Raw genomic sequence first — 62084 nt, 5'->3', positions numbered from 1 at the left:
AAAACTCGCTTGACAGTAGATGGAAACACGGCTAATGATAGATGCACCATTCAGTAACACTTCTTGTAAATTTACTGAGCCATGTTGGACCACCTGCTGCTAGAAAATGTAAAGACAAATGCATGGATGGACATGTCAAGCACTATCCAAATACACTGGGACTGATCCCAGCACGAGGCTGGGAGCCTTTCTCTCGATCATCCAGTAATGTTTCATTTCTGAGAACTTTTTTTTCTTTTTTTTAGACAAAAACACATATTTCATGTAAGGAATGTAAGTTTCACTCAAGGTCAGAGCACGCTTACCGAGAATGGTAATTGAGGGTGTGAGTTTTCCGTCTCTGAAGAGGGTCTCGCTGTCAATCTTTGCGTAGGGATCATTGGGGTTTGGGTCACTTGGGGTTCCTTCTACTCTTGCCCACTTGCCAATGGTGCTGTCCCATCCCACGATGCTGTTCAAAACACAGCAGTGGTCCTATAGATAGAGAAAAAAGTATTAAAGGCAGAGAACTGGACAATGACTCAAAGGGTCTCAGGGATCCAGATATGGTGTATCAGAAACTGCTCCTGTACGTGAGAAAAGTGTGATCAAACAGTGGTCAAATCAGACTATTTATCACTTCAGATAAAAAACAGCCCATGTTTATGTAGAATTATCGCTCAACTAACAAATTGTCCTTGTCGGCAGTATGTAATGAAAATCAGTAAGTCACCCGCAGTCTAAATTCATTTTGGAGGCATCCAGTCGTCACTGGAGACGTGGGATTAAATTATGTCAGACACCAAATCGTTAAGAATGACATCTTTGTGAGAGGCACAGACAACAATATTTCTGCTGTGACAGAGGAGCTTAAAGATAAATTCTAGGGAAGTCTGTTGAAGTGTGGATAATGTTTCTAATAAAATGTTAAGATGTCACCAGCAGTAAATGGGCAGATAAATTTCCCTTCAACTCACTTAGTGTGACATCCACTTTAATTCCAAACTTGATGGTTATGCTGTGAGTGATATTCTCAGCGAAGGCTGCCCTTATTTAACCAAAACCTTCCTTAAACTTGAAAGTTACTTCACTTATTTATGTGCCAATCACTTGAAAATAGTATCATGAATTCATGTCACTTTGTATGGTAAGACAAGACAGTGCTGTGTTCCAATGAGCCCGGGCTCACCTGCAGAGTGGCACCATGGAGGATGATGGACTCCCGAACTCTGACCCCAGCGCCGATTGTCACTCCAGTGCCGATGGAGACGTTGGGACCCAACTGGATTGAGAGCAGAAAACAATACACCTGTATTTTCCTTTCCTCCCAGTAACAGCTGTGTACTTTTCAGCTGTTGATGGCACATTTTCTTTTGTATGTATTCAAAGTGTGAAGCGCAACACAGTAAGCAAGGATGCTTACCATGGCAGTGGGGTCAATGTTGGCCGTGGGATGAATATACACATTACCTGTGGACATGAGAGGAAGCATGAATAGATCTGTTTCCAGTATAAGAAAGGATACAAACTAGAGAAGATTTCAGGAATCTCACCACGGATTTTGGGCCCTCCCTCTTTATTTGAGGCCAGTCTTTCAGGATGAGTTGTGTGATACTGGTTGAGGTACAGGCGGCTGGCATAAATTGCAGATCTGAGAACAGATTCCAAAAAAACAAGAAGAACAAAAGCACCAATATCAAAATGTTCAAATGTTCATTGAAATTTTGCTTTGAAAATCATGTAGGACAGTCCAATATCTCTTCTCCTCCAACATTTTTGAAGGCTACATGGTTGACCGTGTTGCAAAGACAAATTTGTGTCCTGTTGAATGTGACAATATTTATGACATGTGCACTCACCCTGCAGATTTAATCTGGCTCCAGAAGCTGAGGGTTTTATACACGTAGAGTTTGCTCTGTCCTGCCAGGGCAGTGAAAATGTCCTGCTCCAGCCTGATGGCCTCTGCTCGGTGCCAGCCGTTGGTTGGCTCCTCTCTGCAAGAGACGGATCATCAGTTTATGGCACTGAGTTACAAACCAGGGCCAGGGGGCCTCGTTTATTAAAACACAATCTTGTGCCCAGAGTTAGAGGTTTGAATGAAACCCAAGACAAAGTTGAGATTTAAAGATTCAAACCCTAAAGGTGTGGCTGTCGATAGTTTCTCTATCCATATTTTTTGAAGAATCCAGTGAAGCATTATTAAAAATGAGGTGATTTGCCAAAAGGTTGTGGCTCTAAAGTGGACGTACTGTATGATAACCTAAATACTAAGCAGGCGAGGCTTCTCCCTCTACAGCCATGCATACTGACAGGATCTGCAGGCTTGTGTTACGGGCCAACCCAAACACCCACATTTTAAGCCTTTCGTGACCAACTTTCCCCATTCTCCCTGACTATCTAATGAATAATGTAAACAAAGAATGTGTTGTATTGTTGTTTTCATGTACTAGGAATTGTGTCAGTAAAGAAAAATACTGCCAGAGTTGAGAACAAGCTCGCGTTGCTTTCTCTTTACCGCACTTGATATTTCTAAAATATCCAGTTTCGTGCAAAACTCAGTGGCACCATTACCTCCAAAGTCTTTCTGAAAGCCAAAGATAAACACGAATTTATCGCCCTACAATCCAGCCCCGAGAATAAAATGAGAGCAGCGAGTTAAAATTCATCACTGATGCTAACTTTGATGGTGTCAGTGCTGGGTTGAAACCAAAGCTGATTACCTAGTAGTGATCCAAAACTTAAGTAGAAGAGTCTATGTGTTCCATATTAATCAGGGTCTCTGGCATAGTGTATTGTGAGAGCCCCAAGATGAAACAGCGTGTTAAATATTGATGAAAAGAATATATTATAGGATAGCACCCATAATCGAAGTTTTACCAAAAAGGAGGGGATGTGGTTAGAGGCAAAGTACTCCCCGAGAGATTTTCAGTACAGCCCTTCTCATTTCTATCAAGTATCTCTGATGTGTTCAACAATTTTGCTGATTCGGTGCCCCTGCTTGATTTAAGTGCTATTGATGTTAGCAGGTGAATTATGCACAGCATGGTCTGACCTTTTGTAATATATTTCAAGTGTCCTTGGGGCGCCAAATGTTAGGTCTGCTACACCACAGTGAACATTTGAAAATACATAAAGGTGAAAAAAAAAAGTGTCACATCTCCACAAAATGGAAAAGAAAAAAAATCCATATATTGATCCCATGTGTAATTACGGCTTCTGTGAGTGACCAGGGTGCAGTCTGTCCCCATGCACATTTAGGCTGTGATCACACAGGAAGCTTTTTCCAACGTTCAGAAAAAAAAAAAAAAAAAAAAGGCACAGCTGGGAGTGTAGCAACTTACAAACACGGCAAGAATTCACAAGATATAAGACCATTACATGAGTCTCACTGGCAACTGTGGAACACAAAGTTTCACCAACTGCAAGCTACCTAATTAGTCTTTACTAGCTAACCTAAAGCAGCAGCAGGGACAACATAAAAATAAATAAAAATAGACACGAGGAAGTCAGTAAAAGCCCTGCTTGCTCTTAAGAAGATGAAGAGACCATTGCAAAATGCAGGGTGCAGTGTTTGACTCGCGGGAGGGCCAGCTACAATGGGGCCATTTTGTCTGGACACACATTAAACCTAAAACCAGACAAAGGACTTTTTTTTACTACAGACATCTGAAGTGAGTTTTGTCTTCACTCTAGGACTTAGAGCAAAGCTTTGACATTTGGGGAAATTCCTCTTGGCTTTCTGGCAGACAGTCAGATGAGAAGATTGATACCACTCTCACATCAGTGATGGCTCAATTCAGTGTGAGGCTACAGCCACCAGTTAGCTTAACTTAGCACAAAGACTGGAAATGGAGGGAAACAGCTAGCCTGTTTCTGCCCAAAGGTAATACAATTCACCTTCATGCACCTCTACAGCAGGGATGGGTCATTAAATTATCCAAAGATTTGCCTTGAAGGTGGATTTTGTTACCTTTGGACAGAGGCAGGCTAACCATTTGCCCTCATTTCACGTCTTTATGCTAAGCTAGGCTAACCGCCTTCTGGCTGTAGCTTCATAGTCACCAAACAGACACAAGAGCGGCATCAATCTTGTCATCTAACGCTCCAACAGAACATGAATGAGCACAGTCCCCGAAATGTCAAACACCTTTAATCTCTGACAGACGAGGACTCACGAGTTCCCCAGTCGTGTCTGTTTCAAGGGCGAAATTTACCAAAATACGACACAATTAACAGATAAATAAAATCAAGCAGCTTGCAAAGTGGGAGGTGGATAATCTGGTGAAAAAGGGCACAGGCAGCATTCATAAAGCACCCTACTCACTCTCAGTCATATCCTGGGTTATCTCTCTACAGGTCACACACCACACACCAAGTGCTCTAAAACTACACCGTGCAGCCCAAATGTACCGACTTACCCATCGTACGGATATCTGATGATTGTGTGAGGAAACAGAAATCATGGCAGGAAGGATAAGGGAAGGGAAAAAAGACAAATGAAGAGAACCAAAGAAACGGAATAAATGGTATTGACATGCAGCCCCACACACACATCCCCATGAGACAGAGCTCCAACTCACAACAGCATGTCCTGCTGGTTCTTCTGAAAGACGGTGCCGATGTGCTGGAAGATGTCTGGGTTAAACAGGTATATACCGCAGTTAATGATGTCACTCACAAACGTGCTCGGCTTCTCCACGTAATGCAAGACCTGAATAAAAAGAGAGGAGCAGCCATGACTTCAGGGTGAACTCGTGATGAGTGAAGATTTAGGGAAATATGACAGGAAGTGTTAAATACCTCATTTGTTTCCTCGTTTTCAACAATACAGCCGTAATTCATGGATTGTTTTCTGTTTGACTGAAAAGAGAAGAATGGCAGCGCAATTTAGGAAAAATCTAATTCAGACAAATTTAACTTGGTGAATTAAGAATTTAGTTCAGTAAAAGAAAAGAACTTGAATTCAGAAGTTGTATGGTTGTAATTTCTGCTCAATAAGGAAAATAGGTGTAGGGATGTTTCCTTTCTTGACATTTTGTGAGTTTATATGGTTTATTTAATAGATGGTGAAAACACAAAGAGAGCTTGTGAAATGCAGCAAACTCGCAGCTTGCACACATCTCCCATCTGAAATTACAGTGGGCTCTAGTATAGTACGAGACAGGACGGACGGCAGCTAGCTGGTTAGCATGCTAACTTCAGCAGATATCACCACACACACAACACATTGACGTCTTTGACAAACTATCAGAAGTGTTATTTCCTCACATTCTGTTGTTCCGATAAAGACAGTAACAACTGTCAACAATGAAATCTCACCGTTGTCCCAAGGATAACAAAGCTGTTTGGTTCTCCATGCTCCTTCTGGAAGCTGAGCATCTCTGTGAGAGGAAACGCTGAGCAGACATCAGCATTCAGAACAAAGAAAGCTTCTGGACTGCCGGAGACAATCTGATCTCTGAAGTGATAGATGCCCCCTCCGGTGCCCAGGGCTGAATACTCTTGCAGATACCTGCAGTTCAGAGTCAAAAACAGCATACCTGCAGTCACTAAGCAGCAGGAGTGCACCGCAGCAGGAAAAGTACCACCACTAGCACAGAAAACATTAACTTAATAAGATGAGCGACGTACTATATGAGGTTCAACAAAGAAATCTTATGAAACTGCTCTTCAGAGAATGTGAGAATACTTTTTTCAACTAGAGTCTGTTCTTTAGTGACTGATGTGTAGAAAAGAAAAGAAAGAAGTTCTTCTACTGTGACAATGTATTTAATGAAATTTCACCTTAGCAGTACATACAAGTAATAAAAAGGTCATTATGTTTGTACTTGTTAGCTAAGAGCTCTGCTGTTTACCTGATGGAAATTTTGAAGTCCTGCTGTGCATTCATCATGAATCTGGTCAGTTCTTCGTTCGGCTGGTAAAAGCCGATGAGCAAAATCTCCTTCATATTTGGTACCTTGCAATGGAAAAGATGTTCATTATTAGACTGATATTCTTAAAGCCTATTCTGTGCATCACAAAATGCAGGGAATGAGATTATTAACACCAACCAGCAACTGGGATTACAAGCTTTTTACTATTTTAGCAGCCAGTAAGGCTCATACAGACTGATCAAACTTGAGGATTCACTGATACTCCACAGTACAGTGATCATAGTATTGCAATGACTCTCACCTTGGCGCATGCTTCAATGTGATGCTGCAGCATGGGCACACCAGCTACTGGAAACAAGGGTTTAGGAACCTCAAATGACAGCGGCCTGAACCTTGTGCCTGCAAAGCAATGTAAGTGATGACATGCAAACCGGATTACAGTGCAGATTACTGTTTTCTAGTATTTCTACTGTGCATCAAAACAGAAGCCTTGTCTACATTATATATGTGATGTTCTTTCTCTCTTATGTAAAAGTCTTTTCAGTAATTTCCCATGTGAAATGTCCATCTTTAATGCTTTTCTTTGCTTATGTAAAACACCTTGAATTGCCTCTGTGTTTGACATGTGCTGTATAAATAAAACTGCCTTGCCTCGCCTTCTGGATCAACAAAGGGGTTTTTGTAAATTAAGCATATACACCAAGGCACCAGGCAGCACATGATCCCTGTATAATCTCCACTTGGTGTATTATTCTCAGTTTAATATTTCTGAGCTGCATGTTTTACTTGATGCCGAACTGCGAAGTGAGTCCCAATGCCACGATTAAACGTATATTTCTTAACTTGCACCCTGTGTGACCTGTAGTAAAAGAACAGTTACCGTAAAACACCTCACTTTTAAAGCGGAATTCGTTCACTTGAGACAGATAATGGGTCTAACAGGTAATTGAATGAGCCAATAATAACAGGCAGTGTACAAACAATTATTTACATGTTGTCATTTAGTGTTGAGGTCATAAAAAATATTAAGCTACTTAGTGCTAAATGTTATTGTTTCCCTTTGTTTGTGTAGTGTCTCATTATGCCACGTCAGTGATAAACGGTTTAACAAGTTCAGCGGGTCTTTAAGAGGTCTTGCTAGCATTAGCAAGCTAGCTTCGCTTTAACCGAGCACAACTGTCTTTGAAAACACGACGAAATGTATTCTCACCTTTTTGGGGGCCTCCAATTAAAATAACCGCCTTCAACATCTTGATCTGGAAGCTCTGTGAGTCCTGTCTGAAAACAACCTGTGCTTGTTGACTGAATATTTGATATTTCCGCATCCACTTCCGCCTTGTGACGTCGACGAGATCAGAGTGAAAACACGGACCGGAGTGCCGGGACCGGAGTTCAGGAGCTCAGAAAGACCCGACAAAGCTCTGACATGTGGCTTAACTTCCTGACTGATGTCTTGACATGTTGCTTCCACACATGGAAGCTGCTCATGATGCCATCGACTTTGTGAAGTGCACCAGTCCCTCCTGCAGCAGAGCAGCCCACAACATGACGCTGCCTCCATGCTTCACGTTTAGGAAGGTTTTCTTTGGTCTGCAAGCCTCCCTCTCTTTCCTCCAGACATGACAATGATCATTAAGGACAAACAATTCATTTGTTCTTCCATTAAACCAAAGAACACTTGCCTAAAAAGTAAGATCTTTGTCCCAGTGTGCAGCTGCAAACTGTAGATGTACCAGAAGCATCAAAAGCCATACCATCATTAGTTGGAATTAGTCGGATGTTTGTCCCATCCTCTGTACAGTCATTCCTGATTATTATTGATGCACAAAAATTGTCTGAAGACATTTTGACTGGGGATGGTGGGAGCAGTGCAGGTGTTTGGCTACTAATAGCATTAATGACTGCTCTGAGCCAAAATGGAATCCAGCCATCATTGATTTTATCACTTCCACCTGTGCTTTCACTGCTGTGACGTGGAAATGTCTGGTGAGAAAGGCCTAAATGGAGGAGTAATAAAATAAAATGGGAAAAGTAATACCTATTGATCTAGAAGACATAATAAACTGCACTTGGATTGAGCCTGTGAGGTTAACGTAACCTGGTTCTGGCTGCGCATCACAGATTCAGACTTTTTGGGGGTGTTGAGAGGGGAAAAAAAAAGTATTATCTTCGTTTTTCCTTTATTTCTCAATATGTCAAATAAATGACTTATTCTACTTTCATTAATGTCTATGATTTGCAGGGATGACTTAAAATGTGGCACCACTGAGACACAATGCACTGGTTTGTAATCCTGCAGCTTGATGTTCTGTTTAATTACATTGGACAGAAAGTTCAACTCACCTTTTTCTTATAGTGCATCTTGTGCATGTGCATAAAGTAGGTTATGCTCTTATTTGCACTGAGGGAAGTTACAGCAGTGGGAAAAATAACTCAGCTGTCAGTTCTCAACACTCATAAAGACAACAAATAACACATACACAGCTCTAATGAAGCAGTTTACTTTCATATTTCCTCATTAAAACGTAACCTGAAGTAAAACAGTCTCCCATGTGGAGGTATTCATAACTCAAACATATGCAAATAAGATGCGAATCTGCATCAAACACGCAGAATAACAGTTTAGTCAACAATCACCAGGGGACAAGGTGCTTTGGTACGAGTCCTTCTGCAGGAGCAAGGGAGGAATGTGAAGAGCGTTCGTATCTCTGCAAAAGTTAAAGGTTTTTCTTTCAATTCTCGCCCATCTCCACCTAAACAAAGGCTGCATTACACTTCCTTTGCAAAAACAGACAAAAAAAAAAGCAAAAGAAATGTTCAAATGTGAGTGGGAAGAGGACTTTATTATACTGAAATAACTTTTCATCCACTGTATTGTCACAGTATAATAAATCCTCCAATATATTAAAAAATATGTACAGTTTTGCTTTCCAAAGTTTTCAGATTGGCTATAAAAACATTCCTTCTGAGTGAGCCACAGTCAATGTCACATTGTATTCTCACATTAGAAAGAAAATGAAAGATCGTTCATCACCACCTCACTCTTAAATACAATACAATCAAAACTGATTGAACAACATAGTGTATGGCTACAGATTGTTTGATTCAGCATCACCCTGGATGTCTCATTACCTTCATTATAACGGATGGCAGTTCAGAATAATTCTACAGGCTAACGTAAGGAATCATCCCTTCAACAGTCATGTTTCATACATTAAAATGCACCAACAGTCAAATCCTTCACATAATGCTGCTGCTCACGTTCACACAGTGCAAAACAACACAACTCTAAATGTGGAACAATTAGTTCAGCGAAAATTCATTTGCTGAGAGGCACGAGTCAGGGCTGCACTATAAAACGCGTGTTCCACATTTAATACCTGCGGCCTGCTCAGATTCAGATTAATTCTTGTTGTCTCATTATAAAATGAAACTTCTTGGGTAAAAACAAAACAGGGTTAGTTGCTCAACCACTTGAATCTCTTTTAAATCACAACAAAACTGGCTCTTAGATTCAGCAAAGATTCACATGAAAAGCTAGTGTAAAGACGTTTTCCCCCGTACGCTGTGCTGCCTTTCACACTAAGTACCCACAGCAAAGTGTGTTTGTGATTCGTTAAATTAATGGTACCGTTATTGCTGGAAATAATGAAACAAAATCAAATATTCACAATCAAATACTCGAGGTCAAAAATCACATCCCCCATGGAGAAGTTAATTCCTCTTCAGCAGCACTGTAAATGTGCAACCAGCATACCAAATACCGCCAGCATCGAAGGCTTTTAAAACAATGTATTGCTTGCCTTAAAAATGAACCAGGCTGTGCAGTAAATAACACAGTACTTAACATGTTAAATTCACTTGTGTAGTCTGAAGACCTGCTATCACCCTGTTTCACACACAAGAATCAGAAATCTTGGAAAATATCAGAGTTACTCATGCAAATCTACGTTTCTGTCTCTACGTTAACGAGGCAATGAACGAGCACGGTCCTGTCTAGAAACACAAAATTAGCATAACACACAGTATGTGGAGAGGTAATAGGCTTAATGATTAGTACATGTAATAATGACGTTGAGACTATGTTCCTAGTGGTCTCTGGTACAGGCTGATGAAGGTCAAAACTTACTTAATGCCCCTTTAAATTTAAAGAGCCGGTCTCTTGGAACAGGTTTAGCCTATAAATCAGTATCACTGTCCTGTTGGCCAGCTAACTTCTCCTCTTAGTGTTCCCAATACTATCTCCTGTTGTAGAGGTCTTTGCGTTTTCGCAGCTCCTCCAGCACCCGGGCCCTGAACTGGGTCCAGTCTTCATCCTGGAACTGCTGTAGGCCCAGGGCCAGGTGGAGCTCCGCAGAGTGGCTGCGCAGGAAAGGATTGTACTGCCTCTCCTCCCCGATAGTGGAGGGACTCTGAAAAATGAAATGCAAGTCAAAAAGCAGCCCTCCTCAGAATCAGTGTGCACAAGTCTCTCTCTAGCGGCCACAAGGATTCACATGCCGTTCTTTCATTTGCAGAGCAGAGCTGTGGATAATGAGTGACTCCAGCTAACTTAAGCAGCACAGCTTTGCATTTCAGCCCCAATTCAAGTTCTGCACAACTTCTCATCAAACAAAAAACCCTTTAGCCTTCACTTAGTTAAGCAAAATCCACAGTGATTGCCAATCTGGATGATAAAACCCAGCAGAACTGTCAAAAAGCTAGGCGAGGCTGAGGTAGTATCACAGTAAACCTGTGAAACCTCTACAGTTTCTAATTTGTTGTAAGAATTCACTGAACTCTGGCATGCTAATACTCAGGATGACAGGCCCTGGTGACAGCAGAACATGCCACTGTGGGCAAAAGCACAGGTGCAAATAATAAAATGAATGATGGCTGAATTCCATTCAGCTGCTTCAGTTTCAGGGTCCCATGCTTGATCGCTGTCACATGTCATGGCTTACGGCAATGTTTGAATAGAACAGAGCTATTGTTAATGTTATTAGTAAAAGCTGTGCTTTTCATACAACGACAGGTCAAAACTACTGCTGTAAAAAAGGCCTATTACCACACAGTCACATCAAAGTGCAGTTATGCCATCAACCATCAACAAGCATACAGTCTGAACATTCATACATCAGCCAGTAATATCTGGAGTGGCATGTTTTCCTTTTCAACAATAGTTAATCTTTAGGCAGCTCTGCTAAAAGCCATTGTTTTTTGCCTAGTTCTTCTGTCTTTTTTTTCTGATTTGCCAATCACACTCATGTTCAAGAGCAACTCAAAATCAAAATCTGTCATGGACTATGTGAGGAGCCAGATGTGTACCGAGCACACACACGATGCAGAGAAAACAATGCAGTCGATCAGTTCACGAGTTTCTGATGTGAAATTCGAGGGAGGCGCAAATGTGTGAAAGTGCCTCTAGTGCCGTGCTGTACAGATGGCAGATAAAAACTCATCTAAATTCTGGATGGCCACTTCGCTCAACAGTGACCCTTTGCTCCGCTGCAGACTGTATCAGAGTTGAGACTTGGCTGGAAGAGGAGGAAGTGCGAGGGGAGTGAGCGCTCGGGCACTGACAGCACGCACGCTGTCGGCAGGTGATAAGCCCTTCGTCCCAGGTGCTGGACAACATGAATCCTTTCTGGGATGGCGTGCTAGAGAGGCATAACAATGGCGATCTTGCATTCTCACCGTGCACAGCTTCTGGCCTCGCTGCTGCAGCACCCACTGATATTTGTTTTCCCTGGCAGCGTTGCGTGGCTCAACCTCAGCAGCAAACAGCAGGTTGTCCTCTGCATACTCATGACCTGAGGGATAGCCAGCGGACAAATACATAAAAATCATGGCCACACGCGTCACCACACTTTCAAACTCACACTCTTCACACTTTGACTGTAAATGAGTGCATTGGTGCTACAGTATGTGTGTCAAACACTGAAATGATGCCACCCCACATCACACAAACACTGACAACAGACATTTTCCTACCCGGCCATAATAGAGTGTCATCACTTAAGGAGGCGACTGTGTCCAGAGATGACAGCATTGTTGTGGCGTTGCCTTCAAACATCCTTCCTGAAATGACCACAGAAGATGCTGGCATTACATAATGAACAAAACAAGTCCACCAATATTCATATTCAAGACCCCTTTTCGGATGTTAATAGTTTTGTAGTTTTTAATGATGTCTTAGAGACCTTGAGATTTCCTGCAATTGAATTCCCTCCAGGTAGATCTCTGCATGAAGTTAATGCACTTCTTTAAAGCTGTATAGGGAACATGATGATACCCATTCAGCTTAGCGCGAGCAAACAGCCAATTCATTACCTCCTTATAGTCATTCAATGGTCCATTAGGGGGTACAGTACCCACGTTATTACAGAATGATTCCACATCAACCAGACGCACCACAGACATCTCTGTTGCTCTGTTTTCTCTGCATGCACTGTGTTTTACATAAACGCAGGAGTGGCAGTTCTTCTGCATATGAATATTTGTATGGATACCGTTCTCTTGAAACTCACCGCATCCTGAGAGGAACACCAGGTCACCAGAGAAGAGACTGGAGGGGGTGCCGACCGCCCGGCCATCCAGGAGGTAGATCATGTGGCCCACTGTGTGTCCAGGAGTGAAGAGGGCCTTAAAATACATACGGCCAACTGTAACTGAGTCCTTGTGGGAGAGAGGGCTGGTAACACAGAAAAGACAGTACTATTAGGGAGTAGGGCTGCAACTAACGACCATTTTCATTAGTGATTAATCTGTCGATCATCCTTATGATGAATTAGTTGTTGATCACTGATTCCCAAAGGCCAAGCGACGTCCTCAAAAGTCTTGTTATGTCCACAAGCCAAAAACACTCAGTTTACTGTCATAGAGGACTACAGAAACAAGCAAATATTCACATTTGAGAAGCTGAAATCAGAGAATTTGGGCATTTTTATCTCAACAAATAGTAAACAACTAGTTTTGTGGTTTAAGCAGTCAAATCCATCATCGTCACTTGGAAAATCCACTTCTGTCCACTGGTTTGGATGTTGCCTAGCTTAAGATGACCTCCATTCTTGGACCAACGAGCCCCCCAGACATCAAGTTTATCATGCCATGATAATTTACTGTGAAGTCAGCTGCTTCGAGTGCTGACGGAGGGAACAACACAGTCCTCAGTTCAGTCACATTCTGTGGGAAGCAGTGTGCTATACTGTGCAAGCTGGGACTTACTTTGTGAGGCCAGGAATGTTGTCAGCTGCATTTCCATAAACTCTGCATGAGCTGTGAAGCCTTTTCAACCCTTTGTTTCCCCCACTGTGATCCCTGTACATGGAACAGAAAGCAGAGGCTTGCCAGTATTGTGGACACATTAGAGTATTTAGTTTGGCCTTCAGCCTCCATGAAGCCTTTCCAACCACATACTTGTTATTTTAGTTTAAGTCTGGACAGTAAACTTTTAAGACATGACAGAATGTCTGACCAATAAATGTCATTATGAAATGTATTCAAATCAGAGTCTGTGTGTCCCTCAGGTTAGATATTAGACTTATTAGATATTAGACTTTGCAATCCCTCACACTTTGTATATTTAAACCCATCTCCTCATTTCATATGCATAAAGTCTGAAAAACAAACCACACTTTAAAAGAATATGAATGTATTAAAACTATCGTACTCACCAATGCTTGTGTGTACAGAGTATTGCTTCTAACGTCACTCCCTCTTCCTCAAGGACTGCCTGAAAAATAACAAGTGCTGTTCAAACCTTCAATCACCATATACAAACAACACTTCAGCAGCATCTTATTCAAAAGCCCCTTGCTGCAAACTACTTCAGATTGTGTGGCATTAGTAATTTTACTCGTTTGCTTGTCATGGATGCTGCTGAGAACGCACTTACAAAATGTGGTCATTCACGACAATCACAACGATTGGCAATCGATAGCTGCAGCTGTAGAGGTCATTTCCTGCATGATAACATAGATCTGAAACTCCCTTACAGCCAAAAGGACAGGAGAGACATTCACCTGAACTGTCTGAGGGTCAGCAGGGTCTACAACAACTGCAACACTGGAGGCTGTGTCGATTACAAGATAGCTGTAGTTGTCAGACAGTACCGAGATGGGAATTATTTTGATACCTGTGGGCAGACAAAGAATTACAAGTTAGGCACTCAGTACAATATATGAAACTTTTTCATTTAGAATGGTAGAAGTGCGCATGTAGTATTAAAGGTTAACATGTACTGTCCATCAGCATTGGGCATGATCATGTTAAAAAGTTCCTACACCCAAGTCAAACTCACAGCAATTGGTAAAGGACAGGTAGCAGTGGTGGAGGAAGTATTCAGACCCCTTAATTAAGTACTAATACAAGTAAAGGTAAACAAAGTAAAAAGTACAATATTCACCTCTGGGATGTAGTGGAGTAGAAGTATAAAGTTGCACATAATGGAAATACACAAGTGTAGTACATGTATGTTGAATTTCTACTTAAGTGCAGTACTTAAAGTTAATAAAAGTTATTAGTTACATTCCACCACTGACAAGCAGGCAGACTTGTGCTTGATTACACTGTCTGAGATCTGCAGCCTTTGCAGCTCATTTAAACTGAACTTAGTCAATTGCAAACTGAACCTGAACTAGTTCATGTTAATCTGTGTGAAGGCAGCTTTGAGCCACCTCTCATGAAGTGTGAACTTGCACAACACTGCCATCCATAACATGTCTTGAAATTATAGTACTTTTGCTTTGACAGTAATTACAACATAAGACTTCATGCACTATGTTTGATCCGAGCAACAGGGCCTTTCTGGTTCTGTGGATGGCACTCAGCATCTCCCGACAATAACCAAAGAGCATATAAGAAACTGTAGAATCCAGCCTGCTGCATACCATTGAACTCCACGGGCTGAGCTGTGGAATGACCTGCAGGGTAATTTTCTCGGGCTTTCCTCATTTGCCTCTTGTAGTACATGTACCCAAGCCTGGTCCTAGTGTAGAGTGTGTACCTGGAAAACAGTTCAAAAGGCTAGCAAACATTGCGTCTGGTAGCAGGGGTTGATGATGATAATTACACTATGTAGTCACCATCTTTCAAGAGACAGGCGGGTCACGCCTACCCAAGTGAAATATCTGCAGATTTAGAGTAAAAAACCACGAAAGATCAGCTCGTGTGGAGCAATTTTTCAAAACTGTGTTTCACCATGCAGCACGAATTATGAGACAGTTTCCACATCTACAATTAGCTGGTTGACATGTCACAACAACGTCTCCTAAAATAAACTGCTCGTCAAGATAGAGCTAAGTTTACAACTCGGATGTATGCCGAATGAAACAGTGGTTATTACTGGTTCAGGAAAGGTATAAGACCAAATTCCAAAGGAAGCGGTTTTGTCGACTGATGAAGTAACTTAAAATTGGCCCATATTTGAATTCAGTTTGGTGGCATGGCCTCTCTTGAGAAGAATGGCTAGTTGTTGCTAAGCTACGCTAACGAGAATCACCGCGGTGACAACAATAAATATTTTTGACAAACGCTGTATTACACTCACGCGATTCGAAACAACGGCTTCTCCGTGCGGGCCATTATTTTGCTTAACAGTCTCCTCCAAAACACTTGTCCTGTGCGTCTGTAGCGAACACATAAACATAAGAAACACAAGAAGGATGCAGTGGCCACCAGTGTTACCATCCAGTCAGGAAGCGCCATAACGTCTGAGCGCAACGTAATGACGTTTTAAGCAAAACGCCACCCCGGAAGCGAGTAAGAAAGCGAGTAAATAATGTAATAATGAAAGTAATGTAATAATGCAATAATGTAAGTAATTGTAAAACATTTTATATGTTTTTTTTTCCCTCTACCACATCCGAGTCATCCGAGGCGATTGTGCTTCAAGTATTATCTAATCTGTCAAAAATAATAATAATAATTTAAAAAACTAATTACCAGAAACTTTAATGTAAGTTTTGTGGCGTTTTCACGGCTATAATCGTTGGCTAACTTCATTTTAGATTTAGACGTTATTGTAAGATTAAAGGAAGTTCGTGGCCAAAAAAACACTTTCTTTTTTTTTTAACTAAAAAGGTACACTTTTAAGGCTTTAGCACGACATTTACTACTCGATCTTGATGATATGTACAAAATAATTCCCCCTTAATTAACTAATTAATTAATTAATTACTTGTATATCGCGTCCATATGGAATCGAGCCTGTTTTGGACGACTGTTAAATGAATTATTAACTAATGTCCCTGGTAGGTGGGACTTTGCTGAACATTCGACCACAGTTTAAATGAGACAATACACAGTAGGCTGCAGTATTTACATTTACCATTTTAAGTCTTTTTCTTTCTTTCTTTCTTTCTTTCTTTCTTTTTCTTTTTTCTTTTCCTCAGATGTATTTTCATTGCTGTGACTCCGCGCCTGAGCCACAGGAGTCTCCACGCTTTCCCAGACAGTAGCAGTGTGAGTTTCAGGGAGCATATCCTGTTACAAAGATGACATCCTCCTGTGGTGCAAGTCTGCAAAACCCCAAGGAGACAAAGGACTGAAGGGCGCAGCGCTCCCGTCTTAGGCTAAAGCCACCAGGTAAGTACAATTTCCGTCCTTATTATATGCTTGTTTTGTTTATTTTGAAAGTCGTTATTCAAGTGTCACTATAATGAGCATTCAGAGTCTTGTACTCCTAGACTTTCTAGTATGACATGGTTATTTGTTACAAGCACACAGACAGCTCCAAAGTACAGAACTTTGGACTGTTACCTCTGTTTTAAGGTCATTTTAATAGTACTACAGTAATACTGTGCCCATGAAAAGTATAGGCACGTACAATTGGATAGCTATTTCCAACATACTGACCAGCCGGGAGTAGTTGGAAGTTATGTGTATGTTTACCTTTTATATGTGTCATGATCACCTCTTCTCCTCAAGGTGGTCCGGCAAGAGCATGACATCTAAAATTGATAATCCTCCACCCTATGAGGATGCACTGCACCATCCTAAGTATGGAAACTACCCCCAGCAGCCACAACATGGCTCCCTTCTTCCACCACCTCCGTCTTACAGCCCCAGTCCCGGCATGTGCCCCGGCCCGCCCGGCTACTGGGGCCAGGAGGGTGTCTACCCGCAGGCTGGGATGTGGGCCGCCCCTGGCTTTTCTCCATCCGGGGTGCCCACCACAATACCAACTCTGTCTGCCGGAGTGCCTGCCTCCAGCCCAGGTTCTGAGGAAATGATACAGGACTTCAGTTGATCATATCCTGCGTTCTATTTCCATTAGCTCTCAAGTCTAATAAGTATAAATTGCCGCTTTCCAAATTCTGCAGGAGACATGGAGGATTTTCTGAGCTCCCAGTGGGAAAGCACATCTGTTCGGCATGCCTTCATCAGAAAGGTAAAGATTTTCTCCATTCATTATGTCACGCAGAGACTTTTCCTGTTAATATCATCTACAGCCTGTCAAATGTTTTTCTGTGTGCTCAACAGAACTGCTTGCTTTTTGTGTTTGTGGGCAGGTTTACTTAATCTTAGCAGCACAGCTTGCCGTCACCTTTTCAATTGTTGCTGTCTTTACATTTGTGTAAGTGTCCCCGTTCATCCCAGTCCAATATTCCATCTCACTGCTTCATGTATCAGACGGGAGGTGACGACCAGTCTGCTCCTGAGTGATCCCTTATGTGTGTGCTTTCACAGTGACCCAGTGAGGCTGTTTGTCATCAGATACCCTGGCATCTACTGGGCATCTTTGTGAGTTACACTCTAGGAACAAAGCAAAAGCATTTTTTTCACTGCAATTAAATGAATAAAACAAACATATAAAGGAGCAACTCCCCTGTTATCTTCAGGTGTGTCATGAGACTAAAAGCTATGTTATTTACTTTAAACATTATAGTGATTTATCTCTCCATAGAGTGGTTTATTTTGTGGTTTACTGCATTCTCATCTGCTGCAAAGAGCCGAGGTAAGCATGCCAAGCACTGGCCTGCGCAACTCTGTTAGAAAGTAGTTACACCACAATTTAAATATTCATACCCAGTAATGATGCTTTTATTTCTGTATATTTTTAAATATTCATCATGATTTGCGTTTAGGAGGCGCTTCCCATGGAATCTTGTGCTGCTGGGAGTATTTGTAAGTATTGTTTTTTAGAGTATGAGCGAGAAGCCAGTCTTGTTTATGGTCCAGCAGATGCATATGGAAGAACTAAGAACATATTGTGAGGGAAATATTTGAGTTGAAGAAGTAAAAGACAACAGCCAGTGAGAAAGAAAAAAACCCTAAAAAAGGTCCAAACCCAGTCCGTCATTTATGACACACTGTGTTTTATCTTGCAGACTCTCGCCCTGTCTTACATGTCTGGAACAATTTCGAGGTTTGTTTTGGCTCCCGCTCAGGCGATGCACCACAACACGCAAATACGGCACATTTCCTAATGATGTATTACACCCTGTTTATGTTTTAATCACCGTATGTATGTTTTACAGCTTTTATGAAACCAAAGCAGTGTTTCTCGCCATGGGAATAACAGCAGTAGTTTGTATAGCTGTCACAATCTTCTGCTTCCAAACCAAGGTAGATGAAGATGTAAACTGTGTCTCTCTGTAGCTCAGTAGCCTGTGGCCTGTCAGAGGACGTCTTTGTTGTCAGTGTAAAAGAACGCCTTTGTCTCACATTACAATGGGGCACTGAGTTCCTTTAAATATTTATGACATTTTGGGATAAGATGTGAATCCAACTTCTCTGTCTGACGCAACTCCAGATGAATCAGTCACATTTTTTGGCTGGTACATGACACATCCACCCCGCATTTATTTTTTTACCTTATTCTGAGCCTCTTTCAAATTATCTTCCCCGCTCTTTCATGTGGCTTGAAGCGTGCTGCCTTCACTTTCATCCTGTTAATGACTTGTTTCTCATCACAGGTGGACTTCACCTCCTGTGGGGGATTTCTCTGTATTGCTGCCATTTTGCTCATGATCATTGGGATTGTTACAGCCATCGTCCTCTCCTTCCAATATGTGAGGACTGCTTGGTCAAATTCTTTAATTTATTCTCTCTGCTCCTGTTTCTCGGTGTGAGGCGGAGGAGCTCAGTTGGGTGTGTCTGTGTGTCTGATTTCACATTCAGAGGCCTTTCTTGTGTCACTCAACAGGTCCCTTGGCTGCATATGCTCTACGCTGCAATTGGAGCCATCGTTTACACTCTTGTGAGTCTACGCTCAAATGAATTAAAGGAGAGCACTTGAGCTTCATATCACAAGGTTGCTGTTGAATAACAAGAGGCATAATGATCATTACACTCCGGGACTCACTATTGTTCGTTAGAGCTGACAGTTTGCTATTTCGAAAGCCTTGGGTCCATCAGGTTTGTCTTGATGGAAGAGGAAAGGTCATGAGATCAGTGAAAACAAAATGGTTCATCACCATGGGACCATGAAGGTGCTCAGCAGTCTATTCATGTGATATCATATGTGGTAAAGTGATGCAAAAGGGAAGACCATGAAGTGTCCAATCCTGAAGGGGTTCATTCTCTGGGGTTATTGAACATTATCAGTTCATTTCACGGCAATTTTTCCATTAGATCTGAATGTTTTCAGCCATGCCTGAGGCACAGATCTTGGGACAGCAATGTTGATCTGTACAGAATAGACTATCTCAACAGTTATTGGATAGTTTGCAATGTAATTTTGTACATCCCAGAGGATTTATCCCAACTGACGTTTCCTCCAGCACCACCCGTGGGTCACTACTTTCATTTATCCAGTGAAATTTCTCACCATCCAGTTGATGGACTGGCACATTTTGTTTCCAGAGGATGTATCTTAGTGACCGTGTTGGTCCCTTTACTGTTTTTAGGCCCACCCAGAGGTTCACATTAGTGGTGGTTTTGAGTGAAATGTCACAGCTATTGGATTTGGTACATATTCACATATATGTTCCTCTCAGGATGATTTGTAAAAATATTAGTGTATCCAATACTTTCTCTTCTGTCTCAGTCTCAGCTGAACTTTGTGTTCAGCGCCAATTAGCAAATATTAGCTTTTATATTTGTGAAAAAAAAGTGAGTTTTGCCAACTGTTGTCACAATCTGTGGCTCTTTTTATCTCCACGCTGCACTCAACAAAGACTGAACTTTGTCCTGTCTTCTCTCTGTGTTAGTTTTTAGTATACAACACGCAGCTTCTTATTGGAAATCGGGAGTTGGCCATCAGCCCAGAGGAGTACGTCTACGGCGCTCTCTCTCTCTACGTTGACATTGTTCACATCTTCCTCTTCATCCTGCAAGTCAGCGGAGCTGCTACTGAATAAGCTCATGGTTAGAGCACGTCATTTTGTACATGAGTTTGCACTGACAGGATAGCGTGTTTGTGTTTCGTTAAAATAATGCTGTGTGTACATGTGTGTCACTTGGGGATTTCAACATTGCTAGCTGGTACTAAAACATCCTATTGATTTAACTATATACCAGTTTATTTTTCACATCGATACCACTTAAGCACTTTGATTTACTCTTGTTCTGTATGAAGCAAGGTGGTGAATTAAGCCTTTCATTTAGCTGTGAATGAAGAGAGAAACTAAAGTTGCCTTCTGTATAGTTGTTATCTAATATTTTGTCTTGCAGCAAATAGTGTTTCAGCAGATCATGCGTTGTTTGTAGAGCCATGAGGGACATAAAACGTGCATGTTCACACAATGTATTAGTCTGTGGAACATTACTTGAATCAGTCATTAATGAATTCAGAGGCAGAACACACACAAATCATTCAAAATGGAGACCAAGTTATTGATGGTTTTAGAAGCTTTTTTTTATTGTTTGTCTTAAGTCCTCTAATAACATACAAAACACCTGGAGTTACAGTTAGACACTACGATCATTAGTCCTTAGTCTGTGCTGGTATCGGGGGGACTCAGATCTGTATTAAAGGAGCAGTAGGTGACTCTGGAGAAAGATATTTATAGAGATAAGACAATGTTTAATGACCGGGGAATGAGACTCAACAATCAACTGGCTGTGATTGGCTGTTGCGAGCACCAGGAGGAGCCAGAGGAACCTGTTTTTTTCACAGATGGTCTGTCTCATGTAGTACTGTCGGGATATAGTGGTGGTTTCTGCAAAAATTGCAAAAACGCATGTTTATAAAAGTTACCTACTGAACCTTTATGGTTGTTTTATAACACTGCCATAGAAAAGAACTTAGACAAACTTAGACAAAGACTTGTTGATTAAAAGATGGATTAGGTGTGTGCAGCTTTACAGCAACTTCCTTAAACCACTGGCCAACTCGTCTTTCTCTTTTATACATCTGTTATTTGTCGTTGTACGACAGCAATGTACACCAATCAATAAAGGACACCCCACCGTTGCAGCTGCTTCATTCTCGTCTTAATGGTTAATCATAGTGGCACGTTAGAGTCTTAGGGTGGCACTAGCTCCGATACCCTCTCTCATTCTGGACTGTGGATTAGTACTGTTTCCCTTCACCAAAATCTGTGTGTTAGTCCAGTGACGCCTGGGTTTGTCCATGCGGATGGAGGCTCAAGGTGTCAGGCGCTTAGGGTCACGTGGGAACATGGAGGTCTGACGCACGTTGTGGAGGCCCAGGTACAGCATGCAGACTCTCTCCAAGCCTGGGAGGCAGGACATTTCAAGTCACTGAACAAATCTTTATTTTTGCCTTCTGTGAGACACCTGAGGCCACACTGACAAGCAGTACACTCAGTGGCCACTTTATTAGGTACACCTATGCAATATAATGCAATCCAGCACAGCAGCTCTGCCATGACGTCTGTCTTTACAAACTTTATAATGTTCAGTTTTGTTGTGCTGGGAGGTGTTCCTAATTTTTGGCCTCCCTGTTTACACACGAGGGTGTGAGAATATTCAAAGCTGAATATAAAGCAGTTCCAGTGCAATACCATCATGAACTGAGACCTCAGTGCTTAGACAGGTCATTTGATTTAGCCATTATAAAAGCAGCCTTTACTGCAGGCCCCTTGTATGGGATTGCATTAGACTGTAGAGGTGTACCTAATAAAGTGGCCACTGAGTGTATATTACAATAATACACTTTTAAAATAGATCATCTATGTTATTCCTTACCAATGCCTCCACCGCCGTGTGGGGAAGCTCCGTACCGGAAGGAGTCGATGTAAGCCTTGATCTTCTCCAGATCTGTAGAAAAATAAAAATAAAGAGGTTCAGCTGTGAAAAACATGTAATGGTTTTAAACCTTCTGCTCGCCTTCGCCATCACTTACAAACCAGCGATCCAACAAATCTCCTGGTGTTGTAATTCAAACTGGTCACCAATAGAGGGTGACAGAAATCGTATGTAAATAACTTGATGTCCGTTTCTTACCAATCTGGTGGTGGTTGGCCCGGTCAGTCAGCAGCTGAGCGTCGTGGATTCTCTGAGCTCCAGACAGGATCTCCTCTCCCCTCATGAACATGTCGTATGAGTTGGAGTATTTCTGGATGAAAAAGCAAAAAGAAATGTCACTTCAACAGAGCAGGTACTCAACTGACCCTGGTAACAGATGACTCCTGATGCTTGGAAAATGGGGTTATCACTTGGTTTTAATTCATCGGGATCACGCTGCAGGGAGCTTTACATGTGAGACAAAATCCACTGACAGCAGGCCGAAGAGGCTCTGCCTTATCTGAAGCTGCTCTGTGGCCTCAATGTAAGTTTAAGCACAGGTCAACCACAAAAGTCACCCACAAACATTTCCATAACATTTGTTACTGCACACACTTCTGACTATGCAGCCAATAATATATTCTGGGAGTATGAGTAAGTGAGAGACTTACGGGGTTGTTTGGATCAGGCATTGTGTAGAAGGGTCTAACAGCCAGTGGGTACTTATCCAGCACATAGAAGTCAGTGTCATACTGAGAAGAAGAGGGAGTCGATGCAGACAGTCAGTAGCTGTTTTTAAAGAGACATTCTGGATGCACCACATACAGTCTTCACGTAATGTAACAAAAGCGATGCACGATCAATAACTTGAGATAAACTTTTCTGTTCTGGCTGTAGGTTGCTTCCACGTTCTGCACTTTAACTACACCTTCCTCAGCAGAGCAGCTCAAACGTTTCAGTGAAGCTCTCGAAGCCTCCGCCGACGCTGCTCTGCCGTTTTTGTCACGTGCAGCGATAATGGAGGTGATGTTGTAAATAAGTAAGTGCTGCTAAAGGAAAGCGGACGTGCTCACACTGTGGCTCAGCTGTTCTGACTCGATAATTAGATCACCTTGTTTTTTTGGGAGCACTGCGATGAAGGCAGAGAGCTGATAAGTGCTGATTTTAACGCTGCAGCCCATCATGTAACAGCTTTTTTTAATACTTCAAAACCCACACATGACTTTTTCTAGCCTGCTGGCACAATTTTCGACAGTCAGTGTCCAAACCGGCAATATTCCTATTTTTACACTCTGCCATTAAATCAGTGAAACACGGATGAACATACCTTTTCTTTGACAAGACGGCCGAGCAGCTTTTCATTGGGCGTACTAGAGAAAGACCAAAAGAGCAATAACTTGAAAACATCTTGCTGTCTCACATTGTTTGCCTGCAAGTGAATATTCTGAAAGGATTTCATGCAGGCATGAACTGTGCTGTAAACAGTTAAATACACAAACCAGCACTGATCACGAGAATTACATGATTTTTAAAAGTTTTTTTGTCTGATGTTTCGCTTCCTCTGTTTAAACTCACATGTCAACATTTCTTTCTGCTTTTATCAAATTAAGTCATCTGACAATACGAGTGGGATGCGGCACACAGGGCGTGCGATGTATTCTGACCTGAGGTCGTCCTCGTCGCCCATCTCCACCCCGGCCTCGCGCAGCATGGCCAAGCCCTCGGTGTACTCCAGCCTCAGTGTGGGCTCCAGGAATTTGAAAGGCTCACTGGGGAACTGCTTGTTCACAGTCTGGATCTCTGTCTGGAAGCTGATGCAGACAGACACGCATGCACACACACACACATAAAAACCTACTAACCAGGGTTCAGAGTTCCTACCCACACAGAGCCGAACGCCAGGAAATTGTGCCTTCAGGAGTTAAACTAACAAGGGTCACAGCCCACACTGGTCAGCAACTTTGTAGGAGAATATGTTAGTATTTTAGCAGTTTCTTACAGTTTTGTGCAACATTTGAATTTCAAACATTTTCCTGGTCACCACTGAAGCTCTATTACAAGCCTGATTCCCAAAAAGTCGGGACGCTGTATAAAACGTAAATAAAAGCAGAACTGAATCATTTGCATTCAGATATATACTGCATGTATTTACAAAAATCAATAAAGTTCATGAGGTACGACATTAAATATTGTCTTTGTATTGTTTTCAATTGAGAATAGGACAGAAATGATTGGCATATTATTATATTCTGTTTTGCAGTGTCCAAACGTTTTTGGGAATTGGGGTTGTGCAACAAACAGAGCAGAGCTCGTGGAGGTCGTGAAAATACTTAAATGGAAAAGGTACAATGCTAACTACATCACAACAACAAACACTGCTACAAAGGAGGTGATAATGGGCTGAATACCAAAGAGCGGCATCTGACATTTTCTAACAATAAGGGAAAAAGCAACATGAGACAATTAATCGAGGCAAAGTCATTTTTGCCCGAAGTGTTGGAACGTCAGTCAAACACACATGCAAAATTATTCACGTCAAGGGGGAACAGTGTGGAAAGTCATGAGATAAAAGCCAAACAGTCAAACTGCCCAGAGAAAGAGGAACGGTGGTCACAAGCTGAAACTAACCAACAGAGACTGACATTTATTTACAGTGTAGAGGGGACTGCCAACTGCAGCTACTTCAGCATGAAACCTGACGTGACCCACATGTCGTTCATTCATGTTCCATGTGATCAAAGGTGAAATTGGGGCTTTTACATGATTGGGCTGTACCTCATGGAGGTCGGGCCTCACCTCTGTACTGGCTTGAGGTCAGCAATTGAGCTGTAAGGATGCACTGAGACAAAAAACACTAAGCAGCCTGCATGAGAGCGAAGGAGCCTCTCCTTGCTTGTTGTCATTTGGAGTCTATGGTGTTCTTCAGCGGCGCGGCCATGGTGGTGAAAAAAAACTACGGGCATACGAAAGTGTGAACACCAAAATCTAAAGCTGTGCACGGATACCTGAAGCCAGAACCGCTGAGGGTTCCATGAAAAGAGCTTTACCCTTTTTCAAATCCATTCACTCTGCTTCATCAGCTCTCTACACCTGCTGTACCGATTCACACCACTAGGAGGCAATAAAGCCACATCATAGTGTTTTCTCGTTGGCAGAGTGAGTGGAAGTCAATGACTCTCAACAGAGCCGACAGCAGCGGTTGACGACACTCAATATGGATTCAACAGCTGAAATAGTTTTGCTAAGAAAGCTAATATTTTGACTTTTTGCCCTGCACTGATTTTCCACCCCAGGAATTGATCCTGTCAAAATTCCCTTAGTCCGTTGAGCAGGACAACACTTGAGCCTCTACGGCATGTAATTTGGATCAATTTTTGGTGCGACTGTCGCCTTAACTCACTGAAAGTTTGAGCGTAACAAACATGACGAGAACTGTCAATGTCAAAGCCTCTTAGAGTTCGAGCTTCACTCTATTAATCCTAATCTTACTTGTCTCTCAGGCCCTTGAAGATCTGCACCATGGTGTCAGTGATGGAGTCGATCACTTCGTGGTAATGGTAGTTGAAGGCCATCTCAATATCCAGACCCACAAACTCAGTCAAGTGACGGTGGGTGTTGGAGTCCTCCGCCCTGAAAACTGAAATGATGCGGATTTAAAATCAATCTCTAAACAAAGTACAAACTCCATCATCACTGATATCACTAACAATGATGGTTTGCAGGTATGTACATGACATTAGGAGCACTACATGCAATCATCCAGAGGCGTACATTATGGTTGCCTATGAGCAGGACTGATCTGGGCCTCACAAATGTGTTTCTTCACTCGGCAGGTCTTCAGACAGGTGGAGCAGTCTCCACACACGCATGCACGCGGTTGGTTAAAGGTGTGTTCACATCCACATATGGCTGAATGGAGTGGAAATCAGGCACGTGTGCATGCACCCAATTTCACAATGATGGAGATTTCTAAAACGCGAGCATGCATATGTATGGCTTTATAAGTCCGTGCATGCATATTTCTCCTTCTGTATGCACACACAGGCTGAGGCTGGAACCTAAAACATGACTAACCCCAGACCCGCTCCTGCGCGCTGAACACCTGCCTGTTTACTTGTGTTTGTTCTGTGGAGTTGATTTCACCAGAGCCGGCGAGGGAAGATTTAACCACGCCGCTTCTGGCCACTGGGATTTCGAGGAGAGCTGATTCTCCTTACTTGCTGAATTGGCACGACCGTAACTAAGGCAACAGCGGTGAATACATTGTTGCTTTAGAAGCAGTGATGACCTTAAGCCCTTTGATTTCTCTGGTGGAGCTACAGGGAAGCAAACAAAGACCTCGGCCCGGTCAGTGGAATACTGAATGTGCATGCCTCTCCCAAATGCTTTATTTTATCTTGCTGGAGAATCGTGTATCACCTCAAAATCAGATGCATGCAGCAAATTAAAAAGGACGCTTTGAGCACGTTCTTTTCTACATGCTGTGTGCTTTCAATCAGATGGTGGCAGTGTTTGCTTGCCTACAGAGCTGCAGGTTCTCTTAAACTCAGTACAGCGCCATAAAGTCTTTTACAAGTCCCATTGTATCACTAACACGCTGAGCTCTACAGCAGCATTCACCACAGAGAAAGCAACAGAGGGGGGGGGGTCTGTTAAAGTTTAACAATCTAAATGCATTTGGAGCCATTTTAAAACTGTCATCTCAGTTAATAGGGTCTGCCGTTTCCACGACACTCGTGCCGCTCGTTCAGCGGGGGCGGCGGGACAGATGGGGGGCAGACTCACCTGGACCCACACAGAAGACCTTGTCGAAGTCAGCACAGATGCACATCTGCTTGTAGAGCTGGGGAGACTGGGCCAGGTAGGCGCTGGTTTTAAAGTAAGACACCGTGAAGACATTTGCTCCACCTTCGCTGGCAGCTGGAAGCGGACAAAGGCAAGATTTAGACAGAAAAACTGAGGTTTTCTGATGCCCCACCACACAAAATGCCAAGTAACTGCAAGGGTTTGTACAGTTTTGACAAATACACCTGAGTCAGTGACCAACAGAGCTTTCTCACTTCACGAACACCTAATGATGATGTATATAACCTGCTCAGCAGGTGTTTCAGCTGGAACTCTATCCAGCTTACAGTAATATCTCTCTTTTTAAAAATATTTCTCTGACAGCCTCAGGCCAGCACAAACTGTGCCACAGACTGAAAATGCTGACAAGAGTCAATAACAGTAAACAGATTTTCAGCATCCGTCTAATAAAAAACTACAGTCGGCCGGCATGTTTTTCAAAACAAAGGCAGGCCTCAGAATTCAATGAGAGAGGCCAGACTTACATAACACATCTGCGGTTCCCTATTTGAGACAGACGTCAGAGGACCTTATCTGACGTTCTCATGCCATCAAAAAGCAGGGTGGAGGTTCACACGGCACAAACTGTTCACTGTATATGTGGTGGGTGTTGGCAGGCAGGAAGATGCGGTTTTTGCAGGGAGCACACAGTGTTGGTTCACTGTGCCGCCAAAACAAAAGAGCGGCAGTTTTGAATTCAGTTCGTGCCGGACTGAGCCGATATCATTGGCTCTTGAAGAAAAGAGGAAGTGAGAGTGTCACGGGTTTTGCCATGTGAGTGGCTGCAGGTCTGTGTGCAAGACAACGTGCCGAATCTTTAGCTCCTATTCACGAATGTACAGCGTTCATTATACATCACCGTGAACACCTTACTGAGCATTTTCTCCAGGCTTTAAACAATGACTACAGCAAGAAGAGCAAGTCATCTCTCACACCTGCTGTTGAGAAAAAGATACCAGGATGAGAGAGAGACCAGCTCAAAATAATGTCAGGGAGAAGATCTCTGTCTAATTTTTTCTTCTTCTTCTCTTCTCTCAGTAAAGTGGGACAAGGTCTTTTGGGAGCGAGCTTAAGGGAGGCCTCTGCTGTCAAATTAGAAAGGCGTTGTGTGGAAATGTGAGAGTAGAGGAGCTGATGTGAGAGCTGGTCGATGTATGAAAATCCCCAAAGGGCTGGATTAAAGCCCTGATAGAAAGAGTTTTACTGTTTTAGAGCCGACATCTTCTCATCTGCTGTTTGCTGGAACATACTGTAGATGTGCATGAGCGTGCCCGGGTTCACAAACTCTCTCTTACTCACTGAAACTGTTTTCTGAGCTTCAACTGAACTTTGGTTCTTGATTTGAATAGCAGCCTAGATTAAAAAAAAAAAAATGGACAGCACGTACAGGAAGTCAACCGTACAACTGTCACACCATGACTCACAGGACACCTGTGGGTGGTGACATGAAAACAAGAGTGCCTGCACTGAAACATCGGATCAAAAATGATTCAATGCATGTTAGTCTTAGTTGTCCCTTGGGGCAGGATCAGCGTGACAGAGAGTGTGTTTGTACCTGATATGATTTTAGGGGTCTGGATCTCCACAAAGCCCTTTTTGGTGAGGGTGTCCCTGAAGAGCTGGCACACTCCCGACTGCAGGCGAAAGATGGCCTGGCTGGTGGTCGTCTTTGAAAGAGAACACACACACAGCCACACGCAGAGAAGCATTACCACACTTGGCGTGATTCACTGGATTTATTACACAATCATAACAGATGTGTGAAAACAAGACCGCCAATTTCTGTTCGTGCAACTCCTCTCGACATGAAAGCAAAGGCTGGCAAGGGCAGGACGTGCGTTCAAACCCAGCGACAGCCCCAGGAACTTTAAACCTATCATTAGAAATGTAAATGCCGAAACCGAGGCGGGGAGGGAAAACTGCTCCAGCTAAATCAGGAGATTACTGCAAAACCCTAAGCCCCAAAACCCCCCAAAACTGCAACAGTTAGTCGATTTTAGGGAGTGTCCTCTTCTCTTTGACGTGCGCTGTCGTCTGACTCATCTCAAATGACCACAAGATTTCTACAATTGAGCTTTACCGGCTTTCAACTCCAGTTATTATTATACGTCCTCACGAGAGCAGACCCTGGTCCTTTCGATGCAGGACGCAGAGCTCTGCCTTAATTAAAAGGTTTCATTTCTCCCCTTTTTCCGTCTCGAGTGCCTGTCCAGTCCTGACTAACAGTTGGCTGAATGGAAACGTGATAGTGTCTAAATACTGGCACGCTCATTAATCTGCAGACTGTGCTGCAGGGCTGTCTGGCTGAAACTTTTCCGTCAGTTCCAATCTGAATATTTGCAAAAAAGAGGAAGTGGAGAAAAATATTAAAATTTTCCCGTTTCGACCAAAAAAACCTTTAAAAAGCAGTGAACCAAATTAACCATGAAAACCACAGAACTGTTATGACTCGTCTGTGTCATGTGTTACTCATCGGGTCGTGCCCCCAGTTAAACCTGGGGAAAACAGGCAGGAGCACATTCAAAACTTAGAGAGCACCTCCTGTTTACAGCAGTGAGTAGGTGTAAAGGGGGGGTGGGTCGGTAACAACCTCCACGAAAGAGACCTGAACCTCTCAGCAGCACCGAGTACTGGTTTGAAACCCGCCTGTGGTGACGATCCACCACAGTCGGTTTTCAAAGATCGAAATCAGAGTTCTCAGAGTTCACTCCTGAATTCCCCCTAATTACTCTTTTTAGTAAATCTGTTGATTTTTCTTTAAATCAGTATTTTCTATCATGAGTAAACAGTCGAATCCACAGTTAGAGAATCAGTACAACAGCAGTACAGAACAGCTGATAAACTGCACCTTAGTGGGGCTCAGGACCCTCAGGTTGGGAAACAGTGCTTGGAAAAGCTGAATGATTGGATTCTCTTTTCAGTGCGAGTGCAAAGCTTAACAAGGTGATTTTATGACGTGAGTAATGTGGTGGTGTTACGGGAGAACTTAACACATCACTTAACACAACACGGCATCAAGCTTCTCCTTGTGTGACACAAACTAGTCAAGCACAACAAAATAACCAGAGCTCAAACAATTAACAAGCAGCTACTTTAATAATCAGTTAATTGTTTAAATCCTGAGTTTCTGGCAAAATGACCAAAATTCTCCTGTTCCAGCTTCTGAAGAGTGAGGATTTTATGGTCTTATTTAACAGTAAAAATCTGAATATCTTTAGATTCTGGACTTGAACAAACAAACTTGAGGACACCTTGGACTGAAGAGACCAACAATAAATGATTAACTGAGAAGGTAACCAATAATAAAAATGACATGAATGTTAGTTGTAGCCCTAAAATGAAAAGATGGTACACTGGAGTTTGGACCGACGTCTTTTTTTTCTTCTTCTATAAAGCTGAGGTAATGGCAGCCCGACTGTTTGGGGATTTCTTTTGACTCAACACCAACTGAGCAGTCAGGAGGACCGTCCGAATGGTTGGCTACCTGTGGGTCCAGCTGTCTTATGCAAACTAAATTAAAATGAATACAAGTAAACTTTTCCACTGTGTTTCAGTATGAAGCACCTCATGTTTGAGGATGGTCAAGGGGAGTTCCATAGGAACTAAATTATTATTGGAAGCGGTTTATGGTTCCCTTTTGGAGCGTCTGTCTGCCAGGGTGGGAACCACTTTACAGCTTCACTGGGCTGTAAAGCGCGAAACTGATGACAGACCCCCGTCCATGAGCTTTAAGTGCACGGTGTTACAGAAGCAGGTGTTGTTGTGAGGCTTGTGAGCTACGTGGCTCGGTGCTGTGGTGTTAGTGCCTTCCTGCCTGCTGCATGGCACACGTGGGAGGCACAGATCAAAACAATGAGACACTTTGCGGCTCGGCCTCTGCTGCTGCTGCTCACACAGGTTTAACACATCTCCCACACTGCGAGAGATTCATGGCGTCAGCCCACTAAATCACAGACTATGTCTTTTTCACTTTAGAAGTGCAGTGGTTCGTGCTGCATTTCAAAATACTCTCAGTGCCTTAAAGGTTGTCTGCTTTGACAAAAACGATTTACATTTCTCCTCTAACTGTTTCAACTTCTTAAATTTCCTGTCTTACAATATAATGTTTAAGAGATTAGCTTAACTTTGTCATTACCATAGCATTTATGCGTTCTAATGTACATGTTAATGGGGGATAATGAGCCCACAAGAGGCAAATTTAAACAGGTGTGGGCTCAAATATCTAACAGCTTTTTCCATAGTGCCAGACAACTACACAAGCCTCAAATGTGAACATGTCATTTGCGAGATTCTGCGGGTTTTGTCACGTATTGAGTGTTTTTTCGCTTGTTTTTCTTCTCCTCTGGCAGCAACTTACCCTGAGATCAATCACCCTGTTGTCCAGCCTGGTGTCCTGGTTGACTGTGGCTCTGTTTTCCTGAGGGCAAACAAAAAACATTATCACATCACCCAAAACCCCTCCGACTATGAAATATTCAACGCTGTAACCTGTTCTGTTCTTTGCACAGGAGTGTTTGTGACCAGTGATGTGTAAATTTCAAGCTTCAAAGGAAGAAAATATAAGGAAACTAGTCATTGTATACCATAAAATCATAGTTCACATCAGCTCCTGGCAGCTCTACAAATTAAGAAAGGCTGCTAAAACATTAACTGGTCCACTATTTTTCCTAATGAAACCAAAAACACTTATACAGCTTAAACACCAGCAAGTAAAAAAAAAAAATACAGATGCTTTGTTCCTTGCAGCGACCATTACAGGGTCAGCTGCAACAAAAGAATCTGCAACGTGGGGTAACAAGGCAGTAAAAGAGAAAATAGAAAAACGAAAAAAAACAAATGAAAGAATAAATGTTTCATCACGGGAGGAACCACGGCTTCCAGGGTCATGGATGTCAGGCTTCCTCAGAGGACGCGCTGGGGTTTGAGCTAATAGCCTGTGTTGCCACATCCTGCTCTAAACAGCCCCACGCAGAGGGACAAAAGGTTAGACGGGCAGACAGTCTGATAGACGGGGCTGTTAAGGCCTGTGTCTCTCGGGAGAGCAGGTGCTGCTACAAGTGTGTGACTGACATGTTAAATCCCAGCAGAAAACACCTGGGATGCTGCTGCTGCTGCTGCTGCTGGTGCAGCTGCACAGATTGGCTTACTGGACAAACACAGACGGGCACTCAGCCGGCTCCGCTGTGGTGGGCCTCTCGTATTAATGACACACAAAAAATACGATAATATGACATTTGATATGAAAATGGTGGATCCACAGTTGCTGAGGTGTGGCAGTTCATCCACTGCATCCATTACTAATCAGGCTATCTATCTATCAGTCAGTCTTTTTCCTCTCGTGGTCACTACACTAAAATCTAACATTACAGATTTTAGCATTTCACAAACAGGAGCCACGACGTCAAAACTACAGCCACATCTCAGTTTCCCAAAGAGAGGCGGACAGCTTGACGGAGTGTCCACCGCATGTAAACTTCATAAAGCCGCACTCAAGTGCTGCAGGAACACCCAACACAGCATTTCCGCCGGCAGCTAATCTTTTAAGTGCTGGTGTTGACACCTCGCTTTACACACACTGCAGCAGCAGTTTGCACACATCTGTCCTTATTTAACGGTTATGCGTTTTTTGATATTACATCCTGGTTCCAAATTTACAAAGCTGGAATCGAAAGAGAAAAAAAAAAAAAACGATCTGTATTGGATCGAACCACAAACCAATCACAACTGACCTCAGTTCAGCCAGCGATTCACGCCGCAACACAGAAGCCTCAGAGTTGAATAACCATTAATAACCACATAAACTGTGTGTGGGAGAAATAATGGCTTCTTAAATGAATCACGATTCTCTGAAATGATTCAGCATCGATGTACAAATCTCCTCAATTTGAATTCAGAAGGCTCCCTAAACCCCGGCTGCCGGCTCTTCTGAACGCCGCGTGATGAAATCACAGTTTGCACAGAGATGGCGGAGTGAAACGAGGTGACGCTCCTCTCTGAACGTGATGTTAATCAGCGTGAGCCACTCTGCTCTTGATCTCGTTTCATTCAAGCTGGTGTAATTACCCAAATCTCAAGTCTGCCAAAAACACAAATCTCTGTTCTCCTTATTGGCGTTTTCACTCTGTGAAGGACGGCGCTGCTTCACGCACGGATACGCTGCAATTTCGCTTTTAATATGAAGTATACACACGAATTAAGGCTTGGTTGTTTATTGTGTTGTTGCCAGTGTATAATCAGACAAAACCCGTCCATGGACATTGTGGGTCTTAGACTGTGGACACACACCCACACACCCACACACGCACACACCCACACTGTCAGTCAGTTCCTGTTTCTCACACTGGAAAGTTAATGTCAAAATTTTCCACATTAAAGCGCAGTCTGGAGTCTACAGGCGGAGACTGAGCTGTCTTATTGGCATTACATGCTGACTCGTTTCACCAGACAGAAAAAAGTTCCACCTTAAGAACGTACCACACACACACACACACACACTCATGTGGCTCCCAGTCCTTTAAGATTTTGGTGGTTTCTCTTTTTCAGCCAAAACACATAGTGGATCCTTCAGAGGGCCTTAAATTACCCTCCTAAATGCTGCTAAAATGTCGCACAATCAGTGTGAGCTGCAGCGCACTGCTTCACTGAGAACACTGAATAAGATCAGCCTTTGGGTGTCAGCCGGTGCTTGACATCAGTGGGGGGGGGATAGCATTGCAGTGTCAGTGGTGAGGGTCCTGGGTGACATATGGAGTCCATGTCTACATTCATCCTCACCTCTTCCCCTTCCCCATCAGGCCTGACAGCATCCTCCAGCTGCAGGGGGAGACGAGGCTCCGCCTGGCTGATGACAAAAATCTGAGAGGGCAAAGAAACAAAGAGCATTAAAATTCAGAAGGTGACAAACCACCAACGTTTCCATTAGACGTTCAGGCGATGGAAAGTACCTGGAGAACACATGCAGACCTGAGAAGTGAGAGAAAGTGACAGCCTCATTTGTTAAAACCTCATCTATGTGCGAGTGACTACGTGTAAGAAGGAGTGGGCTCCCGTCTTTTTTTTTTTTTTTACAGACATCTGCTAGTCAGCAAGGTTGCGGTGTTACATCAGGCTGCATTATACTGGAGTGTGTGCTTGATGTTTTGCCACCTGTATTCACGATGGAGCGAGTCAACGTTGGTCAGTGATTCAACACATGGAGACAGTTGCAGCCGTCTCAATAAAATTGCGATTACAGAGCGACCAAATGTGTTAGCTGTAGGCGAACATGTTACCTCGGTGTATAAACAGTACCAAAACACTGTTTCACCATCTTCATTTTACGGTTATTAATCTTACGAAGCCACAAACAGACGCGTTACCTCAAAACACATGCACGCATCGAGAGCTTTACGAAGCGAGGTGGCGGAAACACAACCGACTTTGTCCACAGGGGCCGCCAAACTCAACACGCAATGAAAGGAGTTGTTTTAAGTGTGATTAGCACAATGTACAAATTACTACCTAAACACATGCGATGTTCTGAGTCACAGATGATCAGGTGCTGTGCTGAGAGAAGAGCTGAAATGAAGAGTTCAGTCACGAGAGCCTCACTGTGTGTGGGTGTTTACATACTTGCATGACACCTGTGTAGTTCCTGTGTGAGGAGATGTGTTCTCACCTGCTTGACTGATATGAATCATGGATGATATATACGTATATAATGCACATATTTGGGTGTCTGCATTCAGGTATGTGCGTGCGTGCGTGCGTTTCCATTCCTGTGTGCTAAGTGTGCGAGTTTGATGACTGCAGTGAAAAGTATGCCCACCCTCTCAATGTGGAGCTCCACGTCCTGCTGGGAACAGCTCTCAATCTTCTGCTCCACTTTCCTCACCAACGCCTCCACGTCTACGATGCTCTCCTTCGTGATGCTGGTGGAGACAGTTGGAAGGGTGGAGAGTAAACACGTCGCACTTAGAAAACAAACTCATCTGTGTGGGAGGCTAAGTGCGCGAGAACAATATTTCCATTAAACTGTGACTGACGCCTGCAGATGAGAACTTTCATTTTTCATGGTGTGATGTGGAGGGGGGAGTGTGGGACATGGGTGAGCGAATTTTCAGCTGGGTGGCGGGGTGACAACTTGTTTTTCTTCTTTTTTCAAATGCCACACATCCCAAACATACAACTGCCTCTGTGACATTTGCTATCTGGGGGGCCGGGGGCAAGCGCGGATACCACAAGCTTGCGGTGTTTATAACCAAACCATGCCACCCCCCCCCAACCACAGTCCCTGCTCAGCAAACACGCGTCTGCTTTCATTAGGTTCAAATCAACACTTTGCAGCAGGGTAGAAAATGTTTCCACAAATCTGACTTTAGACACATTTGGCTGTCTGCTACAGAAAAGCACAAAAAATGAAAGCATTACACCACAATTTTACTCACTTTGGACCCTAAAATGATTCCTGTCACCACATTATGGCATCGCACTGTCACATCCAGAAGCATAAAGGCTGCTGGACCTGCATCTACTCGACCCGACTGCCTGTCAAATGGAGTGTGCAGCATAAAACCAGCACCAGCTCATTTCGAGGCAGATGAAGTGATACACGTGTATAATCACGCAGTTCAAATTCCCTTAATAAATTTCATAACGGCCACAAAGGAGGAGGAGCAAATAAACAGAAGCAGGGGAGTTAGAGACAGATGATTTGTTGATTGTAGAGTTCAGAGAAAAAGTGTTGCAGCTCATGTCATTTCATAAGCTCGTGGGAAGTACCCAACTCTACTATAAGGGCAGTTCAATATTGAGAGCGGGGGGGAAAAAATCCCCTATTTTGCACTCAAGTGAAAGTAAAGTGTGAGAGGGGAATCCATTTTTAATTTTGTTGCTATAGGTTTTCAAAACAAAGCACCGTCTCCGCACACAGGCTCCCCACCGAAACCCAGAGCATCATCGGAGATACGAGGGACAGCGCCGACTGTCACGCAATGCGTGACCAGATGGGGAAACCTGCTGTAATCCTTCACTCCTCCTCATTAAAAAGCAGTAATGAGGTACTGAACACTGGGGTACTGCTGTCCCTTCAGCCCCACGACAGCTGCCGCCATAGTCCTTCCCTTCTAGTAGGAGATCAGTTAGATAAATAAATCCCCGCATTAATAACCTCCGCTGCATGGCCCGGGGGCTGGCGACGACACAAACAGCTGAGGGAAACCCAATGAATAGCTGAAGATATCACATGAAAAATGGATAGAAAAAGGGAGAGAGACTCTGCTCCGGGGACGCTGATTCAGTGTGAAAGCAAAGTTTGCTCTTGGTATTCGTGTGTCAACACAATGACCACTGGGAATGAGTCACTGTGTGACTTCAGGGCTGGGAGATATGGCCGAAATCTTCCATCACAGTAGACGTATCGTGATCCAGCCGCTGTTGAGTAACATTTGCTTATTTTCTTCTTTTATTTAGAACTTCAAGGTTCCACATGTGAACAATGTTTTCAAGTGTTTCAGGTTTTCAAGTTCACAGTTTTTGTTTTCGAGGATACCAATCTGCAGGATTTGCTCATTTTTCATTTAAAACAGCTGACAACACACTCAAAATAAACTGCAGTCTACGTATATCCAATCACACACTTCTTCACCATGTTTTCTTGTCACTTTCTGGTCACAGCGGTGGCTGGCAAACCAGCTTAGAGGTGTTACCACACCTCATGACCGCATTACAATATCGCTCAACCTCACTGTACTTAACATATAATTAAGTGAATTACTGTCGGATTACGACGCTAAATCTGTTGTTACTTCAAACGTTTTGGTATGTGCTGGTATGATGATTTAAGCCAAAACAGTGCCAATGTTCTGGCCATGAAAGACACATGTAGCCATAACTTCAGATGTTAATAAACCGCCCAATAACGAAAGAGGAATGTAGAGCTGACACAACAAAAAGCCGAAGGAATGAAAGATCCTACAGGACGAGGGTGTTTTCACAGATCCCGTCCCAGCTCCAAACACTGCCCTCAGAACCTATCCTGCAAGACTTTGTCCTGGAAACAAACACAATGGTTTCCCCCGTCTCACCCATTGTAAGGGGGACACCGCTCATGAAAAGAGACGCTGCTGTTGCGTGAGCAGCAGCTATGAACTTGCATTCACCTCCATTGTGTTGGAGTGAAGCCAGAAATCTCAGTGACAGATATTTCAAAAACTCCATGAAAAAAAAACCCCCCAGTACTTTAAACTCCAGTTGATCTTTCATGCCGCAGCAGAGCTCCTGCTCTTAGTGACAAGTGAGGGTCTCGCACACACCACAGGGCATGCTGCGACTATTTCAAACATGTGTCAAACAAATCAGTGCTTCTTTAAGCCATCCTGACTGAATCAGGTGATAAAGTGTTGAATTAAACCTACAAACGTCCCAGTGCACAAACATCTGACATTGTTATTGCAGTTTCAGAAGCCAGAGCTGCCTTCCGCCTTCCACTCGGCCCTCCAAAGGTACTTGAGTAAAAGTTGCAGAGCTTGAAGATCACTTAATTAAATAGTGTGAGTGAGAGGAGGATAACTTGGACATACAATATGTCAAAGGAGACTTCCCCTGCGATGTCATCACTGCCCTCGGCATGATTATGAGAGGATTTACTTGTAATCCAGGGTCTTACTCAGCCTGTCAATCATCACACCAAAGTGTGTGAAACTAGACGTGGGCCAGGAAGGCGCAGGAAGCCATGGTGCCACCTGTTCTTTCAATATAAAAAACACACAACAGCTTGATCCTAGCACCAACGCTCAGACGCCGTCTTGGTAAATCATTGGTGCGCTACAGGGAGACTTTGTTATATCTGAGTTTTGATGGAGCACCGCGTTGCCTTAGCAGCCATGTCATCACTTTCGCTTGCTGTGTTGTTAGGTGGCAACGTGTTGCACAACAGTAACTGCCCAACCACATCGTTGCAGAATGATGTGACAGTTACAAAAATACACTGAAATGGAAGCGATGTCCCAAGCACAATATCCTGTGACAAACAGCAAACTTTTCAACAACATTAGACAACAGGCAGTTAGAAATCATTGGTCCTTTGCTACACAGCCCCGCAGGATAACGGAAACTGAGGCTGAATCTCAATGACAGCTGGGAGCAGGTCAGCTGAGCGACTGAGAGGAACTGCGGCGCGGTCAGAGCATTTTGACACTTCGGGGTCATCGTGTTCAGTAGAGGTCAAAACTCGGGTCTGAGCGTCGGAGAGCTCGCCCTCATTAGAAAAACATGCTTGTTTGTGTGGGTTTAGTTTCCTCTAAACCTCAACATACTGCAACAACCTGCCAAGAGGCTCCTTGGGTCTCACTTACGAAACATGAGTATAATTAATGTCTGTAAAATGGTAATTTATGCACATTTGGGCGTTCAAACATTTAGCAGCTCTGACTTGTTTGCATATAACTCTGGCAGGTGTGCACATAAACTCCATCATTCATTATTTACTTTCATTAAGTCTTTCACTGCAGGAGTCTCGTATTTGATTTGTGTTTAACTGTAATATTCATCAGAGCACTAGGGGGTGCGCGGTAAAGGCCGAGGCTGCCCACAGGAAATGTGAGTATATGCCAGTACTCACAGGTGCTGGTAATGGGAAAGAAACGATTTTTGGCCGGGTTTGGACAACATCGCATGGATGCATGTGTTTTAACTTTGGGTGGAAAACTTATTGGAAGTGACGGACGGAGTAAGAATAAACACACTACGATGAAGTCTTGGTAAAGACTGAATTTTTTTGGACAATTCAGCCCAATCAGCAGCTAGTGGTGGCTAAAATGTGGGACTATGGTAATGTTATTTAATAAGTCTGGATGGTCTCGAAATACCACAAAAATTACAGAAATACCTAGTTTTTGCCATAGACTCTGTGGCACTGTGCCGTTTAGCTAATCGTTTTAATCAAACCGATTTCTTTCAAACGTTTTGTAAGATTCTCTGAGGGGATGAAACAGCCTGCACTTGTTCTGTCTTCAGTTTTAACCGCAAGCTTTCTGTGCGATGATCGCTGCTACTTAATGGGAGGCTTATTTCAAACACAGCTGCAACGTCTGTGTTGCTTAAGCACTTTATTATACAATGTCATAACTGCCATCTTAGCCTGGCAGATTACAGTTGTGGGTGTTGCCCTTTGCCTAATTTAGCAATATCTAAGGAGGTGCCGTTTAAGCAATATGTGATAATTAAGTCTTCCCCATCACAAACACATTGAATTCATCAAACAATGGTTGAACTGGAAAAGAGGTGCAGCCAAACATCTGCTTAATGCACTGTGTGTTTTATAAATCACAGGAATTATGCCCTAAATGGCTTTTATGTGGGTTTGCATTCCAAATTTAGAATTGTTTCACAGAAAAGCCCACTGTGAACATCAAATGCCAGCCTAAAGTGGCGTTATTATCAGCCCTCCCTCTTTAGCTCGGCTAATAAAGTGCATATCTGCTGATAGCTGTGTTCATTCACAGACTACCAGCAGTGGGCTACAATTTGGCTGCGAACATGACTAATGATGCTTGGCTCTTAAGCATTTCTTCCTCCTCTCATCCAAGTTGCTGTATCTGCCATCTCGACAGGAACTGCTCCATTAAAACGCCGCTGTATCCCACCCTGTTAACAGCCAGCTTTTGTTGTTGAGTGAGAAATGATTGATTCCTCCGCCTCACTCAGAATGTGTGAAAATGGATCGGCGGACTATTAGGGCCCAGGATTTTCCCACCATTGTTTGTGCCTTCTCTGACAGGAAGAGCGGCCTCGGTACTCACTTTGCGGCAAACTTGACCATCTGCTTGCTGGCACGATCTCCCACTGCGACCAGAGCCTGCACGTTGAACTGCTGTTGACGCAGGACCAAGAAGCACTGCTTCCCTGAAAACATAACAACAACAATAGATAGTGCCGGGCTGTTAAGATCTCCTTTATGCAAGCTTAAAAGGCTTGTCACATTAAAAACTCGGGCACTCTCTGAAGCAAGTGTGCGTCAGTGCAGTCAGAAGTCTGCGTGTGACTCAGGTGTAAGGATCTTCCTCGTCATCTACAGGTTAAGTGTCAAACATCAGTGAACGCAGCCTTCTCTTTGAAGAGCACTGTGTGGAGAAAGGGTGATTGCTACCTTCCTAACAAACACAAACACACACACACACACACACACACACACACACACACCTAGGAAGAGTGTAAACAAGTTAGCCAACATAAACCCAGGGCAGTGGATCTTCGGACCACCCAGCTACTTTGATGTGTGTTGCCTGTGAGAGGTGGGGGTGGGTGGTGGGGATAACAGAGATGCCAAAATCCCACCAACAGATGCACCTCATCCCACAGCGAATCAGGATGTTATTCTGCTCACACGGACATCCTCACAGCGGCCAGAGAGAAAGAAGACATGAGTGGAGGGGAAGCAACTCTTGAATCTGGAAGTTATCTTGACAGGAAATGGCTAAAAAAAAAAATAAATCTTCCAGACCTGAGTTGATTTGTAATCACAATGCAGCAAAGAGACTTGATGTTTTACAAAGAGATGTAATAACCTGGCAAAGCTGAGTAGGTTCATTGTATTCAAATAGAGAAACTTCACGGCTGCCAGTAGCTGGAGCCCGACAAATGGAGGTTATCTGAGCCTACAGTTGGCAGCGACATGCTCGTCTGACAATGATATCAAAAACACCCTCAGGTTGCCGAACTCTGCTAACATGGAAGGAGTGGAAAAAAAAAAACGCTCGATGCGTGTCAGCACAATCCCACGGAGGAATTTATTGTAGAAAATGGGAGAAAGCCAGTTTATACGAGGGAACATTTTGATGTGTATTTTCAGCACAAAAGTTTCCTGTTGTTTTTGTTTGTCTCTGAACTTCAGTGTTGATCACCTTGCAGAGCGGTGTCAGTCACCTAGGGTCAATCTAAAAGCAAGTCAAAGGCAGCCGGCACAGCTTTGGTTTGAAGAGAAGGGAGTGGCGCGGAGAGGCGGCCCAAGGGCAGAAGTTTCAGACATTTCACTAAAGATCAGCGAGGATTAGCGCAGAGGTCACCTAATCTCGGCTGTTTGTGTCTTTCGCACAAAAGCAAGTCGCTCTAAGCTGAAAAAAGGTGAACAAAGATGTGGGGGGTGATCTCACCTTTGGCTCTGCTGGTGTGGACTCGGGCACGCAGCCAGATCAGCTGGTCAGCTTTCTCAGGATTCAGGTCTTGGACTCGCACCAAGGCCCTGTCTGGCTCACACACACACACACACACACACACACACAAACACACAAAAATGTATTACTTCAAAGGCCTTTAATGCCTCTTTCCCCACCTCTCACCCCCCCCGCCAACACTCCCAAGGGCAGAACAAAATGTGAATGAGCATGCATGTGCGTGTGCAGACGTACACACAATAAAATGCTCAAATTACAGACGTGCCTAATAAATAAGACACACTAGGAGGCCTGCTGAAAAGCTGTCCAACTCGCCCATTCTCTGTGGGCTATATGACAAATTGACTCCAGTTTCACCTGTGTCACTCAGAGGCATGTTTTCTCCTCATTATCGGCGAGCACAAGGAGCAGACACCGAGGCTACACCGGAGAAAACACAGCCGCCCTTTTGGCTGAGAACTCTGCATCAACCCACATGAAAGCCCTCACCCTCCAACCCCCACACCCCGTCCCAATGGCTGAGCTTGGCATGCAGGTGAGGGAGGCCTCACTTTGTTTGCTGCCACTGGAGCTGAAAGAGCATCCAGACAGATGGACGACCTCGACGGGTCCGCCTGCTGTCTCGCTCATTCGGGAGTTATCACACGCTATTAGTTACTGCAATTATCACTGCTGCAATCATGATGAGAGAGGAGACCGAGAGCACGCTCCGAGATGTTTATCATTTGCACTCGTGTTGCCTGTAACTTTCTGACAGCCAGACTAAGGTAATCTGAGAAGTTCAGGATCAGGATGTCATCTTGTATCAAAACATATAATTTGAGAGTTGCTGCATGTTCTCCATTTCAGGATGCCAGATTTTTTTTTCCCTCATGCTAATTTCCTCACCGCGAGAGTAGATGTTCAGGTGAAATGTGCCATTTAACCCTTTATGCCAAAATCTCCACGCTCAGCCTGGGTCCCGACTCCGCGCTGATACATTTGTATATCAATGACTTGTCTATCTTTAACGCTAGATGAAGGAGGGAGTGTGGGTCAGCCACCTGTCCCTGATCTGCTCTTAAAATGAACTACTATCCTCAGTAAGAGAGAGCCCAATACATAAAAACAGGGCATTATTTTCTGAGGGAAACCTTCACTTCTGTTAAGCAGTAACTGATTGACAGGAAACTGAGAATAACACAACTGAACGCTGGTACCGGGAAATACCATTAAAACAAAGTGTTTGTTCAAACCAAAGGAAGTCTTGACTGCGCGCACTGTACCGTCTTCTTCTGTGAATTTTCACACTTTGTGACAATGCATGGATACATTCTTCTGCAGTGCATATCTTTGGTTAACTGTGCACACGCGTGTTTGGAAAAGAGAGCGGCAGCAGGGAGCAATCAGTGCAATGTGATGAACTGAGACAGGGGCAGGCCAAAATGTTACTAAACTATGTTCAACACACCAAATGTCACCACGTGTGACAGAAACGGCTCTGTATCGTCATTACACTCAGAGTCACATCAAGGCAAAGCAATGGTTTAATCCCTTTGTAATTTGTTTCATTACAAAGTTTTAATCTTCATTATCTCACTGTTGTTTTTCTGTGTTTTCAGCAGTGAGAGGGCGTTCAGTTGGCTGATTAATGACAAAGCAGCTTTGACACTAACCCAGCTTTTGTTGGGACTGGACCATAGCCGACACACCATACCGGTCCTTGGCAAAGTCCTGAAAAAAAACAAAAGCATGACATCTTAGCGGCGGAGATCAGTCCTGTCATCAAACAGCTAAATAAAACAGCACACTGGTTTTAGGGCATGCACATCCACGCTATTGTTCTCAAAGGCAACTCTACCATTTACATTTCAGCGCCAGTCTGTCTGCTACACCTGAGATAACAGGCAGACAGAACAGATAATGACGCTTATCATGGTTTTAGGGAAGAAACTGTTGAACAGAGAACATGAAACACAGAGTTCAGTTCAGCGTGCAGGTATCTGCATACAAACTGCTGCAAAGGTGTGAAAGCAGAGGTAGAATCAAAGTCAGGCAGAGAGGAAGGGGACTGGAGGATGAGCGCTGTGATCTGCAGGGGATACTTACATCTTCTTCTGTGCTTTGTTGTTCAGAAGCCTGAAACACAAAGAGGCGACGGGGGTTTTAAAGGGCACTGCAAATAGCCAGGAAATAACGACAAGAGGACGATTTATTAAATTCAAATGCTTAAAAAAAATGTTCAAAACAAAGCAAACAACTCCAACAACTTAAAATGTTTTGCTACAGCGGTCGTGTAAATTGTGTTTTCATCTTACGCTATCAGGGATTTGAATAAAATTAATAAATCATAGCTCAGTCCTGGAGCCAAGCCTCGGATCCCTGGAATGCACAGCTCCTCTACACATTGCTCTAACACATCATGGACAATGAATAATGGCAGCAGGAGATATTGCTTTGTAATAGAAACAGCGTAAGTGGACAGATTCTTTATCTCTGTACTGACTTCTAGGCAAATGACTCCCACAGCGCGATGAGATCAAGCCTTGGCAAAGTCACAGCTCCATTTTCTATGCAAATTGATATTGGTGTGTGGAAATGGCTGGTGGCGGTGGAGTGAATTGGAATCGCCCATCCTCGATATGATAATCCAGTCACATGATGGATGATATTGCAGCTCATGATCAACTGAATATGAACCTGCTTTAGCCATGAAGCAACCAACGCACATCGGAGCCTCTGAGGTGACAACCGTCAGCACAAAAAGCACAAACAGCAAATAACTCTGCTAACACTCACTCAGTAAACATTCAACTCTGTTTTCAGGTCTTCCCCTTGGCAATACTTTCTATGCCACGCTCGTGCAGGCAGCAATAACCGGCGTATTAAACAGCAACACACCTGTTTCTTCCATGAAAAGTGCTGACTGGGTGGATTCAGTTGGAAAAAACTTTGTTGCTTTCACCTATGAAAGCCATTTGAACCATGACCCAGCGGCAACCTCCAGAGCTGAAGAATGAAGCCATGGCTGAAGTGCCTAAAACAGCAGTACTTTGAATGGCCACCTGAAGCTGGCTCCAAAAGTGAGTCAATCCCCATAGACCCCCATATCAAAATTCCCAACTTTACAGCAGAAACTGCATGAACTTCTCTTGTTTAAATTACATTAAGGGTAATAGTTAAGCATAGTTAAGGGTGCAGTCTCTTTGAGGGCCAGCTAGCTGCTAGGTTTCAGCAACCAGGCTTCACTTGGCCTGCCTCAGCTCCACCCACGCTCCGCCTCTTTGCCTGCTTTTAGATTAGCTGGCGATTTGATGGAGTCAGGCACTCACAGTCAGCGCTTCACAATGGTCATTTGGAAACATCAGCAAAGTAAGGTTAGATTTTATTTTGACATGGTAAATCAAGTTCAGGAGACTGGCTCAGAAAACTGACTGACATTACATGTTATTTCCAAACTTTTAGCAGCTGGAGTAAAAAAACACTATTGAGGGGTCAGTGTTGCTTTTGCTTTGTGCGGGGAGAAAAGACAAAGTCATGCATTTCTGCTGCTGAAGTCTGGTTGGATCGTGGCTTAGGAGAGTGCGACATTACTGGCTTCTACCGTAGGTAATACACTGACTATAGTACCAAATACAGCCCCACTGCAAATAATCCAAACTGTCCCTTTTACAGCCTTATAAATCAGGTAAAATTGACCTGATGAAGGTCATCTTACCAAAACATTGCTGGTAAAGAGAGTACAAGTGTTCAGCACACCTGTCCACAAGAAATTCTGACATGTTGTAGTGAGCGTGACCTTTACTGCGCAAAGTGTTCTAATGTCCCTCTTAACATGCAGCTCATGCGACTGCATAGCATGTCGTGCACTCAGCATAGAAGAAAATAGCACTTTGTTTGGGTGGACATAAACAAAGCCAAAATGACAGGAATACTTAAACAATGGATACTCTTGCCCCCCCTGCGGCTAACCAACCCTCCTGGACCCACAATGCCCCGCAGAAGCGCACGTCACAGCCTCAATAACAGCTGTAAGACGGGGGCGACGGATGTGAAACAACAAACCAGAAAAAAAAACAAACAAAAAAAACACCACTGACCAGCTTGGCCTGCTTCTCAGCCTTCTTTGCAGCTTTCTCCGCTTCCTTCTGCTGTTTCTTCAGGCCTTTCTTTGACTGAGCCTGCTGCTCCGCCTCCGTCGCCCTGAAACAGGAAGAGGCACACAACATAAACATTTCAGTCAACTTCCACCTTCTATTCCTCCCGCATCCCATGAGGAAGTTGTTGACCGCCTGGGAAAATTAATTCTGAGCCTTCACCACCTCCATCTTTTAAGTCTGCACTACCTTTAATCCCATTGTTGTTTCAAACAAAACAGCAGTCGCCTGTGTGAATGGAGTGACGGGAGTTTGGAGAGTGGCAGACAGCAGAGATGTCAGAAAGTAAGATTAGCTCGATAAACACAATGGCTTTAAGAAGACAGAAGTCTCAGCAGCACTTTATAATCCATTATGGAATTTGTGAAGAATACAGATTATCTGATGATGATAACATTTGGTTTTATCTGAAAGTAAAGGTGTCTTTATTTGCTAAATGCTACTGACGCACTAGCACAAAACAATGACGGTGCTGATAAGAGAGTGGCATTTGCATATAAAGTTAAGTTTGTTTTGGAGCAGCAACGGGACAGAAGACTAAATACGAGACTACACTATTATCTAGATTTAACACCAATTAGGCCACAGTACAACACAGAGGCTAGCAGGAATAAACAGGACTGTAACCAAGTTAAAACTACTAGAAAAAAAAATACTGCCTCTGAAACTGACAATAAAATAAAATGGCAAGTGATTTATGACAGCCAACATCAGAGCAACACCACAGTGTCTGTGTCAAATATACAATATTTTAGGTCAAAGACTAAAGGGCTGAAAAAGATTAGACTGTAATAAAGCAGGGGGTCACAGACGTACTATAACAAGCCTGAACTGTGGACTTTACAAAATCAGACTTTTATTCACTCTCATAAAAGTGTGACTAAGAGTGCAGGTGAGCGAGCGAGTGCTGTTTGGTTGTCCCATTGACCAGGTGTCTAGACCTGAAGGAAGCCCATGGGCAACATGGGAGCTGCTCCTATTCAGTCACAGGAAATAACAAGGACCAAAGGCCAACTTTAAATAGCAACGAAGCCTAAACAAGAGACAAAAAAAAATCACACCAGATAATATCCTTGTCTTCAGATCAGGTTTTATACTTCCCCTGCTGCCAAATTTAAAGCTCACACTGTTCAAACAAGCTGCAGACAAATCATGAAAAGCAAATTATTTTGGTACAATTCTGCTCCACTATAGCTTTGAAAGAGCATCACCTCTGCATCTACGGAAAAACCCAAACACACATACAACATGAGCAGCCTACTGAAACCTCGTGTCATACTGTCGTCTGCTATGACCCTGAAGAGCGTGAAGCAGATTAACAAAGATCTACTCGGCTGCTTTGTTGTTGCATCAACCAGCTGAATTTGTTAAACTGGATCAGCAATCTTTTTTTTGCCCTCAAGGCATGTGAGATCAGTGTGACTGTCTGCAGCAGCTGTCCTCACACCCCGACAATCTGCTGCCAGATCAGCACACAAACAAACTCTGTGCTTGTTCATTCATTACGCTGCAACTTTAATTAATCACAAACAAATGATTATATTTGCACAGTTGAACAAAACACAGCTCATCAGTGATCTCCCTTTGGTGAATAACAGACGTCATAATGAAGCAAGTGGAACAGGTGTATTCACGACAAAGACAATAAATAGATAGAAGAGCTGCTCGTAAAAATCAATCCTTATATGAGGTTTAGCCGTCCAAAGTACACCAGGACAATTGAAAGCTCTTTATGCTGAAACTCAATCCGATGCAGCATATCTTATATTTGTGAAACAGAAAAAGTTACTGACAGCATTTGATTCATTTCACTGTCAACTGTTGAAGCTACTATTTGTGGTGTTGTTGCATTAGTTTGCGTTATACTGGAAAGTGTTTCCAAATAGTTTCGCTCCTCCCAGTTTGTGGCTAAATGTGCTGGACAAAATATTAGAAACAACTTTTACTACAATGCAGTTCAAGTAGTATAAAAGTCAGGTATGACTACAGAAGTAATCTGAACCAAAACCACTGATAGAACTCAAAATGGCAAATTCCTGCAGGGCTAGTGTATTGCATTGGATTACATCATACAGGAGTTGTATTTTGGGGCTTTTCAGTGTGCTCTGAAAACACCTTATTTGACCAAACATTCCTTCTTGACTACAACTCATGGACACTGTGGCCCAGAGGCGTAAATGACAGGAGCACAGCAGAGGATGAACACGACCTGACAGGCTGGAATTTGCAAACTCGCTTTAAAGAAACTAAACGTTAAATATTGTGTTGAATGCAGTAAAGCAGTAAATGTGTGCAGGGACAGGACTCAAGACGTTGTGAATTAAAATGAGTCCAATTTCAACTCTGCATCGATGCAAATATACTTCGCAACATTTGGCATTATTTCATTCACATTCCAGCCGTGACTCCAGAGAGGTCATCATAAAAAGAGCGATTTTTTAACGTCATTTGTGGTTCAAGGAGCACAAATCCGCACTGCAGAAGAGTTAGCCAGGACATGGGCTGATATTCTGCCTTATATTGCTGCTTTTTAAACATTTTGATCGCATGGGTAAAACTTCATGATGTCTTTACTTAAACTGTCAGATGATGCAATCTGCTGCATGTCTAGGTAATGCTAGCTAGCTGCTATCCGCACTCTGCTAGCACATGCTAGTTACAGCGTTAACTTCTGTGCTGGCGCTGCGGGGAGACGTGAGTTATGACATGCACGACTTTAACACCATTCTTACCCCTGAACTTCCTCTTTAGTCATGTCGAACTATATTCTTGGAGACTGAAGACAAAATGTTTCACGGCTGTCTGACAGATAGAAGAACCACATCAGCTGTTCACTGCATGAACGTGGACAGGAAGGACCTGTTTTGACGGAGCACAAAATACCGGATGCTTTTGGTTCCGGCTGGAAACGAACAGATGAAATGTAGTTCCGACTGAGTTCTTTTGTTCTACTCACGGAGGAGACAAACTTATGTAAACAACTAATTGGAAAAAAGAGTGCAACTCAGCGTTCAGTTGATCAAAATTACACATACTGCTACGAGATTAGATCATGTTATACCAACAAGCAATCAAGTTTGACATGAATTCTGGACATAAGAAGGCTACTTTGATAAGGAAATTTCTAAACAACATGAAGAAACGTACAGAGCTTCTAGAAAGGACAATTCACACGAGTCCATATTGTATGTTAACTGAATGATAGTATAAAAGTTGAAAAAATTTTATTAATAGATAATAAATGATGAAGACTACCATGAATTTTTGTCTCCTTAACAACAAAATACACAGATACATGCCAGAAAATACTAGGAATTTTTAAACCCTCAAGCTTACTTTAAAATTTTAAGGTTATTTGGACACAACCATTCAAAATTCAATGTTCTACAATCGACACTATCACTGGGTGTATACAAAATACTTGAAGTATGTATAAGAACATTGCACACCTACAACAACATGCACACAACTGGTAGAACAACATGACCACCATGTGTGGGCTTTTTTACGCATTCATAGGAACACTAGAAGTGACACTCCGTGAAATTACTTTCACGCCTTTGGTCGAATGCACTGAGTGCATCCAGGTATCCAGTGACCTTTGCAGGAATGGCCATGCACAGTGAGTGATGTGGGTTTGAATACAGTGGGGGGTCATCAAAGCTTTTCTCAGGCTGTTGACCACAGGAGCTCCTGGTGCAGGAAACAGCCTTCCTGCTGCTCACTTTCCAACCCAAACAATGCAACCATTAGTGGAGCAGGTCACTGCCCCAAAGGAACCTGTGCTATTTGTGATCCTATCATTCTTAGTTTGCAATCATCCTTAAAAATAATCTCTGCACTCTCTGTTATTTACACTGTCACTCATGAGTTTAGTACATCTCAACAGAAAAAGTCAGATTAGGCCTCTTACAGACTGGACAATGGTCTCAAGTTGCAGTTTGAAACTTGGATGCACAATGGTAAAGAATCACCAGTAGAAACTATTTCCTGTCCATTTCAACAGCTTTGGCCTTTAACCCACAAAGCAAACAAGACACTCTTCACCACTGCAATGTACATACATGAGTTTGTTTGAACTGATATATTAGATGTCAGAGAGGTTGAATTTTTGCCACACTGCACAGGAAGATGATGTTGATGTTTTGCAAGAGACGATGGCCACGGTATCATGAGATTATTAACATATTAGGAAAGCCTAGTCTATGGAAAATAAACACTTCTTGATGTTGATATTACAGAAGTGGCAGTATATGTATATTGTTGAGCAGTGTGAATATTTTCTCATAAGACAGAGGGAACAAAAGCTTTAATTATTAATGAAAGGGCACCTTCTTGCACCCAAGGGTTAGTTCCCAAGGGGGGCCTGAGTACTTTTTGTGCACTCGTGGACAATTTGGCTAAAAGCATTGTCCATTTATGTTTTGTTACAGTGATGAAATATTCATAAAATGGTATAAAATACATCGATGTGGAGGCCAAATAATTCATGAAACAAATGACATGAAATCTGATGAAATCTCAGGAACCGTCATGTGGCATTAAAGCATATTCATCTTGTTGTTTATTTATGACGGCTTTTCATGATTTTTCTATTCATTAGTTTGTCCTTCAGTATGTTCAAGTCATGTTTAGGATGTATTCAGCATCGCTTTTAAAGATTTTTGTGACCATTCTTAATATCACAGTTTGCTGCCTAACTGTCAAATATGCACATCAAGAACAGTTCTGTATATGTGGTGGTTGATATAATCCCAAAGCATCTTGTCCAGCAGCAGCCTTTCCTGATCACAGTGGAAGAAGCAGATGAAAAGGACTGATCTGAACACAGTGAAGTGTTAATCACAGATCTGTCTCTGCACAGGCTGAGGCAGTGAAGCTCTTATGTTAATTCTGAATCATCTGGGGAACATTTCCAACTGAAAAAAGCACCTTTGTTTTATCCTGTTTCACTGTGAATGACTGGAGCCCTGAAATATCCATTAACCTTGTGCCTTGATGAGGGCACTTCACACCTTTTTTTTACATGCAAAGAGATGGAAATGTTGCTCCAGTGGAGTCTTGAATGGATACCAGCGCTGCATTACGTAGCGGCCATCTGACTTCATTCTTCTTGACATCTATTGTTGTCAGCTTCCTTTGGTCTCCAATTTGAACATCACTCTGGCACCAGTCTACCCAGATTAAGTCTCTTGTATGTATTGAGGACAGAAGTGCCCACAGAAAGATTGATGTGAGTGTATTTGAAAGCTGTCATTTTTATGTCTCGTCATTATATAATTCCAGCAGATTTATTGGCAATGATATATCATGAGTGCTCAACAAAGACTGCGTCTCCCTATTTGCATCTTCAGAATATATAACCTGTGTTTTGAATACTATTATGTTTTTGTTCTGTGAAGTGGGAAATAGCTGAGTTGACCCACTGACCGACTCCGTGAAGTGAATGAGGATAACACTTGTTTACAAGCCAAACACAATGGAGGCAGTATATCTTGCAAACCTGCAAAGAAAGAAGAGAAGTCAAAGACGAGCTTAACATGCTATTTTCTTTGTTAAGGAGCCATATGGGTGCTAATTATAACCAAAGATTTTAGCATTTGTGTCATGGCTGCTTAAGATGTAAAAGTGCACAGATGTTCTTGCAATTACAGGGCCAGCCTGCTCAGTCCTCCTTCTGTTTTTCAGCCAGGTCAGGTGGAGACATTTGTGTTCAGGGAGTCCACCCTCCACCCCCTCCCTCCTACACACACCTCATCCCCCACCCCCTGAGGGATGAAGGAGCTGGTGTTTGGTGAAAATGCACACCACACAGTCATTAAGAGAAGATTTGAATTTTTTATTTTTACATGAAAAAAAACAACAAGGTTTAAATGTAAAAAAGCAGCATGCAGTTTCTTTCTGTCTTTTACAAAACTTCCAGTGTGAATGACGACAATAAATAACAGCTTTCACAGAATCACACAACATAAGTGCGAACACACAAATGCTACAAACTATGTACAAGTTTCCAAGAGCAGCTACCATCCCTGAAAGTAGAAAAGGGCATTGTATGCCTGAGCTTTGATACAGCAACACAAATTGTTAAGCTGAAAACAGGGAAAATGGATCTTGATTGTAAAGCTGAATGAATGGAAATGAGGCTCTGCCTGAGGACACAATCTGCTTTGAGGAACATAACACTTGCATAAAAAAAATGCAATAAAAAACCCTTACAAGACATACAATGCAGTAAACAAGGCAAACAAATCCAAATGTATAAAACTCTTTTTTTACATCTGTACAAAATGTAGTAAGTTCTTTGAAATTAAAGCTTAGTTTTCTTCTCTCCTGAGAGCATCAAGTCACAGCTTCTGAGGACGACTGTTTGTTAACTTGACAAAACACTTGAGGACTCGGACTCGGTCGACACGGATGAAATTTGCCCTCGCTTTTTCGTCATGAGAGTCACTTTCTGACTTGATCTGCTGCTGACTGTCAGTGCACTCCTGGCTGATTTCTTAAACGTAACTCCAAGGAAGGCGTAGAGGATGGGGTTCAGGCAGCAGTGAAAATAGGCCAGCGCCTCCGTTATAGAAATCCACTTCTCCACCGCTTGCTGCAGGTCACAAGAGGAGGAGACCACGTTCAGCATTATGAGGGTGTCCAGAAAGATGCCAATACAGTAGGGCAGCCAGCAGGAGAAAAAACAAAGGATGAGGATGACCGTGGTCTTCAGGGCTTTCTTCTTCAGCACCTGGCCCTTGGTGCCTTGTGACAGCTTGGCGATGATGATGCAATAGCAGATGAGGATGACCAAACCGGGCAGGATGAAGCCCACCAGGATGTGCTGGAAGCGGAAAACGACTGTCCATGTGAGACTGCTCTCCGCCGGGTAGATGCGCTGGCAGATGATCCTGGAGTCGGCACTCTTCACGCTTTCGTCTGTGAAGAGGAAGTTTGAAGACCCCGAGCTTTGCACCCTGGCGAACACCAGGTCGGGTACAGTCAGCACAGACGCAGGCAGCCACACACCCAAATAGATCACTCTGCTCGCAAGCAGCTTCCTCGTGGCTTGGCTGTTGGTGGCCCGCACGACTGCCAAGTATCTGTCTAGACTGATGAAGGCCAGGATCAACACACTGCTGTACAGGTTGACTGTATAGATCATGTGCACAGACACGCAGAGGAAACTTCCAAAGTGCCAGCTGCTGGCTGCATCCACGGCCCAGAAGGGCAGCGTGAGGACGAACAGGAGGTCAGCCACAGACAGGTGGAGCCGGTACTTGTCCGTCATCGTTTTGACCTTTTTCTGGCAGCCCATGACGACAATAACTAATCCATTGCCGATGATTCCCAGAATAATTATTATTCCATAAATTGTCGGGAGGAAGATCTTGTTGAAGTCGTTGCTCAGTGCGCTGCCACATGGCTCCTGGAAGTCCATGTCAAAGTCTCCAGACTCCTCTGAGCTGTTGTCAGTACTGTTGTCAAAGATGTCAAATACTTCAGATACATCAAACTGGAAGAAAAGAAATGAAAGGTTAGAAAACAGTTGAGATCCAGGTAGTTGTTCACATGACTTAACAATTTCTCTCCAAAAAAAAAGTTTTCATTTCCAGCGACTGGTTTCTAAAGTTGTCTAAAGTTTGTCTAAAAGTTTCAATCACATTTCTTTAAGTTTCTCATGTTTTCACTGAATGCCTTCATTTAAAAACAGGCAGTAAGCTCGACTACAGTGAATTTAACCACAGGGTGGAAAATGATAAAACAGATCTGCATTAACTGCCATCAAACAGCCTCAAGTGAAAACAGCCATGAGTGTCACACGTTAATGAAGAAAAGAACTATTAAACAAACTCACCTCCTCCATGGTTACCAGGTTGTTGGTGTAACTCCAGGACCAGTGTGTGTGTTTGTGTGTCAGGTTGAGCGTTCACTGTTTGCCCGTCGACGCGCTGCACCATCAATAAATAGCGCCGGTGCCCCTGACCCCTCCCCCGGGGAGGAGCAGCAGCAGGATGCGCTCGTCTCCAAAAACAGGTCGACTATAAAGTCAGCAGTTGAGCCTGCGGTGGAGGGCGTCAGTTTGTGAAACTTTTTTGCCAAAAACCGAGCGTTGCCCCAAAAAAAAAAAAAAAAAAGTTGAACCAAGTTTGTGGGCTAAAAGTGGAGTACGCCTGTCTGCAGGTTGACACGTTCACTATTATTATCCTCATACGTACGTCGCTTTGGATAAACGCGTCTGCCAAATGACAAAATTTAATTGTAATTATCTGGCCACGGTGATAATTTGCATATTTAATGACATCAGACTTCGATGTTAGACTGATCCTAGTGTTTTGTTTTTTGTTTTTTTTTCATTTTGCTCTCCTCTATGCCACATCAGACTTCCTTTATGCTGTTTTCGTGCGTGCATTCGTGCAATAGGAAGAAAAGACCTTTACAAACAAGAACTACACTAATCCTATGATTCATGTTGGGAAGAATAGACAGATGTACACACATGACATTGCAACAAGAGGAGCGTTATTGTAGGAGTGTTGCTGAGTCAAAAACACCATCTCAGATCAAAGATACACTTCAACATCATAAATGAATTCTACAAACTTAACAATGAAGATAAACCCCCCAAAAGAAACTTAAATTTTAGTTTCATTGGAGTATAACAAGAGATAGAACTGACATCAGTGTGACTTAATCACTATTAACCTATTTTCAGTTCAATGAAGACCTAAGCAGCACATAGAAAGGCTGTAAAGTTCAATAAGGTCAGAAGTAATTGATGGTATAAACGGTGCAGACAGATGTCCATGAAAGTTATTTGAAAATTAGAGCAATTTTAGAATTACACATGCTCAGCTCAGCAGCCTCACATTTTGCAGCTCCCCCCTCCTCCTCCTGGGGGAGGACTGACATTTCGATAGGCTGTTCAGGGTCTTCTCCCGGCCTCATATTTCTCTCTACAAATCACTTAATAACTGTGTCTGATGACGGTTTTGATCTGGAGGTCTGAATCTGTCCTCACCTTCATACACACCCTGTCAGCTCTCAAGTGCTGTTATGTCTAACGCTGCTAAATGACCCCCAGCCAATCTGAAAAGACGCACACACACACACACACACACACACACACACACACACCCTATAATGTGGGATTCCTATCAAACGGCTTTCGAGTCTCAGTGTGTAGGACGTGCATTCTCTCACAGCTTTAGCAGCCCTCTCTGATTTCAGTTAGGGGTGACAGGGCCGGGCCACACGAAACTCTCCGCCCTCCTCTCAGATGAGCTGTTGGTTGTGTGAAACTGAATATCCTCCATGTGGTACACGAATGCTATTTCATGTCTTTGATATACGAGAACAGTGATCGATGCAATGAGTCAATCTGCATCATTGAGTCCATTGATCTCTCCCCTTGTGTTAAAGAGGGATTTTTGTGCCTCGTCCACACGCACATGGGCGTTTTCATAATGTAGCTTTTTCGATTTGGCCTTTCATCCACACACAAACGGAGCTTTTAGAAAACTCCTCGCAGGGTGGAGAAATTCAGAAACTGTCTGCAGTGTCGTCGTGTAGACATGGAAAACAGGGAGGTTTTGGCTTGTGACCACAGAGCGTCTGCTGTTGTCTGCTGTGCTTACCTGGGGCAATTTTGTCCAATATCCCTGGTGCTAACTATGCTAACAGGACTTTTTACACATTTGCACATAATTGTAGAGTAGAGTAGTTACTCTTCCACCTTTCTGTTACATGATCCAACACTCCCACCACACAGACCCCATTATGGATGAAACCTGCTCATGAGTTTATGAATCGTATAATGGCGAAGGTGGGTCTTGTCTTTGCCGTACTCGGAGAGTGGTAGGACCCTTAGTTACAGGTAGCCTACCTGTAATATCTTTTTTCAAGCCTCTGATTGGTCAGCATGGCTTTAGGGTTCGGGTCATATCACCACCTGTTGTTTTGGCATTCTCTTGGCAGCACTTTAATTGCATTTTTGCATTTTCATGTGGACAGAGATTATTATTTGAACAGCGCTTGTGTGGATGGAATTGTTTTTGAGAAGGAGGAAAAACCCTGTTTTAAAAGAGCTACTTGACCGCGTAACATTTTAAAAACACCAGGTCATCACCACATGTTTCCAGAGCAAAAACAACCTTTTTCTCCTTCTCTAAATTGCATTTATATGCACTGTTAACAGTTGCGTTGACAGTTATGATTTGAGAGACAGATATGCTCATATTCTGTGCATACCAACCTGAAAAAAAATTCTCAACCGGCTGTCTGAGGTTAGTTTAGGTGCATTTCAAAACCTCATAGTAAGAAAACCCCCCAAAAGTTTCAAAACATCAACATTGTGCTGTAATGAAACTTCACACAGTAGCATGCGTATCAAAATGAGGAAGTCGAGGAAAAGATCACAGTCATGATTGAATCTTCAAAAACTCCTACGACTATTAAACGATGGAATGAAAACAACTGTCTTTCACATCGTCACTGCTGCGCTTCATGAGTTTCTGATCTGCGCTGAAAATGACTGACTAGCTTTATGTTCACTCAGATTAAAATCTCCAATGCATAATAGTTTCAAATGATTGCACTGTTTTTGAGACTGAGCTGAACATTTGTCTGTAGCCACGACTAAAATCCCCCGGTGTGAAGGAAACGTTATTTTTCATTTTCAGTTTCCTTTAGAATAAGAATAGTTAGCGTGTGAAGCATCTGCAGAAAACAAGGGACACACGCACACAGTGTGGTTCACAGATAATCTGCCGAAAATGCCGCACGTCAATGAGACGACTGCACCCAAAATCAGTGAATTAAATCAGTGATTGCTGCTTCAACAAAACATTCATGAATTGATAATCTATTAATCACCAATCACACACACACATGAATGAGAGGTCACTGGCTTTAAATGAAAGTCATAAGCATGTGTTGGGGCTTAATCCTGCAGTTGGGCTCCTGAGGAGAGGAACAGGGGGAATCTGCAGCTCAGAGAAAGGCCACTGTATTGGTATGACGCTCTTATCAACGTCACTCATACAGAGACAGTTGCTCTTTTATCTGTCTGCAAGCAGAAGTCCTGGATTCCATCTGCGTGCTGGATTACATGCAGCAATTCATTTTTCACGTTCCCCAAAACATGTTCACTTCAGAGGGGAGTTCCACAGATGCTCCTTCTGAAGGTTTTTTTTTTTTCTTCTTTAATGCTTTCGGTTTTAGTATTTCCTCTGAAGCGTTCACACACAAATTTTGGTGAAATTTCCCAGGAGTGATTATAAACTTTTGTGTTTGAATTGCGAGGTCGTTGAAATGATCCAGTTGCATGGCATGCAACATGCATCTGAGTGCAGAATGTTTCACTTATTTACAGCAGAATTCAACTCAGCACGACATAAACACCACAAACAGTGCAGCATTTACGCATTTCAGAACTTAGTAAATTATTTAAAGACGGCCCTGTGAGTGCGTGAAGCAAATCCATCCCTGTGAATGTTTGAAGATTTTAGGAAAGTGCTGAAATGATGGAGAACAAATGGTGCATTCAGGTGGAATTTCAACATACAGACAACATTCAACAAAAAACTAAAACTTTGGTATGGACGTATTGATCGGTGACGCAAAAGTTAGGAATGTTTTCTCCTTTTTGTGGCATCATTCTTTGTGTATATTGTTTAATATATATTTTTGCAGTACTTATTGTTCAGTCTTTTTTTTTGTCTTTGTCCTCATCATTTCCTATGCAAGTGCATTGAGTGCAATCTTTAAAGTCAAATATCCTTGTATGCTCACACATTCTTAGCCAGTAAAGCTCTGATTCTGATTCAGGTTCGCCATTTGATTCTTGATTCATTTCAAATACCTTCATTCGGAAACTATTTCCAAAAGTTCAGTGCCTTGTCTTGTACCTTTTCAGGTATAATCAGCGCCCTGCAATCAATCTGCTTGTGCAATTCACCTTTCATCGTCTGTGGAGTCTGCGTGTACATGGAGCTAATCGTTTTGTAGGATTTCAACAAAAGAGATTTCACTCCTCATAATAAATAAGTCCTTTTTTTTTTGGGCTTCTGCAGGATCTCTGCAGCCTCCACTGTCAGCGTGAGGATTCAGATTGCTATCGGCCCAGAATACAAAAGATCTGTGAGCTACTTAGAATACAAATCACAAGAAGTGTGAACGGCAGTGAAGGGGGCTCTTCAGTGAAGAATGGCTATTGAAATGAGGCAGAAGAATGCCAGTGAGATAAAGAGAAGAATGAGCAGCGCTGTTCAGTCAACACCAGCCCTCCAGTTCCAACTCATCCCGGCCCCCTCAGCAAGTCGGCACGGGATCATTTTTCATAATGATACCTGTGTTCAAATATCACCTTCACTTTTATTATTTTTTTTTCTTTTTAAATCACCACATTGAAAATAACATCCAGCCTTTGTTGCTGAAGCCGACTTTGGGTGTCGCCCCTAACTGCAGCAAAGGTTTTTGGTTAACTCAAATACTTTAATCTCTTGTCTGAGCTCTGAAAAGTGGTTTGTGTATTTCAGCTCAATACATGCATGAATGAACTGTGCATGCTTGCCAATGCATGTAGACTCACATATTTGTGGGAGAGAGGAGGTTTTTGTGTTGTTGCGATATTTGTAGTGCTCCTTTTCACTGGCATTTTGATCTGGTGCATCAAACGCATCCTTCACTTATTAAAGCACTGCCCCGTCTCATATTGCAACCCACACACTCTCATTCAGAGTCATATGAAGAATCTGGAGCAAGTACTGGATTTATTTTGTGGCACGTGCAGCATTGTGCATTTTTGCATCTCAGCCACGTCTCGGTGATGTTGGATGAGGGTGCTGAAGTGTAAATTCTGTTGTTTTTAAATGACCCGAATGTCCCTGCATGTTTGTGCACAGAGCTATGTTCATTATTCACAGTGGAATGCATAACTTCTTTATCAGCCAAGGCTCCATCAGGGTGCTTGTGTTTTTCCATCGCTCCACGGTTGGTGTGTGAAGTCTGCTCAGGAGGAGAAGGTCGTTGGTGGCGGCGGGGGGGTTGGCGGTCGTTAGCCAAGATGAGAGCTTCATCCTTCATTCGCTCCGATCCTTTGTTTGGGTTTTGTTTTCTGTCAGGGCGAGATGCACCAAGCCTCGGCGAGTGAAACATGACACCACAGAGCGACACTCTCGTAAACAACTTATCACGAGACTTTAATCGTGAATGCAGATGCTGCGAGGAATCTCACGAGTCTTAGCTTGATCTGAGTGACGGGCAGAAGCTGTCAGCGTAAGGGGAACTTGGCACAGACGAATGCTAATGATTATATTTCCACACAGAAAAAAAAAAATATTTGTAAAAGCATCCGGCTTGCTTGCTTGCTTAAATGTTTGTTTTTGAAGAGAGAGGTTGAATTTGAACAATAGACCCACTTTACAGACAAAGCTTGACCCTTATCTTTGGAAGGCACCCACTTAAACTTCCTACTTGGCTGTGGTGCTGCATGTGCTGTTGGCCCTGTTAGAAACTCTTTCCTTGACCTAAGTCAAGGTCACATTTTCCCCAGTGAGTTCAATATGAAATGCAGAAACAGCAAATGTGCACAACTTGCATTACGGTGCAATTACTTATGTTACAATTCCTTGAGACTCTGGAACAGCCCACCTGAGGACCTGAGGATAGCCAGCTCATTAGCCTCTTTTAAATCTCTTTAAAAAACAAATTTCTAGGTTCAGGCAGCAGCTTGGTGCACTTGTTTTTACAGTTACGGACTTTTGTTTCCTCTCACTGTTTTGCCATTACTGCTATTTCTGTGTATTTCCAGTATATTGTTTTAATGTTCTCCTTTAACTTCATTCTATCTGTATTGTACTTTATGTTATCTAACTTGCACAAGCACCTTGTAACCTTTTATTATATTCTGAAGGAATAATCATTCAAGCTTTTCTGTCATTTTTTTTTCCCAAACAGCTTCATGTCTTTATTTGGAATTGCATTAACAAGTTGGATGCATGCATGAGTTTATTTCCCCGGAGAGATTTTGACTTCTAATTTGTGAAAAAGAGTCACAACCTGCCACAGTACACTGACAGAACAGCCTTTTCAATTATTTACACAGTGCTACTACTACTGCTACTACAGAATGACACCTAAACTCACTCAATTAAAGAAAATATTGAAAGAGTAAGTAAGTAAAGTAAATATCCTCTTGAGAGGGTCTAAAAATACATTCATTCATTTCAAGTCATTTTTGGGTTACAGCAGGACACATAAGTGATTTATTTTCTTTCTTTTTGACTGGAAACTAGCGAGCCGACTCCTCAGCCACTCGTCTGACGACGTTGGTGGGCAACAACTGGAAGGAGTTGGTTTGTTTTTTTTTTTTACTCCAGAACATTTTCATGCTGATTCGCCTGAATCCTGCTGCTGCCTGTCCCGACATGGAGTCCCTGCAGAATTAGACAACAGGGCATGAACCAATAAAAACTGAACTGGGTAACACAGCCCTCGAGCAGTTAGGGGAGAAACATATATCCACATGTGGCAAAGATCCAAAGCCACTAGGCCGGTTGAGAAATGTGGCTTCTTGTTGCATAGGAAGGGTGTTTTCTATGAGTCCACGATAAATGCAACCGGGGTTCCCTTTCCTTTTCAGCAACGTCTCTATTGTGGTTTTGCCTTGCAACAGTATTAAAACACTGGCACAAAACGGCTGCCAGTGCCTCTTGGAGGTTTATCTCCCCTGACTATAAATTTTAAATGCAATGCAAAGTGACCTGTTTAGATGACTTGAATGTACTAATTTGCTGGAGAGTGGTTGATGTTCGACTAGGAGCCAGCTCTTTTCAGGTTTCTCAAAGAAACAAGGTTATTTAAGTGTCAGCACGTCAGCACATCAGAGACCTGCAGTCGTAAGAATTTCAATCACGTTCTGAATGAGGTACTCCAGTTACTGGGAGATCCCTCTGCCACATTCGTGTACGACAAAAGATCACGGCTGGTGTTCTTTCAGGCTCTCTGCAGGTGGAGGTTGTCCATCTGGCCTGTGTGGAAGGTGGAGGAGACTGAAATGCGAACAGAGGCTCGGCTCAGCCCTGATCACCTCAGATAACGGGGACAATAGGCCAGATGACAGCGTATCAGCTTCCCAGAGTCGAGTGACCAGAGGAAGGAGAGAGGGAATAAACCTGCTGCTAGGCCGGACCTCCTCCTTTCTTCATCCGTCACGACTCTTCAAGTCTTGAAATCTTTTTGAAATAAACATCAGCGGCAGTTCATCTCACAAACACTGGCCAGCACCAAAGTTTTATATTTATCTCTTAATGATCGTCATAAACATTATTTCAAATCAGGCACATGTATTATGGGTTGCATTTCAATATGAAAAGCATCCATTTGGTTGTAACGTGTTTGAATAATGTAATTTAGTTTAATCTTGGATTCATTTTGCGAAATTGGTGAAAATCACTGCTGTGCTATGAAATCAGAGACTGTTTCGTAGGTGATTTTGGCAGAAAAGGGTAAAAAAAATCTCACATTATTCTGTTACTCAGCACCTTTTTCTGAGGAACACCAGAGTAAACACAGCCAAACTGAGGTATTACCTCACAGTGCCAGATTATTCAAGTAAAGCTAACATTTTAACCTTTCCAGGGAGGCCCTGTGCGTAAAAACCTCTCGCCTTTGGCTCTTTGCTGTTAGCGCTGATTTATAGCACCACTCAGCGCAAGGAGACAGGCTTCATTCATTATTTAAAGACAGCGATGGAAAACCAACGAGCTGGATTTGCGCGCGCGAGCATCCTCGTCGATGGACAGAACGTCCTGCGACGACTGACATAGGGCTCTGGTCTGAGGGTCCAGCACCAGACCAGAACAAAGCACCGGTGGAGGAGCATCTATCAGTCCTGGCCAGAGGGACGCTTCATCGCCCCTGTGGTGCCTCCTTGTCTGAAAGATGACACCGTCTGCACTGGCTGCCTGAAGCCAACAGAAAACAAATAGTTGTTTTATTTTCCTCTTCCTACAGGAAAGAGCAGCTGGCTGTGAAAACCGTCAGCGTCCATTAACACACACGCACACACAAAATCAAAATTTGTTTTTCTTGCTCTCGCTCTCCGTTGATGAGTCACATGAGTTAATCATCGTCTGCACATCAAGCTGGAGCCTATTGTGAAACAACACAAACGGCGCGCCAACTTTCTATTTTACCTGGGGTAAGCGCAGGTACACGCATTGCTTTGCTGCGTGTTTTCTCCATTGCCGGTGAGAGCTTTACAGCTAATGCAGAGAACGTGGAAACAAAGGAAACTCTTTGTCTCAAACGTGTGTTATTTCAAAAAGAACAATACAGTGGCAATGAAAGGAGTCCCGGATTGTTTCTCCTCATGTTTGTATCGAGGCAGACAGGGAGTGCCCCTTGTGAATTTAAAAAAAATAGCAGATTTATTGCTGAACAAACCAACCCTCTGTGCTCCCTCAGCCCTATGATAGAGTTTCCTCCTCGAGCCAACTCTTCGGTCGAATCCTAAAGGCGCTCGCTTGGGACCCGCGGCCCTTTGTACTCGGCTGCCTTTGGGTTTATTTTCTCGACACAATTGAATTCTTTTCTTTTCTAAAGACTGTAGATCCCTCCACTGATACGGAGAGTTGCTTTTTCCACCCCCTGCTGCCCCAAATCTGTGAGGATTATTGTGTTTTTCTGTAAACAAAGATGCGGAGTAAATAATGCATCTGGATTTGCTGTGCTGAGACCAGCATCCGGTCCTCTGACTTTATGATTATTTAGCAGGACCGTGCTTTGGAGTTGTTTATGACAGGAAATGGGACAGGCGCTGGTCACTTTGCAAGCATGCCAATAGCGTTGTATTCCCACAGGACGGCTATTGATCAGGATATGACACGAGCTGTTTGTTTCAGAGTCTTATTTCGGCTGGAAAACTCTCTTTGTTCTCATTATGCTTCTGGAAATCATATCACGGTCTACTCTCGGCCTCAGCAGGCTGATTG

The 62084-nt window shown here is 43.0% G+C and overlaps 5 protein-coding genes across 6 annotated transcripts in view; 1 reads left to right on the top strand and 4 right to left on the bottom strand.

Annotated features, from left to right (window-relative positions):
- Positions 1–7204, bottom strand: part of gmppaa (GDP-mannose pyrophosphorylase Aa) — a 10278-nt gene extending 3074 nt beyond the window's left edge. The window contains exons 1-12 of one of the 2 annotated variants that reach the window (XM_076747411.1): positions 7066–7171; positions 6157–6254; positions 5835–5938; positions 5299–5491; positions 4780–4839; positions 4560–4690; positions 4398–4412; positions 1839–1973; positions 1533–1630; positions 1403–1449; positions 1169–1261; positions 306–474 (exon numbers count right to left, since the gene is read on the bottom strand). In XM_076747411.1, coding sequence (XP_076603526.1) covers positions 306–474; positions 1169–1261; positions 1403–1449; positions 1533–1630; positions 1839–1973; positions 4398–4412; positions 4560–4690; positions 4780–4839; positions 5299–5491; positions 5835–5938; positions 6157–6254; positions 7066–7105 — 1183 coding nt within the window. In that variant the 5' untranslated portion in view covers positions 7106–7171. Of the gene's footprint in view, positions 1–305; positions 475–1168; positions 1262–1402; positions 1450–1532; positions 1631–1838; positions 1974–4397; positions 4413–4559; positions 4691–4779; positions 4840–5298; positions 5492–5834; positions 5939–6156; positions 6255–7065 lie in introns of both variants that reach the window. The other variant, XM_076747412.1, reaches the window with a different exon arrangement.
- A 1136-nt stretch (positions 7205–8340) lies between these two features.
- Positions 8341–15543, bottom strand: pnkd (PNKD metallo-beta-lactamase domain containing). Its single transcript, XM_076747703.1, has 9 exons — positions 15385–15543; positions 14726–14841; positions 13859–13971; positions 13511–13569; positions 13062–13154; positions 12365–12528; positions 11829–11915; positions 11532–11647; positions 8341–10267 (listed from the first exon to the last, which is right to left on the bottom strand). The coding sequence occupies exons 1-9, from the start codon at positions 15540–15542 to the stop codon at positions 10094–10096; spliced, it is 1080 nt and encodes a 359-aa protein (XP_076603818.1). The 5' UTR covers position 15543; the 3' UTR covers positions 8341–10093.
- Positions 15544–16284: 741 nt separating this feature from the next.
- LOC143330291 (protein lifeguard 3-like) lies at positions 16285–21207 on the top strand. Its single transcript, XM_076746742.1, has 12 exons — positions 16285–16421; positions 16764–17053; positions 17159–17226; positions 17348–17412; positions 17526–17579; positions 17743–17793; positions 17924–17963; positions 18167–18204; positions 18317–18404; positions 18755–18850; positions 18985–19038; positions 19991–21207. Exons 2-12 carry the CDS (start codon positions 16780–16782, stop codon positions 20138–20140), a joined length of 978 nt encoding a protein of 325 aa, XP_076602857.1. The 5' UTR covers positions 16285–16421; positions 16764–16779; the 3' UTR covers positions 20141–21207.
- On the bottom strand, positions 20613–47971 carry dars1 (aspartyl-tRNA synthetase 1). Its single transcript, XM_076746741.1, has 18 exons — positions 47835–47971; positions 45046–45148; positions 43055–43084; positions 42622–42679; positions 40946–41038; positions 39596–39698; positions 34624–34726; positions 33591–33671; positions 31174–31233; positions 28372–28483; positions 26757–26891; positions 25461–25608; positions 23636–23782; positions 23299–23341; positions 22643–22723; positions 22191–22302; positions 21933–22004; positions 20613–21460 (listed from the first exon to the last, which is right to left on the bottom strand). Exons 1-18 carry the CDS (start codon positions 47855–47857, stop codon positions 21369–21371), a joined length of 1596 nt encoding a protein of 531 aa, XP_076602856.1. The 5' UTR covers positions 47858–47971; the 3' UTR covers positions 20613–21368.
- A 2955-nt stretch (positions 47972–50926) lies between these two features.
- On the bottom strand, positions 50927–53026 carry LOC143330000 (C-X-C chemokine receptor type 4-like). Its single transcript, XM_076746130.1, has 2 exons — positions 52946–53026; positions 50927–52603 (listed from the first exon to the last, which is right to left on the bottom strand). The coding sequence occupies exons 1-2, from the start codon at positions 52952–52954 to the stop codon at positions 51473–51475; spliced, it is 1140 nt and encodes a 379-aa protein (XP_076602245.1). The 5' UTR covers positions 52955–53026; the 3' UTR covers positions 50927–51472.
- Positions 53027–62084: the final 9058 nt, after the last annotated feature.

This window comes from Chaetodon auriga, chromosome 13 (genome assembly GCF_051107435.1).
Source record: "Chaetodon auriga isolate fChaAug3 chromosome 13, fChaAug3.hap1, whole genome shotgun sequence".
Lineage (NCBI taxonomy): Eukaryota > Metazoa > Chordata > Actinopteri > Chaetodontiformes > Chaetodontidae > Chaetodon > Chaetodon auriga.
The sequence above is the reverse complement of the archived record's forward strand: the minus strand, read 5'-3'. Positions and strand labels throughout refer to the sequence as shown.

Bases quoted from the DNA above. Each gene is read 5' to 3' on its own strand.
- pnkd (XM_076747703.1), bottom strand. From the start codon at position 15,542: ATGGCGCTTCCTGACTGGATGGTAACACTGGTGGCCACTGCATCCTTC. The intron at 11,916-12,364 runs GTGAGTTTCAAG...TGGTCATTTCAG, and splicing joins GGTGTTCCTCTCAGGATGCG to GAAGGATGTTTGAAGGCAAC. The intron at 10,268-11,531 runs GTGAGAATGCAA...TTCATTTTTCAG, and splicing joins GAGGCCAGAAGCTGTGCACG to AGTCCCTCCACTATCGGGGA.
- LOC143330291 (XM_076746742.1), top strand. From the start codon at position 16,780: ATGACATCTAAAATTGATAATCCTCCACCCTATGAGGATGCACTGCAC. The intron at 17,794-17,923 runs GTAAGCATGCCA...ATTTGCGTTTAG, and splicing joins ATCTGCTGCAAAGAGCCGAG to GAGGCGCTTCCCATGGAATC. The intron at 18,405-18,754 runs GTAGATGAAGAT...TTCTCATCACAG, and splicing joins TCTTCTGCTTCCAAACCAAG to GTGGACTTCACCTCCTGTGG.
- dars1 (XM_076746741.1), bottom strand. From the start codon at position 47,857: ATGACTAAAGAGGAAGTTCAGGG. The intron at 39,699-40,945 runs GTGAGATCACCC...TTATGTTTTCAG, and splicing joins CCACACCAGCAGAGCCAAAG to GGAAGCAGTGCTTCTTGGTC. The intron at 26,892-28,371 runs GTACAAACACAC...GTCCGCTTCCAG, and splicing joins GACCCCTAAAATCATATCAG to CTGCCAGCGAAGGTGGAGCA.